Raw genomic sequence first — 72,089 nt, forward strand, 5'->3', positions numbered from 1 at the left:
TGGTCCGATATTCTGCCTAATTGGCTCTTTTCATGAAAACACTGGCGTAATGTATGCCGTTTATCAGCTATGGATAATAACAAATGTAGGTATAGGAGAGCTCCATGACATGCATTAGGGCTGCCCTGTTTTAAAAAAGGGTACAATGCCCTTTTCAAAAATTTAGCTTGAGCAAGTGTTTCCCTAGCGAGACAGGAAAATCAGTCAGTATGTCAAATTAAAGGGGCACTCCTCTGATTTTACACAAGAAGTTCAATTTACTCTTTCTGCAAAGTTCTACTCAGTTTGTGAAAACAGTTGGCCATAAGTTCTGTGGTTCTACCCCCCCCCCCCCCCCCCCCCCCCCCCCCCCCCCCCCCCCCTCTTGTAAGACCTCCATTTTAGTATCCCCCTTTAAGACCTTTAAGTGTGTGTTAGAAGTAAAGGTGGACGTCTTTTTACAACAATCTGTCACACAGTGTCACCACTACTAGTGAACACCTATATCAACACAGCTTCCTCCATATAACGTTATAACAGTGTCATTTTCAAACTCATCAGTCTTATCTGCGGGAAAAGTCTCCCTCCAGTAAATAGTTCCTGGAAATGCCATTATAATTATAATTATCCATTCACTCTATACTGAATTATATATTCACAGTTTAATAAGATAACAGCTGTTGCTACGGATTTTGCATAATGCTCAAGATGCAGCAGGCTACACCTCAAAGACAGAGATATAGAATACACTGTGTCTCCTATGTTTACCTTATATCCTGAAATGCATGCAGATGAAAAAACCCAGTCAGTAAAGTCAGTTTCACAAGTCTACAGAAATCTGTCTTTTCAGTCATTAAGTCTTTCAAGACCCATAGTCCCTTAAGTGTCTGTAGAAATTAAAATTCTATCTATTATTGGAAACTGACACAGTGTAAAAAGGTCCACGGACCTCTCTATTATGAAGAAGGCTTATGTACATCTGCTGTCTTAGTCCTGCCCCATGAGGGTCTCTGTGTCTCCTGTGTCTTCTACAGCTTGTATCTGTAAAGGTCAGATAAGAGACTGGTCACACCAGGGCCAGAACAGTCCATTGTGCAGTCCCCCAATTCATCATAGTTTAATCTGTAATATTATTAATGAGCTAATGTGCCTGGCAGACTTCATTAATATCCACTGGCGTGAAATTACGAAAAGTTTCTCTGGAAGTTGAATTGAGTGTTCTAAGAAATTACCCGAAGCAATTTGTAAATTCTGCAGAAGTGACAGGTGTTTTGTCCTACAACATGAACATGGTGCTGAAGACCAAGTTACGTGTTCCAAGTTGCTTTGAAAAGACTGGTGGGTGAATTGACTCATGTTCAACTTGTTTTTTATTTGAAATCCATATTACGTTGTATTTGAGTCAAACATTACTTACTTCCTAAGCAGCAAGAAATAGAGGTTTTTTTAGTTTATGGTTTTACAGCAAAACACACACCTGTGAAATGTCATCGTCCCCAAGACATACTTATTACATTTTGTCATCAAACTGATTTAATCAGTGAGCCTGACTTTAAGATGGAAGATGTAGAATAGTTTGCAGTGTTCGGCTGTTCCACCAACAGCGTGCATACTCATATGCGATGAGTCTGTAACACTAATACACAATGATGTCCAGCTTCTCCAAAGTTCTCCACAGCAGCTGGTGGGAGCAGGGAACATCTGCTTTATGTCTCCATGTTCTGGCCAAGTTATGGGTGTGTTTTAGATCCTCGGGCGTTGTGCTCAAACAGCCTAATCTAACATGTGTGTGTTGATCTTGTAGTCCGCTGAGGTCTTGGACAGAGTGGAGTGTGGTTCAGGATAAAATGTGCCTAGATGGAAATACATTTTCTTTACTCCCACAACGTGTATTTTCAAAGCTGCCATTGGGCTGTTCAACGGGAGGTGATAGGCAACGTAACACCTATGTTTGATGTAATGTCTGGAAATAATGGCTCATAGTTTTTATGTTGCATTTTCTTGATAGATGAATATATTTACAATATATGTCAAAACATGAAAGCAGACAATGACAGATTTCACACATTTACATTTCATGGTAACATTTTCAACTGTACTACACTATACACTGCCTGATATATGCACACCATATCCTGCACCTAATGTACCCAAACACTGTACTCATGCTAATAGGACAACTATGTAGTTTATCTTGTTCAGAGGATAGAATACTTTAGTTTCATAATGCAGTGTGTAGGTGGAACTTATGATGAACACTTTCCAATAAAAGTTTAAACAGAATATTAATGTTCTGAGCTCACTTTGAAACACTGTGAAGTAAGAGTGAGTAAAAAATAATCAAGAAGTCCACACAGCTGTTTGTCAAGAGGTTCTTCCTTTGTAGTAAGGCTTCCATAAATTTTGTATTTTGGAGTATTTTATGCCTTTATTTGTTAGCCCCAAGCTTCTGTAGATTTGACAGTTTATCTGTTTATTTATTGACACTTAATTGTCGAAGGGTAAATTCGATATATTTGAACAAGACAAGAACAAGAGTCTACAGCCATTCTAGCAGCTCAGTTAAGCTATAATATGGGGGCGGCTGTGGCTCAGGCGGTAGAGCGGGTTGGCCGTTAATTGGAAGGTTCAATCCCGGCTCCCCCTGGTTGCATGTGGAAGTGTCCTTGGGCAAGATACTGAACCCCGAATTGCCAGTGTATGAATGTGTGTGAATGTTAGTTTCTGTTTGAGCACTTAGGCTCAGTGTAGAAGAAGGTGAATGCAGATGTAGTGTAAAAGCGCTTTGAGTGGTCGAAAAAAACTAGAAAGGCGCTATACAAATACGGAGCATTTACATAATAATGGACAGCAGTTTGATGCTAATGTCAGTATGCTGTGATGTTTAGTAGGTACATGGGTTACCATGTTTACCATCTTAATTTAGCATGTTAGAATGCTAACATTTGCTAATAAGCAAATTATTCCTTTTCTTTTTCTCAGAGCTGCTTGTAAGTCTGTGTTATTGCATAGGGGTCATGAGGGTCATGAGTGAGACACTTTCAGTTGTCGGAAGAAGAACATTCTTCAGTGCCACGGGCTCCCAGTTACTTACATGACCTTCTGTTTTGGTCAGTGAGGTCCCCTGAGCAACTTCTGTCACATAATGACCTTTCCTACCTGGTCCACAACTCTGCAGTCCACTGTGTAATTTTATCTGCCGCCCCCAGGGAATCCCGCTCCCCTGAATATCAGTTCTTTCCTGTGGGTGCTCGTCTGCAGTTTCAGTCTTTTAGTCTTTCCATGAAATAATGTTTTGGAGAATTTTGCAGTACACAGAAAGGTCAGTGCTTTTATTTAAAACAGCAAAAATGTTGTATTTATATTTGTACTCGGATAAAAAGAGGTGTGTTTGTCTTTTGTTTTTTTTTCACTGACATTGTTTGGATATTAGTGCACTAAAGTCATTGCCATGTATTATATTAATGGATTATAACAATAATATTACACTTGTATGCTGAACAGCTACATTTTAATGCAAGGAGCTGTTAGACTCATATTATCCTTTTCATGATATTCATGTTTACTTATCTGGTCTATTTTGGGTTTAATTTCATTCAGGAGCTATGATGTACAGTCCACTTTGTAATGAGAACTGAGTTTGCATTTTCACATTTCCAAGACACATTAATGTAACGTTGACAAAAATAACTGTAGTGGATTGTCTAGCTAAAGTAAGTTTAAATCTCTATAAGTGGAACAGAGAACACTGAAATATCCCAAATATCTTAAAATGCGTGACTAACCCAATTGCGTATCATAAGAACTTTGCTGAACCTTGTACAAATGCATGGGCTGGGCTGGGCCTCTTTGCTGGTATCTCAACTGGCAGCCAGGCAGCACACCAGGTACATTACTGTAAGCTGTGAGCCAGTGGGCTCTGGACAGCTTGTGTCTGTCATGAGTAGTTATGTGTATGGTCCTGATTGTTTGGGAAGAGCGCCAAACCTGCTGCTGTGCTTTAGATGAGAGGTGGTATGGATGAGATGTTGTGTGTAGGAGATGTGTTGAGAAAACAACATCTATCAGGCCAACCCACTGTGGCATAATACTGTATATCCACAGTCTCAGACCAAGAATTCATTCTTTGCCAAGTAAAATAAGTGTAGAGGTATTTGTCATGGCGGTAGGTTGACAGCTTCCAATCCACAGTACAACAACGGACTGGTCCACCCTGGCATACATTTTCTCTAGTCAACCACTTGGTCGGTTCGTAATTTTTTATTCGTTGCAGAAGTTAATAAGTTTCATCAAACATAACTGGTACGGCCTTAAAAGATTCAATAACTACAATGGGAGAATGTTCCTTCTACTAAATAGCATTAGAAAAATCCTGCGTATTTATCTATAACCTTAAATATTCTTGATTAAATTTGCAGTAATCACAGTTTTTAAAATTTGGAGGAAAAGCTTAATCAGGACTGTGTGGGTCTGATTTGATCAGATTTGACTGACAGTAGCCTGTCAACATAAGGCTGCAACCCCACAAAGGGTCATCACATTGTCATTCAAAGGTTGCTAAATTCTGATTGGTGCTCAGAAATACGTCACCCTGACCCCACTGAGCCCAGCCCACTTCAAACCAGCGAGAAGCGTACAGACAAAATAAGTGCCAAATTGTTGCATCAAGTGATCACTTGCCTCAGGACGGCCACTTCCTATATCACAGATGTTCTCACCTCTTTATGAGCCCAGATAAAGCTTAAGTTCCTCGGGCAAGCCCCTGCTGGCTCGCCCCAAGTCTGAGATTATAAGGACCAGGCTTTTGTGGTTTGGGGTCCTCACTCTTTGAGCATACAAACTGACTGTCTTTATTTAAGTCAGCTTTTGAAATTTGTTGTTAATCAGGCTTTCTCAACTTGATTTAAGTCTTACTTACATCTTCTGCTGTGTTATTATCTCATTCTGTTCATTATTTTATTTTATTTGTATGCAGCATGCATGTACTGTACCTTTATGTTACTGAAATCATAGCATTTTCTGAACAGACAAGAAAATGCCGCTGGCTACAGAGGAAGTGTTTTCTTTTTTAAACTTTAATATCCTTTTTCTTCACTCATACAATACATATTGCATTGTACATGAATCAACAGCATCAGAGCCTCTGGTGACTATCTTTTTGACTATATAGAGTATGTATTTTCAAAGAAATGTAAGGCTGTTGCCGAGGGAAATTATCCCATCAAATTGGGATGAGGGCAGCAGCTCTTGAGACTAGACTGCAATAACACTTCTTCTTGATCACAATGGGGTTTTTTTATTAATGAAAAACAAAAAAAATGCTGCTGTTGTATGCTATACATGCAGAGTTATGATAGACTACTCCTGGGAATTGTTGCCACCTCTACATTTTAAAGAAGCTTTCACCCTTAACTTACATCAATATAAAGAAGTGAAACATTTCAGAAGTTATTTTGTAATAATATGTCGTAGTTTACCTTTGTGTTGTACTAACTTTAGCTCAACCTGCTTCAACTACATCTACCTGTTTCTTAGTCTGCTCACTCATTCAACTGTGGTTTACAGGTTGTGGAGCTGACTGGCAGTGTTAAATAAATGCAGCAGAAGGTGGAGACACAGTCCAATGGGCAGCTTTCCCGTTACATAAAATAACATAGACATTCAAAATCTTCTGTTGTGTCATTTGTTCTGTTGAGAGACAGGTGACCACTACTGTCTCAAAAGTGAGAAAGACGACTTTCTAATCTTAAATGATCAATAGATTGGCCTGGCTGTTTTGTACAAGAGTTTTGCTGGATTTCCCTGATACAAAGGTTGTCAGCCGACAGGCACATTACTCACCTGTAACAGCTATATACAGAATACACCTGATTACACTGGCTGAGACTTTGGCTGCTGTGTTCAGTGGATTTGCTGTGGTAACATAACTACAGCTGGTGCCTTTTTTCTTTTATTCGTGCTTTGTTGGTGTTTAGCTCACAAACTTTGCATTTGTTCACTCGTTGGGTTTAATAGGCCAAGGCTGCTCTGCTTTATTGTTGGTTCAGGTTACAACTACAATACATGGCAGTGTGTGTGTTTTTTTAATACCTTTACTGCTGTTTAATGTGTCACTATAGCAACGAGAGCCAGCTGGATTTGTATTGTGTGATGTCTTTTAGAGCTTTACATGGCCTTCTTAATTTAATTTACATAAATTAGAAACACATCTATGATCCCAGTGTTTGGAAACAGAAAACCAGACTCAACTATTGTGATTTTATTTATTTTGTAGCATCAGAATTGTTGTAATTTTTTATATTTTTGAGTACATTGTTTACCTTGCAAGAGACTACCATTAGAAGATTTAGCATTGCACTCATTTAACAATGTCTGACTTGCAATGGACAAGATATTTTATTTCACACATTCCTCTTCCTAGGGTGGCACTGACCCTAAATTGTCCTGTGAGTTGTTGTCACCTTTCGCCCGATGCCAGCTGGGATTGGCTCTAGCCCCCCGTGACCCTGTACGCAGGATAAGCGGTTGACGATGGATGGATGGACATTCCTCTTCCTTGTCAAAACCTGGTGCCTACATTACCAACAATACAGCACAACCAACCAGACATATTTGCTTTCAGTTTTGAATTGATCTTGCCTTGTTCACTCCACACATAGTTCAATCTTGTTGACCTGTGAAACGGGTAATGATACAGTGATAGAGGTTAAAGATGGTAAGTGAATAAATTTCACCTGGCCAAACCCTGTCTGACTGCACCTTAACAGCACTGTCCCTTAAAACACTTCAAATGGTCCTATAATAGCTTGTTTCCTAGTTTGGCCACTCATGTTTAACATATGTGTTTATGGCCTTGGATGAAAGTGGAAGAAATGTCATATTTTTTAATATTTCAATTGTGTTTCTGTGGGAAATTCATATTTGGCTGGTTACTTTCTTACTTTTCACTGTTAAGGTCATGTCTTTAAACTTGTGGGGGTCCAGCATTTTGGTTCCACAAAGCTGTCAGACCCCACAAGTATAGTGGAAGTGGAGTGCCCTAGAGTCACTTACAGAGAATAGGATGTCCTCCAACAGCTCAGGTCATTCCAGATTGCATCAAAGGTCCTTTAACGTTGACATTATCTCTGTATATTTTAATAAACCGCGGTTCTGTCGTGGGACGGGGTTATGGAGTGTGTGTGCTGGGTGGTTATCTGTTATCTGCCTGCATATCTATCTGTTCACCTGTCTGTCCTTTCTTAAAGGTGTTCCTGTCTGTCAGATTGCATGTCTATCCTCTGAATGTTTTAGGTCACTCACTGCTGTCTTTCACGGCAGTTTGACTGTAGGAGGAGAAAGTGAAGAATTGAAAAGTAGGAAAAGTCTATCAGTATTTAGAAAATGGCTGCTGGGAAAAACCTTGATATTCTTTCTACACAGGCATTACTAAAATTACTTCAGTTTTCACCTGTGTTTGTGAGTGCCCATAGGTAAAATCGAATAAAAACCCTGCTACAACATGTGAAAGGTACACAGACTGTAAGAGTTTAGGTTTTTACAGTCCATTTAACAGTATCATTATGGTTTTTTCTTTATGCTAGAATTTGATATTTGTATCTGTAAGGCACCTTCTCCTTTCCCTCCTTGTTTCTTCTTTCTCATCATCTTATCATCTCTGCATCTTTGCTTTCTCTTTCACTTTGACCTATCTGCAGTCAGCCTTCTGTACTCCTATATTGCCTTACCTTTTTCTCTCTACATTTTGTCTTTACATTTCTTTTCACTCTCTTACTTTTATCTTACCTCTGCTTTTAACCTCCAGCTTTTGTCCTGAACCTTTGCCCCCCCTCTTTCTCTATTGTCTCATTTCTTCACACCTCATACTGTTTCAGCCCAGTCTCTCTGGTCATTTTTTTATCCATCTTTTCTTCTGTCATTGTTCATAGCTACTTATTTCTTCATTGCCCTCCCCTGTCCTTCTTGTATGAACCCGATATCATTACCCTTTTCTCCCACTCCTCCACTAGTTTCCTCTCTCCAATCACCCTTTTCCTGACTTCCTTTGACGTTTGAAGGAGAGTGGGGATTCACTCAGCTGACAAAGGGAGAGGCGATGACGTCACAGCAGACATGATACACCAGCATCTGCTCTGGTCTAAAAATACACACCACAGGGCACACACAGTCTGCAGCTGCACTCAGCATTTGTTTCCACCTCCATGCTCTACTGAGATGGCCCAGCTTTTACACAACTGGGGCTCGTATGCATGCTGGGTTACATGCTGCTGGGCCACAACTGATCAGCCTTGATGTGATTAGATAATAAGGTTTAAAGACTATAAGTTGGAGTGCAGTAAGGGTGCAGGGCGTGGGTTTGCTGATATGCTAAGATCAAGGTGGGCATGCTTATGAGGTCATTATACAACCTGTCATGTGTGAATACCACTAAACCTTATTGTTTTAAATTCTCCTTTCAAATTGTTCAGCGCCCTCATTCTAAATTCAATGAATCAAAACCTAATAAAGAAATATTCTCAAAAACTGAGGAACCTACATGCGTTGACATTAAAAGAAATTAAAAACTTCACTCAAACTCAATTTACTGTAATAATTTATTAAATTTGCTGGTAGATGCATAGGTTGGTGGTGGGCTGATCTGTTTTTTTTGTTTTTCAATATTTATGTGATGGGCGGCACGGTGTTGCAGTTGTTAGCACTGTTGCCTCACAGCGAGAAGGTCGCGGGTTCAAACCCCGGTTGCCCCGGCCTTTCTGTGTGGAGTTTGCATGTTCTCCCCAGGTGCTCTGGCTTCCTCCCACAATCCAAAGATTAGGTGTGAATGTGAGTGTGACTGGTTGTTTGTCTATGTGTGGCCCAGCGATGGACTGGCGACCTGTCCAGGGTGTACCCCACCTTTTGCTGGATGTAAGCTGGGATCCAGCCCCCCGCAACCCTGTACGCAGGATAAGCGATTTCATATTCCAGGTATTCCTTAAACATCTAGTTTTTGATATATAATTTGCCTCTTACTTTTGCACTTTTAACTTTAACATAATAGAGGCATTGTATTATAATTCCAACTTTGTCCAAGTGGGTCTGAAATGACCCAGAATCATTTACTATCAGTTACTTATATCAGATCTCCATCTCAACCGTGATTTGCATCACCACTCACCTACATTATTTTACACAGCAAGACAATTTCAATACAGTATTGTGTGAAAACATATCTGCTATTATAATGAAATCTCCCTTCTTTATAGCTAGCTAACATTAACTTGATGGCTGACAGTTGTGGGCAAGCTGTTGCCATAACCAAGTAGCATAACTTGGAAAGGTAGACTCTAAAGATGATGATACAGGGAGCAACTTTTAGAGCAATGGTGCTGGGCAATGTTGCCAGCTCAAAATAATAAATAAGCAATAAGCATTACAAACTTATAATAATACTGTTGTGGCATTTAAATTCAAACTTCCAGAGTGCTAGAGTAAATCTGGAGAGTCGCAGCAACAAACACTCTCCCTCCAGTATTTACTGTCTTTGAGCAAGGCACTGAACCTGCAGCTCCTCTGGTCTTCAGCAGTGGAGGATTGTGTGAGTACTCCGTAGCTCCCTGGTGCCGAGTGGGTGTTTGTGTGTAACCCTCTCTGACCCTGCGTTTACCCACCCGAGGCCATCTCTGTAAATAAGAATGTGTTCTTAGGGAAGTTGCTGAGCTGAATAATTAAGTCTTTTTTATCTGCACTGCCTGTGTGCTCATACATATACTATGCTTCCTCAACAAAACCCTTTCTGTCTTTTTCTTCTACTCTTTTATCCAGGTTATCTGCTATTTTTATGATAATTGATGCATGTCATTGATATTTGAAGTATTTCAATATTTACCTGAAATGTTAAAAAGGGATGCTTCTGAGAATGACACTAATCTTTTTTTTTTGAAAGTCAAATACGGCATCTATTCCTTTTTTTCCAGACTAGCATCAGTTCTAATTTCATGTTTTTTGTGTGATGATGATGATGATGTGATTCTGTTTACATCTGAGAAATTGGGTCGTTTTTTTGTGTGTGTCTGTGTTTTTTTTTTAAAGTAATGTATGCCTTTTTCTATTCTGTGTCCTCTTTGTACTTACATGTGTCTTTTGTCTGTCTGTTGCTGGTGTTGGCATGTAACCAGGGAAGTGGAGCAGGCAGGTCTGTCGGACTTGGAGATCATCTCCCAGCCAGTGGAGGACGAGAACCAGTGCTTGGCTCCTCCAGTCCAGCTGGTGAGTTTTGGCTACAGAGATCTGCCCCTCGCAGCTCTGGACCTCTCGCTGGCTGGCTCGCAGCTCCTCTCCAACGCAGATGAAGATGAGAACAGGGAAGGGTGAGTGAAACTATTGTTGTATCTGCACTGTTCTGTGATAGATACATTTGTTTTTAACATGGTTTGCCTCTGTGACAAGTGTGACTGACACACTGGTGGTATTTTTATGTACTGTAGGTGACTTTTCTGGATTCATTTGTAGGTGGCACAAACACAATCACAGTCAGTGTTGAGGCAACAGATTCCTCCATCTTATGAGCACTGGTTTATTTGAGGAGCTCAAAAACAACTAAACATATCACTCCTCTGAAAAGCCTCATCGGACATTGCTTTCTGTATATATCGTCCGTATGCCATGAACTTACCATGTGTAAATGTTTGTTAAAAGATTTTGGTAACTGATGATTTTTTAACAGTAAAGCACCCTTTCGCTTATCTCTACTGCCTTCAGGTGATTTCCCATTTTCTCTTTCTCTTGATATTCACCATTACTCCACTATGTTATTAATGATTTCAAATCACAGTTTATACAAACTACTAAAAATGTCCTCTTTAAGCCCCAAATTGTTCTACATCTGCAAATGAATAGCCTACCTTTGAAAATAACTTCTTGTCAGTGCACCACATAAAGTTGGTGCACATGCCAGAGACATTATAATACTGGAATATGATGAGATTTTAACAAATTGTGTGAAATGAGATGATTGGAGTTTTTCTCAGTCAATTTTTCAGTCTGCTCATATTGGAAGTGTCAATCTCACACAACCAACCATAAGTGACAGACATCGTCTGGTGTGTTTTTTTTGTTGTTTCCGTTCAGTTACTTTGATACCTAATTTTGACATGTTCAGGCTATTGTTCTCTTACGCTCTATGGTCTGGCATGCATCATCAAAAACCTAAATTAATTTAAAATATATAATTACTGTGGCATCATCTGGTTCAAAACGAGTTAGTAGATACATTTAATTTTGTGTGTGGATGTTGTGAGAAATTGGTATACACTAATGTCAAGGATTTTTGTTAAAGAGAAAGTACTAACATACATAATGTGAAAAATGGTTCAGAGTAAAAAAGCTTGCTGAAACAATTTAGTATTCAGAGCTTGTCATCTGCACCCTGAGGTGATTACATTGGCCAAAACAAGAGCCATTCATTCTTACCGGTCCCATCTAAACACACAGCTCTGCTATCGAGATGTCCACCTATGAAATTCTCCAAATAGCCATGTCTTGAAGTCATGTATTGAAGACCCGAGTGATGCGATGCAAACTTCACTGCTCACCAGAGATGCTCACAAGTCTTTGAGCTAGAGTCCAAGTCAGGTCTCAAGTCACTCGTGGTTATAATGAATGTTGTCTCACCTGCTGCGTTCAAACCAGGCTGCTTATAAAACTGCATAGCTACAAGGGATTCTGTAACTGTAACCTGTTTTTCACTTACAGAGCACAACCATGTAATGCGCAATGCAATTAATGACAGCTTATTAACTCCTGTAAGTCAACACATCCCCAGACTCTCAAACCCAGTGTACCGTTAACTAAATAAAACCGTAACGTTGCATAATCAACAATAAACCTGTAGCCTGTTTTTCACTGAAACTGCGTTCACACCGAAAGCGAATTTAATATTCACCTGGCTTTACTCGCGCGAGTTTGACCGCTGGACATTTCGAGTGTTCATCCGCGCGTTTTAAGCGAATACACAGCCCGTCGATACAGCTATGTGAACACAAAGTAAACCCTTTGCTATGATTTAATTGCAATAAACGGATCAAACTGATGACGAAATAACTACAATATGATGCCGTTTTGTTAGACATATGAATTCATGCTTTGTCAGGTTTGTCAGCAAGTCAGCAGGACGACAACTTTTAAAATACGTGTGTTCTGAATGGAGTTCGGATCAATCAGGGCTATGCTATGCTAACCTGTTCACAGTAAAGTACAACAGCAGCTGGAATAAAGTTACAGACACACATTTTCTAAACTCACCAGGTAGTTCAGGTAGTTCAACTTCCTCGCTTTCCTCGCTTTCCAACTTTGTCCGATTTTTATATAAAAATGAAGTAGTAATCCAGAAGAACTCTGGTGCCATCCGACGCTATCAACAACAGTGGAACCGGATGTGCACGGAAGCTAGCTGCCGAGACGCGCGGGTGAAGATAAATCAAGTTGTAATTCCAAAAACTAAAGTAAAAAGCTAATTTAATAAAAGCAGTTAACTCTTACCTCCTCCCGCGGGTAAACGGCGTAGTTGTCAGAGCAGAATCCAGACCCACTACGGGTGTTTACTTGTCCGAAAGCTGCAGTCCATTTCCCCGTTCTTTAGCACCTCCCCGTTGGCCAGTGGATTGTTATTACACCGCTCGCCTGGTCCTTTCCAAACAACGCTCCGAACGCTCCAATCTCACCGTTGATAGGCTTTCGCAACATCATGTGAAGCGAATTTCTCGCCCAAGTTGAAAAATTTGAACTCGCACGAACCAGCGAATTGCGCAACAAACGCCTCATTCGCGCTGCCCGGAGCGAATTCGCAGGAGTTGGCATCTTTGTATTGACTTTGTATGTAATCAAGCCGCCCAAAACGCTGGATTCGCTTTCGGTGTGACCCACCTTTACAGAGCACAACCATGTAGCCTAATGTACAATGCGTCTACGACTAGTGATTTACTACTGTAAGTCAACACACCCCGCAGACTCTCAATCCCAGTGTAACGTTAACTGAATAAAACTGTAACGTTACATGATCAACAATGAACCTGTTTGCAGCCAACGTTGATAATGAACGTGATGGCAGCCCGCGGGACATAAATGATTACATTAATTGACTACCACAAGTTTGGCATGTAAACAAACACTTAGGCTATCTATCTTTTCAACATCTAAAGTTAGCGAACAACAGTCGGTGTTAACCTCTTGTAACGTTAGGTTGTAGCAAAAGCAAGAAGCAAGCTAACGTTAGATGGCCAATGCTGAGCTAAACATATTTACTAACCTGTTTGCGTTCAGCGCTTCTTTGTTTGCGCCTTGTTGTATGAAGTTTTAAAGCTAAAGTTTATGATGAACGGCGCAGCAGCTGCCGCTGTTTGTTGTCCTGTTTCACGTGTGTAGGTTATAGTTAACGCAGCGAGGGGGATTATTGCAAGCTCATCAGACGTTTCCTAAAAATAAACAATGTTCACCAGTCCCGCACCTCGAGTCCGAGTTTAGTCTGAAGTCTTTTGAGGACCAGTCTCAAGTCTGAAGTCACTGTGTGTGCGACTGGAGTCCGAGTCTCAAACTCGAGTCCCCATCTCTGCTGCTCACTGCTCACTCTTAACCCCTGTCAGCAGTATGATACGATGTGAGTCATTTATTGCAGACATAAGAAGAAACCAAGGGATTACATGTTAAAGTGAAAACAGTTATTTCCAACATGGTTTCTCAAGATGTTGTAATACCAGAGGAGTTGCAGTGACAGGGTTCAGAAGAAGCTCAGAGACACAGCAGGTGCACAGCTTGTATTGATCTCTTGTAGATGGAAGTGGTCAAGAAGTGGACATGCATCACATATGGATGGTGAACCACACACCTTTAATGAGACAAATATCACGGGAGCTATACTAGAACTGTGATAAATGAATAAATGGAAAGATGTTTAATACCTTTTCCTCTGTTGGAATCTCACTGTGGTGTACTTTGAAAGTTGTACAGAACACATGCCTGCACTGAAAACATACTGAAGAAAGATCATGTTGACCACAGATTATAACATTTACACCACCACTGGTATGCAGCTCATCATCATGACCAAGAAGTAAGTGTGGAAGAGCCGCGACTTCCTCGAGAGACTTCACTGCTCTGATCTGTTACTGAGTGTGGCCTGTCATATCAGTCCTCTGAAGTGTCTGCACACATAGCACTTTTTTTCCTACTGAGTTGCATTATGGTGAATGTAGGTTTCCCAAATGTAAGTTTAACATATGTCAACATGTTTTTGACATGAACAATGTAGACCCTGTTCAGAAGACCATGATGGCTATTATATGGTGGCACCAGAACCTGAAGCTGTTATTTAAAGTTTTTACACACACACAAAAAAACACACACTCACTTACACTTGCAGAAATGCCATATAGTATGCATGATTATCATCCATCATGTATTAAGTCTCCTTCCCCAAGTCCTTGACTTGCTGTCCCCGTTGCTCAGCATTACGTCCATTTATCATTAAGTGACAACCTCTGGGTTGTCCAGTGCCCATAAGTTAACTGAGATCAATTCATCATTTCAGACTAAATATCCGCCTTCCTCCCCTGCTGGCTGACAATAGGACCCTTTATTGTAAGTGACATTTTGCTGTGCATGAGCCAGAAGCCGATAATATCACACTCTTAATTTCTTACAAGTCTTTTGTTCTGTCTAACTTTACATGCCGTCACATCAAATTATGTTATTGGGTCTCACATTGCTGATCAAAAGCAGGCTGTTTCAGGTTGAACTGCAACACACTTCCAGTTCTATGTCTTTAATATAATACTGTCTATTGTTTGAAGTCATTTAAACCCTACAAATTGTTGTAGATAGTTTTTGACTGATTTGTAATTCTTGCATTTTTCCTCTGACTGGGACTTCTGTTTGGGTGAATGGTTTGGATGAGGAACTTTTACGGCCTTCATTAAACCATGCACATATGGGACTCAAGGCTTAATTAATTAGGTGTCATAAACTTCAAGATTATTATTTTAGAAGTTGAAGATTATTATAAAGTGCCATGATGTAAAGCAAGAAAGATGCAGACAACATAAATAAAAAAGAGAAAATACTGTAACAATCACTTTAGAGATGAGCATCTGCACAGGCATTTCAGTTGGGCACGTTAAACTTGTGACCTGCTGCTGATCATGGTCCTTGTTTTTTCCGTTGTAACATGATTGTGTCAAATGCTGGTATGGCATATGGATATGAGGTCACATCACAGCTGTCCTTTTGATTAGTCACAACATTAACAGTTTTTTTTTTCTCTGTGCAAAGCCTGCTCCCTGTCCAGTCTTTCCATTCTGTCCAGCAACTGTGACTCAAACCTGGCTCTTTGCACAAGTTCTCACTAGGATGCACATAAACACCATAAGCTGTAGTACAGGGTCCAACACACACGCACACACACACACACGCCAATTCCATATACAATCGTCCAAGTACTCCGTTTGACACCAAATCAGGTCTCACTCCATTGGTTCCCTTCACTTAGCCAGTTATGGTCAGAAACAGATGGATTTCACAGACGCACCATCAACAGTAGGAGGTGCCGACACTCACACCACGCTCATATTGCAACCGCTACAACCCCCGTGTGTCCTATTTCAAATCAGGTTCAGTGATGGCATGTATTTCCATCCCTATGCATAATAGATAGATGTGTCTATGTTTACTGTGATTGTTCACACCTTCTTGGGCTGGTGTTTGTCGGGGAAACATTTGGTGTACAGTGATGAATTATGCATGCAGCCTTTTCTATTGTAGCTCAACCTGTGAAATACCTGTAAGGCTGCTCGAGCTAAGAAGTGACCAATAACTGGGTCACAGGCCTGCTGTTGCTGAGTCATCAAAAAAACGACACTACCAATATGTTCAAATGAGCTCGGGTTCGAGAGCAAGAGACTAAAGTTCTCCTTCTGGTCCCGAGGCTGCAAATCTGTAAGAACCCCTGCTGTTAAAAGCTCTAACAAAAGATTTACCAGTCACTGTGGTGAAGGTTATTTTACCAGTGAGCTCAATTTACTCAAACTGTGCTTAGTGTGATGGGGTCACTATTTCATATTCAAGTCATTAGTGCGGAATGTCTGCCTGTACAAATGCTGCCAGTGGGAGTTGTAAAAGTCATCATTCTTTCTTTTAACTTTAATGAAATTCCATTTAAATCCACCAGGCATGAACTCCAGTAGTGTGTGCGTTACATCTCCACTATACCTTAAACGCTATACTAATCCCTCACATTAATCACTATTACCAGGCATTGTGTCTGGCCTTATATTGGAAAGTTTCATTAGGATGTTCCTATACCTCTTGCTTTGTGATAATAGAGACAAAATATCTGTTTATAGGTCTCGCATCACATCAGGTGTTTTTGCTAACCTGTGAGATTTTTAGACAGAATACAGTGAAGTAGTGCAAATCAGCACTGAAAGAGAAAAACTGAGAATCTCCTCTGACATTAAGGCCACGTCATTAGAATCAGTGAGATGTAGCGAGATAGCGTCTCACTGAATGTGTCAGTCAGCCTGCTGCCCTCCAGGACCCAATCCTATTTTATTTCTGCGGTTTTCAGCACCGCTGGGCCTTCGGTGATTACGCCTGTGCCTCCGTCTCCTCATTACCTTATTGATCTACCTCTCAAATAGACAGCGTCTATTAGCCTCCTTTAATGACATTCACGAGCACCACGCCCGTGCACCATCATCATGTTTTACGGCCGTCTCCTGCGGCAGTGGGCGGGTTTCTTAAGTCAGCGCTTTGACATCAACTACCTGTGAGTTGACTTTGTTGGGACATAGCAGTATGCAAGCACCATCAGGCCTGTTTCTGTATTTGCCTTCAGAATGCTGATAGGAAAAGCTGGAGTGCATCACGCAGAGAGGGTGACTGCTAAACTCACCTTTAGGGAAATGGGGCAGAGGAAATGAACCTTTTTTATGGGCGCGTGGAGTGATGAAGTGAAGTTGAGAGAAGGCAAGACAGCGGCAGTGGGACAGCAATCTACACCAATCAAAATCAAAATGTATGTGGGAGAGGAATCTGTTGACTGCTCCACTGATTTTACCTGGGAAAGTTGATTGCCCCGCCACCACCACCACCCACCCCACACACTCCTCTGCTCCCAGTCTGCATTAGCTGGCTCATTGGCTTTCTAAGACAGTGAAGGAGCGTCCTGAAGAAAGCTGTGCATGGGAAATGTTCAGGCATGCTCTGTAGTGATGTTTGGCAAAACGAGAGCGTGCGCTCCTAAAAGTGAGAATGTCACAACCGCGGTAGAGGTGTTTCATCAACATGGTGACTGCTCATTGGTTGAGGGGTGGAAATTATTTTGACCAGTAGTTTGGGAGTGTCTCGCTGTCAGCAAAACTTTCTCATCTACTCATTCCAGAAAGAAAGTAGGTGTAAATGAAAAATATGCAAACTTAACGCATATATTGTCTGTTGTAATGTGTTAATGGTTTATGTCAAATGTAATGTACCAGCTTGTCGTGTTCTTTAAAGTTATGGAACTAATCAGTTTTGTTGGCAAGTCCCTGAAATTAACCCTCCCCCCGCTGCCCAAAACATACAGACAATTCACAGGCTGATTTTTTCCTTTACAGATTAGATGCTAAATGAACAGAGCTTTGTGTTATTATGGTTTGCCTATATACTCTAAGATTGCACGGTGTTTCATCGCAGGAAGCAAGCTGAGGGGATTAATCAAAAGAAAAGGCTCCTGTGACAAGCTGCCACTGTGTGATGAAGCACCTACTGTCAGCCATGTTTGCATATCATAGCCTGTAGCATTGTGAAGGTGGAGCTGACCTTACTGCTATCTCTCGTATAGTGTGCTGCCCTCACTTCACATGACGGCAAAGTAGTCACTCACACACAACCCCTCTTCTCTCTCCCGCTCTCTCTTTCTCTCTCACAGAAGCACACACACATATATTTGTGTATGCATGAACAGAAACTGAACACATATAGTATTTATACGCTTAGAGAGAGAGTGAGAGAGGTTGGGGGGGGGGGGGGGGGGGGGGGGGGGGGGGGGGGAGACAAGGCCAGGCCTGAAAAGCTTTCTCACTGCACTACATAGTGGTTGTTAATCTAATCCTCTGTAATCATGGTTCACTTCATATTCCAGTTAAACTGCGCTGTCACATCTCATTAGGAACAATAGTGTTCCTTCATTGATGCCTCTGCACATTTAGATAGGATCTTCTTTCTCTCGCTTTCACCACCTTTCTACATATTTCTGTATTCCTCCTGATTTTTCTATTTGTTCTTTGCTTCTCCTATTTCTCCAGTTTCTTACTCTTTTCTTTTCACACTCACTGTCTCATATGTTTCTGCCCTCAATTTCACACAAAGTATGCCTTCTCATAGTGAATACTAATCTACACTGTCCTGTTAACTAAGCTAAATGCCAAGATGCAGCCCATGTTTTCTTATCACTGTAAATCATGGCGTACACACTTGTCAGCGCATCTCACTGACTGAAACTACTAGAGGCACCTTCGCAAGCCTTCAGGAGCCTCCGCGTTCATAGTCCTGTGGTGATGGTGAAGAAAGGTGGACAGGTTGGAGATTTCCAACACCCGTTTACTGTATTGTTGCCTAACACAGTGTTCCTATCAGGCGAGACGTGGGCGACATTGTGGGAGGTGGTTGTTCTAGCTAGCATCAGGGGGCAGTTGCAGTGTTAGCAGTTTTGGCGTCATGGTAAGTGGAGTGTAGTTATTAATAGAGTTGGGCCCATCCATCTTCCTGTCTAGGAAAAATGCTGGGAGGACCAAGGTGGTGTGGGCTTGTGTTCAGCACTTTCATAGCCGCCTACTCTCCCCCTAGTCATCAAGCTGCTTTTGTTTGTTTGCTCACTTTTTTTTTTTAGGTTGAAGGGTTTTTGGTGCATTTCAGCTTGTATTTGTGTAGGCTGCTGCTGCTGGTAAAAAAAAAAATCCTGGGTGTAACAAAGAATGTCAGGGAGATTTGAAGGGCCTGGCCTTATCTGTGGCTTTCATTGAAGGTTTAAACTGGCAATTAAATAGTCACTAGTGGCATGTGGGCCAATCACAAAAATGATTCAAAATCTTTAAATAGAGTTCCATACTAATAAAAATATCTAACAGAAGGCATGTCTTGCTGAGTTTTGAAAGTTTATTTTGTAAGTTAGGAATTGTAACATGGAAATGGACTAAACCCTAAACAACCAAATTGAATAATTTGACAGGTAACACTTTTCTTAACGTTAACTCTGTTTACAGGACAAGAGTATGATGCTGACAATGTGTCATGTCGTTTGGGCATTTACCTTGTCTTATTATTGTGCAAGGACAAGGGATAACACCTGGATATAAGCGTGCAGGTGTAAAAAAATCTTAAGACCCCCCACCCTCCACTGCCATTAGAAGCGCACACCTGAGCAGTGGAATAATGTCACCTCCCCTCCCAGTGATTGGTGTATGGTTGCCAGACTCGGAGACAGAAGCATATGTTGCTGATATGGCTGTTCCAAATGTGCAAGGTGTCCAGGGTTAGTTACCAACACCAGATGGTTCATATAAATCTGTAGTGAGCAATGGGGGAAAAGAGGAAAAAACAAGTGCTCCTACCCTTTGCCACCCACCAGCTTTATGCCAAGGGTCCAAATGTTCCATTTTGCTATTGGTCCATTTGCAAGTTTTAGAAAGTGGTTAAATAAGGAAAATAAACATGGCCACATGATCACAGTCATGTCTGGATAGGTGTAGCGGGTATGGTTCTGAGACTTTTGTAACTAAATGTTGGCATTTTTGCATAGCAGGGACATTTAAAGCATGCCACAAATTACATTTTGTCTTTATTTGGCCCAAAGTGTATCAACTTGCCAGATAATTTGAAGATGTGAGGTCAATGTATTAATTGCATTAGTAATATTAATGTTTGCATCTACCTGCCCAAGGACCACAGACAACAGATTTGTGCAACCATTTGCTGTGGGTATATTACTGCATTTTTACTTTACAGGCTGCTACTTTGTTGGGGGGGGGGAATATAAGTTAAATGTTGAAGTACTACTTTTTGAAATAATGCATTCTCTGAAGGACCTCACCTGGTCGAGCCAATTTGGCCTGATTTAATTACAGTGCACAGGAAGTTGTCTAAGACAGCGACCAGAGAGTGACGGGCCTCCCTGTTATCTCCCAGGCTTCTTAATTCCTCTGCCACAGGGAGGGCTGCTGGCCTATGTAGTTTAGAAACTAAATGTTCATTTTCAAATAGATGTTTTCTTGTCTGTCTTAGGGCAAATTGACATGGATAAAGCTTTTGCATCAGAGATTCCCCTAATTGTGAAAAATGAATATAGTGCTTTTATTTTACGATTTCGATAACAATATGTATTCAGATTATGTAATTTATTCCCCCCACCACACACACTACTCTTCTTTCTATAAATACACCAATAGTTAAGCAGCCCATTAGACCTAAAACTAAAACACTACTTTAGAATTATTTGATTGACTCATTAACCAGCCTACTCAGGACATTTGTCATTAGGCATTATGTACCATATTCAGACATATATTGGTAGTTTTGATTCCCTAAATCCACAAACATAGCATTAAAAAGGAGGTGCAGAGTGGTTCATTTTCATGTCAGACATGACACCTATTAGTGGAGACCAGCTTGATCAGTGCAGATGTAAGTAGATCTTTACCTCTGTATTAAAAGATTTTTTTTTCTTGTTAGAAACTACATTGATTCCAAATCCCCATCTTAGTCCCAAACACAAATAGCAACACTGTGTGGATGTTGCAGTTTTAAAAAGACAATTTACCAAAAACACATAAAATGTAGCGGAAAGCTTTTGCGTGTGATCTAGCAGTGCTTGACGATGGGGTTTAACTGTATTTTATTTGTGGAGCTCAAAGTAGCTAAAACAGTCAGAACTCACAAACATTTTCAGCTTCTGTGAAATATAGATACCATTTATAATGAAATTCTAAATAGATTTGTAGTGCAAGGTAATTCATCACAGTACCGCCGACCATGCATCCGCTGAGAAAACTAAAACCCGTGTTAATTTAGCTTTGTTCACTTAGGAATATTTGAACATCTTGTTTTGAAACCAAAACACATACTCATTAGTCTTTCTTGTCCATGAAGTCAAAATACAGTTGTTTTTTTTGCTGCAACTGAAATGAGCTCCACCGTGGCTTCTCTCTCAGATCAATTCACTTCTGTCGCTTCACCTTAGATCTGTATAACTTACTGTACACTTATCCAGGCTGATTCTCATGGGCTGCACACATATGAATGCACACATAAGGTATACACACACAGGATACAGAATACACCCGTGCAGACACTCACACACACTCACACACACACACTGACCTTCCTGTCCCCTTGTAACATACAAATGAAGACCAGTTCATTGTGTTGTGTGGACAAGGAACTGCTCACAGTGAACTTAAGCCTTTAGCTGCACGTTAAATATAATCTATATCGTGTCTTTTTGGTAGTGTGTATGTAACATCACGTGATGACTTTCAGCTTCATTCATCAGGATTCATCAGGATTGAAGCAATTTTGGCCATAACCTTACCACTTACTTCTTTCGACTTCACTGTGCTGTGAGAAGTAGCTACAAGTACTACATGTTATCAGGTATGTGTGTATATGCATATATACACACATACCTGACACCGGTCACAAGGAGTGGCCAATTAGATTCCTGTGCCACCTCTGGCCCTCTGAATGAGACGTGTTCAAAATGTGCCTCTGTGCTTTCTAGTTTCATTTTTGGAGTATCAATTAGCCATGTAAACTGTAGTTTACACAGGCATTCTCACTAGGATTTTGATCAGATTAAAAAAAACTCTGGGTCCAGAAGATTGATAACAGCTACAATTAAACTGTAGATTGCCTTCTATATTCTAAGCTGTGTTATCATCTTTTTTTAACCAGCTACAGTACTGCAGTATGTAGTACAAGACCAGCTATTGTTGCTAGCATGACTTGGAGTGAAACTAAGAAGCTGTTATGTAATGTTCACACAAACTATTTGAAAAAAAAATTGTTTGCCTAAAATCATTGTTGATGTAAGAAGGTAAATACTGTATAGTAATAATTCACTTGTCATATTTCTTTTTAGCTATTGCCCGAGTGAATGTTTCAAAAAAAAACAAAAGCTGCTCTATCTATGAGCAGAATTCTGTACCTTGGAGATTTATATCTTGACTCCAGGGTCAGTAATTTAGTTCTTTGGTTCTTTTTCTACTGAAAGTGCTGCAGGAGTTTTTCAGGGCTTGCCTCTTCCCTGCTGATGTGTTGTGATCAATCGTGCACAGGCACTAGTAATGGGGGACCTTTCAAATGTAAAATTAATTACCTGCAATCCGGCAGCATCAGGGAAACTCAGCATGTATTTTATGCATAGTGGTACTCCCTCTTTTCCCACACTTGCTTTAGCATGACACATTTTGTATGTGTGTGTTTGTGAGTGTGTGCTTTGCTTGTTTTAAATGTGGAGCTTGCTGGAGACTCATTTGTTTTCAAGGGGAGGACAGGATGTTGCGTGTCTGGTGTCTGCTTTGTCAGGTGAGGCTGAATTGTCATCAGCAGACTGTGATTTTGCTCGAAAGGACTTGTAATCCTTCCCTCAGGAAGAAGAGAGTCTTCTTGCCTTCTATCCCTTCTCTTCTTTGCTGTTAAAACTGCTTCTTCACAGCATGTTATTTGGCTGTATTTATAATGATCTTACAAAGACAAGTTGTGGGCCTTGTGCTTTAAAGCCATTTCTGGGAGCGCTGGCTGTAGGAGGTTCTGAACACAAATGACCAAACAAAAATAGTCTTTACTGCAAGTCAATAACACAAACAACTAAAACTGAAGGGTAATAACCTGTACCCATGTTCATGATGTCTTTTAGTATCTTGTAATGGTGTAAATTAGTTTCATCCACTGGGGTCACATTTCTCGTGCAGCAACACAACATAAAAGGTGTTGAGATGATCTCACTGAACATTCACAATCGCACCTCTCATCCTAGGAACGGTTGTCATCACCGGTTTCAAAGCACCCCAGGTGATTAGCCAATAATAGAACTCAAGTAAAAAAAAAAACTTATGAGTTGTGAGTAAAAATGAAAAAAATAAAACAATAATAAAAAGATAAAATTTTGCCCCAATTCTGGACACACAAGTCATTGCACTCGATTGAATGTCAGTTCTAAGAAATATGTTATTTTGTATTTTGACAAAACAGAGTGATCAATTCATCTGTTTATTATAAATCATCAAAGTACTCTGCAGCAAGTTGTGCTTTTTTATATTACATTACATTACATTATATTACATTTATTCATTTACCTGATGCTTTTTTCCAAAGCAACTTACAATTGCTATATATGTCTGAGGTCACACAACTCTGGAGCAACTAGGAGTAAAGTGTCTTGCTCAGGGACACATTAGTGGATGTGCTGCTATGGGAATCAAATCTGGGTGCTTATCTACTGCACCATCGCCACGCCTATTTTTCCAATTGTTTGGACATATACAATACTACATATTAATAACCAGAAATTAAGCCCATGAATAAATGTTTTTAAATGTTTTCATAGCCACCATTTATTTTGAACCAAATTAAAAGTGCAGGTTTATTTGAGTATTTAAGATAAAATCACAATTGTTTCCATAATATACACAATGTGCAGCCTTGATATACCATTTAAAATACTGTAATGTTGCTTACTTGTTTTTTTCACTGTGCACTACAGCTTGAAGAATTAATAAAGGTGTGTGTGTTTGAATCCACTGGTTGGCTTTTTTGTGTGAAGCTTAGGGGTTTCAGTGGACTATAATCATCTAAAAGAGGGGTAACAAGCAATAAAGAAAATAAAGAAAATACTACCTTGTGAGTGAGTTAGAAAATTTGACAACTCTTTCACAAAGAGTAGACATTAAAAGTATCATTTTAGGTTTTTTATCATCAAATTACCAATACTTGCAGCTTCCAGAGCTAAAAATATGGTCTAATCTTAATATTATGTGCATTTCTAAAATGTCCTTGAAGTTGTTGGTAATGAACAAATAGGGCAAGAGTAAAGGTAAAATAGAATAATTATGAGAAGTAGAAATAGTAATAGCATAATATTTTCCAGTGAGGAAATGGACCCTATGCACACTATTTGAGCGAAACAACTTATTCTCTATTGTTGTCTATTGGACTAAGTATGAATGAATGTTTAAGCAATATAACCCCATTCACTGCAGTGGAGTGCTTTATCTGATGAGACCATCAGGTGCTGTGAGTCTGACAGTCTCAGTGTTTGGTGGCCAACTCGACATGCTGGTATCGATTACTTTGCCTGATTTAATCTCCCTCCTCTGTTTCCCTGTCCAGCTCCACTCAGTCTCACCGGCAGTGGGAAATAGTGACAGCTATATCAACCTGTTCACCACACACTGGCAGCAAAAAGGATGTAAAGAAAGAAAGAGAAAGAGAGAATGCAGGAGAGATATATACAGAAATGTAGAGAGAAAGAAGAAATGAAGTAAGACTATTTGCACTCCATGTTTGTGTCCAACATTTGACACAATGACAGCAAAATAAATGTAATTTTCTAAAAAATCAATATTAGGTTGTGAAAAATGCCAATGTGAAAATCCATAAAGCCAAAGTGAGTTTGAAAACAAGCAGTTTGAGAGGTGACCTTGTCCAATATATGTGCTTGTCTACTAGTGACTTGGTCCAGGTGGTTCTGTCAGGCCGTCAGGGCTGAGCAGGTCAGAGAAACAACATTTGCTACTGTTCTGTTGCTTTAATAAGACTCATTAATATACTGCATGTGTCACCAGCAGTGTCTGACTGTGTCCCCTCTGGGCTGGGCTAGTTTTGGCATGACATGAAGTAAGGACACACACACTGAATTTAGCCTATTTGTCTAATGTATCAAAGCTGAGTCTTCACACTGCCTGTGAACTCACCATCCCTCATTCATCTGTGTGTGTGTGTGTGTGTGTGTGTGTGAGCGTGTGTGATGCATAGGTTACTGGGAACTTACAGGATTATTTGCTTATTGACTAATTTTAATTTGCCCAGGATGCTGCATTTTGGTAAACAAGGGAGATGCTGGTTACTAGGAGTTGTGCTTAAAATTAATGTTTTGGGGAATTTGTACTTTTTTCTCATAAGTTATAAATGATATAAAACATAAATAAATAAAACATATAATGACTCATACAAACTCATGAATGCCTTTCCAAGTCTGTCTGGACTTTAAAGACATGCTGTAAATTGAGATTAGTCTTTTTAGCAAAGTTTCTAGGATGTTGAGTTGATCCAGCTCCACTCAAACACCTTCTATGCCAATAGAATAGTTTTTGGGGAAATACGCTAGTTCATTTTCTTATTGAGACTTAGATGGGAAGACGGATACCACTCTTGTGTCTGTTTTCTAAATATGAAGCTATAGCCAGTGGCCCGTTAGTTTAGCTCAGCATAAACATTGGAAAGAAGGTAAAATAGCTAGCCATGCTCTCATAAAAAGTAAAACAAAATCTGTCCACCAGCAACTCTAAAACTCACTTCTACAAAAAATAGTCCAGCACGTAACACATACCCAACATGCCCAAACGTCACCCTGCGTTGTTGTCACACATACAGAGCTGTTTCCAGTCTATGTGCTAACCCACATTAGCCATCTGCTGGGAGTAGCTTCATGTAGTATAGATATGAGAATGGTATCCATAATCTCATCTCACGGCAAGGAAGCAAATAAGATATTTCCCAAAATGTCGCAATAGTGCTTTAACGCTTTCTCTGTCGTTTATTTATTTTTCAAAAAATTAGACAATATTTCTCCAGGGAGTGCAGTTATAGACAGTGGCAGCTCCGGGATAAATCTGACAGGTCCGACCGTTTGTTGGACAACAGTAACTAAGGGGGCGTGGCTTAGAAAAGGGTCAAAAACCTCAAAGTGGACTTTCCCTTTAAGTATTGTAATCAGTGGTGTTCATTGTGGCTGCACTATGACATGATTCCTAGAACCATTAAATCCTGAAGAGACTGTACCCTTATAAAGTTTGTGAGAAGAGTATTTGACTTTTACTTCCTTTTACTACTCTCACTCATGGAGTTTTGTTGTTTTGGTAATTTTTTCTTATTTTTTTCTTCCCTGCAGCAGTTGAATGAAGCGTGAAATCATTTGATATAAGATGCACTTTGATGGACTATCTAATCATATGGTGGAAGTTTGCTAAACCATAACCTCTTGAAATTGAGGTTCTTTGAACCAGTGAAATGTTTGGATTACTCATATGCATGGATTTTGTTTTTTCTTCTTTCTTTCTTTTTTGTTCAGCAAAAAATTAAAATAAAACATATTCCAAAACTGCCTACAGTCTTACTTGCACTAAGATGACTCAACAAGGAAATACCATTGTTTTGTGAGAGCCATTTTTAGAATATATTCTTACAGTGTTGAATATTAAATATTTTATGTTCATGCAATCAGATCTGATAAAAAGGGTTTGGTTCAATTAGACTCTACTGTATGATCTGTGCTGCTGTGAGTAGCCACAAATCCACAAAGGTTAGAGAGGGTTTTTACTGGTGGTTGACTTGTACAAATCCCAAGAGCCTCATGGATGCAGGTGGAAAGGGTGAATGAGAAACTCCTCACCTTCAACCACTGTCAAGGTGACCAAATTCCAACTGCTCTGGTGGAGCGGCTCAGTAGCAGTCAGTGAATATTTCAGTGAAAAGCAATGGATAGCTGAAGGAAGTCATTCACTCAGCTCCATACCAAGTGCTCTTACATTGTTGCTGAAGAATGTATAAATGAATTGGGGAGACAATTAGGTATGGTTGTAACACTTTTTGCTTCAGCAACTATAACTCACTGAATTTTGTAGCCAGGGTTCTCAACCCTTTATACAAAGTACCTAAATTTGTTCACTACAAATGGCACCAATTCAGTCCTCTTTAAGAATATCACAGACCTTGTGAGTTGATGTCCAATGCATTGTGTTCCCTTGTGACAACCTACCCGCTACCAGGGAACTGTACAGGCAGCACTTCTCACAAGCTGCCCGTACGGTTCTTTGCCCTCTCCACCGGCAGAGACGGAGTATGGAAAAGATCGACATGTTAACGGGAAGTACTGGTCACAGAGCTGACAAATGAATGCTGGTAACCCTTCAGTGCAAGCTTGGTGGGCCCAGACTGCAAATAGCATTCATAGAATAGCAAATCAAGAAATTCCCTAGTTGTATGTATAGAGGATGGTTGTAACACTTTTTAAAGACATACAACCTACCCCACTCCTGTCAGCCATTGTTTAGCTAGCTGTATTAGCATAGTGGTTTGAAATGAGAAAGGAAAAATGCATCACAAGAAACTACATCTAATATAAGTTAAACAATTTTATCTCTAATAGTATAGATACTAAACAAAATATGGTCTTGGTCAAAAAATTTACTGTCTGACCTCAAAATAATTTTTTCTCTACATATTCTGATAGTAACTGTTTCCAGACTTGATAATCACCATACCTGATCGAGGAGGAAGGAGGTAAATACTAAAATGATCACATAACTCCTATCTTATCTCTAATTGGTGGAATTGGTGTTGTTACAACTCTACCCATGTTACAACCATACCCGGTCTCCCCTACAACATTTCTTCAGATAATTCTGTTCACCATATCAGATGTATGCAAAATATTACAAAATATGCTTTTGGTATCTTTTACTATTAAATATCTCAAAACTTTTAATCAGTCACTTTTCTATTTTGTACCAGACCTACCGGGTAAATAGTATTAATTAGTATTTGTGTGTGTGTGTGTGTGTATACGTACAGTGATTTTATATAAAGTGTGTAGGTTGGTATGTAGGCTGGTTCCCAGTATGGCAGGATACCTGGCATCCACAGAGTCTCGCCAAGATGCTGGTGGAGCAGATACTACACCATCTGGAGCTCGCACATTTGTGCCACCCCACCCAAAGCCAAGAAGATGATTGCTATCAGCATGATTACGCCTTTATTAGATTAGCTGTGCATTGTTTACAGGCTTGTGGCTCTGCCCGTGCCAGCCTTGAACAAATACTTTTCTCTGAAAAACAAATGGGAGGGTGGAGGAATCATCTCAACAACTGCTGAAAACATTTCCCTTATTGCTACATAAATGTCCTAGATAATTTTAGAAATTCAGAATTTTATACCAACGATCCTCCACAATCTATGCATAACATGACAAACCTGTATTTGGTTGTTGTACTTGTAACCTTAAACACAGAAAGTGGTAGGATTTTGTCTAGTTACAACGCTGGTATTTAAGTTACAACCCCGGAATTTAAGGCACTGTCAATAGAACTATGCTAAAAATGTCATAACGATGAGTTTTCATTAGGTTGTATTTTTTGGGTGTTTCCATATTCAATTAAGGTAGATTAAACATTGATCTGTTGTGGAGGTTGTGTGAATATTCAAGTGTTCTCCTCGATCAAATGGTCAAAGAACCAATATATAAGTAAAAAAGATGCATGTGTGGCTTCTTCCACTGACTGAGCAGAAGTTAATATGTCAGAGATGAGGAGGTGAGACAGAAAAAAAGGCTACCCAGCAACAGAATTGAATCAACTACAGTAAATCCTCTGGATCTGTTGTGTAGTAATGTGGTTATACTGGGAGCCAGTCAAGAAATCCTCTACCCCACATCATCCTATGTACAATACAGAGTTCTTACATGCTCTGCTGTAGAATGAAATTGCTATATTTCATCCAAATACCATACAATCTGTCATTTCATCACTTAGTTTTTTTTTTTAAAGGAATCTGTTTTGGGATGTAGTAGTTACACAGCAAACATGAAGAAGGTAAAAATAGGACTTTTTTTATAGCTTAATTTATATCATCCCATTCAAATACAGCTCTTAGAAAACTCATTTCAAGGATAGAATGTGTCTTCATCCAACACTTTTAAAGTGAGAACCTGAAGTGGTTTAATAGGCTATAACTGGTATTAAAACAGATAAAATATCCAAATTCTTCCATAATGAATGCAGCATAATCAGTTTTGAAGCCACAGTAAAAACTGAGCCTTTTTGTCACCATTGCAGCTCATATTAGCACCACGCCAAGGAATGAAGACATGATCAGAGGAGAGAAATGCTCTGCCAACGTCTGTCTCGTCCATGCCAGTGCATGGGGAGAAGGGAAAGGTACTGGGCAGAGCCAACTTTCCACTCCAGCTGGAGAGCTGGTGAGAGGCATTGTTTCTCTCATGTCCTACTGTCAGCCCTTGTAGTAGCTAGTCTGTAAGACTAGCCACTATTTCAAAATAGCATTGAGTCATATTGCCAGACATTTTAATGGCCTAAATGCTGGATTCTTACAGTATCTAGCAAAAGCATATTATCTGAGTTAAAGGCCTGATTTTCCATCAGACAGGAGACTGTGAGTTTCTTGCTAATGTGGTTAATGTTTCATTGAAAATACTTATTCCAATGATAAACAATATGATATGCAGATGTGAATTTCATTCAAACTTTTTGTATCTCATGCTTTAACTTGTGTCTCAAGCCCCTGATTTTGCTGAACTTGAAATCCTTCCATATAAGCAACATCCTCTACAGTGACTCCCTTCATCGCTATGTAAAACGGAGTCCATCAATATTCCAGTCACACCTCCGGCTGATGGTCAAGTCACTAGTTCACAGAGCTTCACTGTCCCTTTCTCTACTCTGTCAATGCCGTCTCTGACCACACTTCCTATCCCTTTGCTCTGGCCATCAGCACCAAACTTTGCTTGGATGAAACAGACATCACCTTTCATGAGTGCAAAATACCACCCCCTGTTGGCCATGTCAGGGAGTTCAGATACCAAACCATTGAGATATTGTTCAGCATTGCACTCAGACTGGAAATTGAAGCAAGCAAATATTCATCCATTAGTCAACAATGTCAGTTTAAATATGCTGTGCAGGAATATAATTAAGTATTCAAGTATCACATCTCAGTATGTGACTGTCAATGTATTTGCCTTTGTTATACTTTGTTTAAAGGCAACATTTGACCTCAAATACCTGCTTCATATATGATACCTTAATATTGTTTTGCCTCACTCTCTTTTGTGTATTATGTACTATAGAAATTCAATAAAATAACGTATACGGATAAAAATCTATTTAATATTTACAAAAACAACCACATTTATTGTGTTTACTCTCTCCAGGTCCAACTGGCTAAAGCCCTGCTGCGGCCGCCGTGTGGCCCTGTGGCAGGTCTGTCTGCTCAGCGCTGGCTTCAACTGTATCCTGGTGGCCTGTGTCATCCTGGTGGTGCTTTTCCTGTCTTTGGAGCTGCTCATAGACACCAAACTCCTACAATGTAAATAATGTGCATGGCTACTTATTTATTTCCCCTAACATTGTTTTTTTTTTTTTATCAAGGGACGGTTTGCTGAACATGCATATTCTTCTCCAGCAATACACTGTGTGACATTCATTAAACACCTGGGAGGCATCCAGTGCAACACACAGGAGTAGCTCCACTGGAGCAGTGGAGAGTTAAATGCTGTATTGTCCTTGAACAGCCATCACTGGTGGAGGAAGTATTCAGATCCTACTAATTAATAGCATGCTGTAAAAACAGACCATTACAAGTCCTGCACTGAAAATATTACTTAAGTAAAAACATTCAATGCAGATGTACGCCCTACCAGATACTACACCCATTTACTCAACTATTATACTTAAATACAGATTTGAGGAACTTGCACTTGAGTATTTTCATTTTATATTACTTCTACTCATTTTGATATTCTGCAGTTTGTTTTGAGTGATGCCCTGTGTCTTAAGAAATGGTCCTTAAACAGGTTATGGCATCCATTTTATACCAACAATCCTCCACAATCTATGCATAACATAACACTATAGTTATCTGTTATTTTTCAGATGAAGAATTTACATGAAAACTATAAATATGATAACTTAAAATATTTTGTGATGTTTCAGACATCTAGGAGTTAGCATGTCTACCTGATGCCCAAAGAGGTGAACGTGTCCAATATTTAACAAAAAAGCAAACTTAAGTTAAAAGTCAGAAAAAAATTGTTGTGGACTCAAGGTGCACTCCATACACACAACATGCCTCATACTCACCAATCTCCACCAAACACAACCCTCTCAATTTGGCGGCCTATTTAAGCTGCATAATCTTCCATCTCTCCCTCTACTCAGTCATGCCATTGCTGCCTTGTATCAGTATTGCTGCCTGTTCTTTCAGCCCCCAGGGTTTAATATATTACCTCATCCATACCCCAGTATCTCCATGTAAACATATCTGCAGGAAATGAAGAGATCAGTCTAGAACTGTAACTATGTTCTTCTGCTGTAATAAATATTTCATGTGAATTGTTTGACTGTAATTATATAATGTCACCTTTGATTTATCTTGTGACCCATTTTGGGGGGTCCCTGACCCCTGGGTTAGGAATCACTGGATTAAACTGTACCTAAAGAATATAGTCTTGCTATGATCGTAAAATGCTACTCACACATTTTTGTACCAGTTTCAGTATTACAAATCTAATAATGTCATATTATATAATAGCTTATTAGTCACAGGGGAGAACAAGTGATTCAGTTGTTACGAAGTATTTTTACATTGTTGTACTGAGTACTTCTTCCACTACTGACCTTGTGTGTATAAATGTAGGTGGATAGGGGACCCTAAATTGTCTGTGAATTTGACAGTATGTGAATGAATGTACTGAATACTGTGACAACAACATGCCTAGACATTTACACACTAAAATAATCCGCATAAATTTTGTCCCTCATTATATTTCACTGCAGAAGGTAAACATTCATGTCTGAAGGTCCATTACTTCTAAGTCTTGGAAACCATCATAACACTCATGTGATTTAATGGTCATGTATAGGCTTTTGTCCACTCTTTCCATCACCGCTGTTTGTGTAGTCTTGCCAGTCAAAAAGGAGCTGAGCTGGTGGTGCTGGATGGTAAATGGTTGTGATGGAGGGTGATGGAGAAAGGTGATAATGAACCAAGTCTCTTGTCAATGGCAGTAGGCACACATCCCCATTGATTACTGGCCAGCATCCAGCTCTGACGATACCTGCGTCTCGCTGCAGGGACTGCAGACCTCTAGTCACTTCAGATCTATTGTAAGCTAATACTTTGTTTGCTGCCAGTCCCGCAAGACAAAGGAGGAGTGGGCAATAAGATGTGTGTGAGTGAAAGAGTGTACAGAGAGATTAGTGGCGTAGGACATGTGTAGATAGCACTGTGGATTAATTGATGGACTCTTAGATATAGAAAAAACTCAACATGCTGATGGATAGATTCATTGTCAAGGAGAGGAGCAGTGGGAGGAGTGATATGGGTAAAAATATAAATTGAGGCAGGACTGGAGAAATAAGGTTTTCTTTGTATTAGACTTTGTTGAAATCTGAATGTAAAGAATTGTATTTCAACAGAATAGCAGGACACATGCTTTTACAAGACACAATTTGGGATACACAAAGGAAATGCTTTTTATTTCTATTTCTTGAATTAATTTTCTTGTGTGCTTCTCTTGGTTAACATTTGACCCATTCCATTTCTCAACAGTTTCCAATGCTTTCCAATTTGCCAGCATTATCCATTGGATCAGCCTTATCATCCTGTCACTCTTCTTTTCAGAGGTAAGACATGTATATTGTTGTCCATTAAAAATTATTTGCGGTACCACCATTGATAAAAATCTTTCCTCACATAGTTCTTCACTGTTTTTTTCTATCTCCATTATCGTCAATTTTCATCTAGTCAAGGTTTGGCTTTAGCCTCAGAAAAGCTACCTTAAGGCTCGGTGGACGGTAAAATGTCATTTGAACTATCATTGTAATTAGTTTTAATAACATTTGAGCCATTGCTTGACAAAATAATGTCTTATCATCACTCTGGCATTGTGAAAAACAAAATGGAGAGGGAAGAATTTGGCCCACAGGCCTCCACCCCAGTGCAAACCAATTACCCTGACAGCCTCAGCCCCAGTGTCCTCAAGCAAACATTAATTACAAGAGAGCTAGCAGGAGCAATAATTACAGCTGAACTTAATGAGCAGTGGGGATGGGGTTACAGTGATACGATCCATCCAAACACCTTGCCCACTGACATCACAGAAGAAGAGTCTTCTGGGAATGGTGTTAGACTAGCATATCAACAGCCGGCCGCTCTGCACCAATCAGAAACAGGATTCTAACATGTGGGCGGAGTCCTTGCACTTTTCACTTGACACCAGCAGTGTTGTCCAACATGCGCTCCAGATGATGCATTAGCAGGACCGCTCGTACATGACACCCCATGCTAATTGAAATGTAAATCAATGGCCCTGCTCAACAAAGGGTCCCACAACCAGCAGCATTTATAACTACACAATGTAGAATTTGACAGGTGCTTGGATTACAAGTGTTGTGTTGTCCTTTTGTAGTTCAAAGATCAAGATTAGGGAATAGATTTGCCACAAATATAATAACTTTGTTAAAGAGCTGTAAGTGCTTTTAAAGGACTGTTCTTTGTGATGTGTCAAAGGTAAATCAGTGATATTGTTCTGTAAGCATGTATTTAGTATTTAGTATCTGCAACATATTTTACACTAATGAAATACAGTTATTTGTTTTATGTTGGGCTACTTTTAAGGTCTCTAGCGACACATATAACATTCTAGCTTTATTATTATTCTCTTTGAAAAAAAAAAGGTATTTGATGAAGAAAACTGTACTGCACAGGCCTCCTCTCAGTTTTTAGTCTATGCTCACACATCTTGACAAAGGTTGTTGGATGTGATGACAACTCAAAAGACTAAGAATATCACAAGAGCTTTTTATATGTATGAGCATACTCATCAGTCTATTTTAATGCTTTCATTTATCTCTCTGTCTGTCTTAGACTGTCTTCAGGATTGTAGTGCTTGGGATCTGGGACTACATAGAGAACAAAGTTGAGGTTAGTGCTGCTGTGTTTATTGGCAGATCTTGGTTACCAGTTTTAAATTTTTGTCAGTGTCAGATATTATTGTCAATTTGGTCACCTGTTCCAATATTATATATCTATATTTTCTTTTTACCCCAGAGTTTACACAACAACAGTAGAATACAATATAATACTCTTATTCGTTTGATGATTAGATCGATACCACTCTCATGTCTGTATGCTAATTTCGAAGCTACAGTGGCGCAGCCGGTTAATTTAGCTTAGCACATAGACTGGAAACACGGGGAACAGTTAGCCTGGCTGTGTCCAAAGTTCCACCTACAAGCACCTTTAAAGCTCACTAATTAACACGTTATATCATGTTTGTTTAATCTGCTAATAAAAGGAGAAAATCAGCTGCTGGGGGGAGCTCAGAATAGCACAGGCTTATGAGTGGTTCCAACCTTCTCAGACTCTCTGCAATAAACCGAATGAGTGAATAAGACATTTCCTACTATTCCTTTTAAGCAGCCTATTGTGCATGCATATATGAATAAAATTTGCACGGAGGCCTAGCCTATAAGGTCAGGGCTGTAGGGTTTGGCAGGGTACTGCCAGGGACATATGGTACACAATTTGCACATATAAGATTTTGTATGTATGTATGTATGCGTGATCCCTTAGGTGTTTGATGGTGCTGTCATCGTGCTGTCGCTGGCCCCCATGGTGGCCTCCACAGTGGCCAACGGGCCCAGCAGCCCCTGGGATGCCATCAGCCTCATCATCACTCTGCGCATCTGGAGGGTCAAGAGGATCATTGATGGTGAGGCAGGCAAAAACCTTGTGTCCATCAAAGCTGTCTCCTTAAGTGGCCTGCACTATATGTAAGACCGATTAATTTTGTAGAGCAACTCAAGGAAATACCCAATCTTTCTTAAGGATTACACAGATGCATAAAAGTCAGCTTGCCTTGAAAGAGCTAAATGACCCCATTCTCTCCATGATTATACAAATTATTTACTATTCAGAGCAATATAGGTATTGATCATCTCTCATGGTAAATTGCTGCCACTCTGCTACTCTAACTTGTATTGATTGTAAGGGCCCGGTTAAGTAGATTCAGAGAAGCCATAATGAATATAGTGGTTGTTCTCCCGTATGCTAATGGAGACTGGTTCGATATCTGTTCGGAGGTCACCCTCACCACGGGCCTCTGACTGCATACAGGATCAGCTGCAGTGAGACAGTGGACGACTAAAGGGTTGTTTTCTCTAATATATCCCCTTAAAGGAATCCAGTCTTTCTTATTAATTTAGATTTATAGAAATAGAAATGTTTAAATTCTTTTTATATACTGTTTTTGTAAATACAGGAAGGTTTCTAAGTACAACTTTCTATCTTGATTTATTTCAGGATGGGTTTGGACCACTCTTAATCATACATGAGTACATTAATTTAAATAATCAAACATATTGAACTAAAAGGGACACGTCATAATGACATGATTTATAATTTCAGGAATCAATACAATACAGCTTTCAACACTGATTTTCTATGGTGAAACATGTTCAGCAGGAGAGTGCTTCTTAACATGCAGCTGCAGTGTTGGTTTCCAGGGAATGAACTCTTGATTTTCCTGCTGCACACCTCGACCTGCTGGGTTTGATATTTGTGAGTGATTGAGTTTCCTTGTTAGCCAGGCGGCAACACACCTCTGAGGAGGAAAAAATCACCCTCAAACCAATAAACGTACAGCTGAAGGACCGGCTCGGTTATCGTAGGAGAGGAATTGAGTCTCTTGCAGATTTATCTTGATGTATAATAGTGGCAATGTTAGTGTCAGTCTGATGGGAATGGAATTACAGAGGAGGAAACTGCAGCAGAATTTGCAGGATTTACAGTACTAGCAGAACGGTATGTCAGATGGGAAATATCAACCTCTCAAACATGTAGAAAATAGGTGATCCAAAAATAAAAGAAATACTGAATCTGAATATTTTACTGAATGTATATTAAAACCATTTGCTGCAAAATGAAATAGGCAGATGTGTTTGCTTTGTTTACGTTAACCAAAACACAGAGAGGTACCCTAACTTGCAAAATAAGCCTAGGATGAAGTATTTTCTTTTCTTTTAAATGCCTTGAATGTCTTTCTTTCCATCTTCTGCAGTCAGTGATCTTAATGGTGTATAAATAAATATGACAATGAAACCGATACTTTTGCAGGCTGTAATAATGGCAACACTTCAAGTATTGCAATTTCACCACAGTCACTGTATTTGCCAACTTTAAATAGTGAATGAATAAATGATGATAAGGTGATTTACAAAAAAGCACAATAACCATGGAACTAAAATAGATCCTTGCAAAGTTCAAAATGCTGAGAAACAGCATTTTGTGGGTTGTGAGCAGTGAAACACTTGACTCCAGGTGAGAGGAGAGAGTGGAGCAGGGCACTGTGTTAGCCTTTATGATGTTCATTTGCGGTGTGAATTACACTGTTATGCATGTGCAGCCAGCAGCTGTCAGTAAAGCTGTAACACACACACACACACACACACACACACACACACACACACACACACACACACACACACACACACACACACTGGTCATGCAATTAACACTGTATACATACTGAAACAGATACAATACACAGGAGAAGAAATGTAGTATTTTTACACATTGTGTGGCTCAGTAATGAACCTATGATTGAGCTTTTAATGCCTGTTTGAATTCTGACTTGACTGACCCCTCCTGCCCTCCCCACTTTTGCGATGTGTGTGTGTACCAACATGACTATAAATAGGTACAAGGAGCATGTGGCGATGACTGCGTGCTTTGTTCTGTCCCCCTCAGTACCAGAAAGGCTGTTTCATTCTCCTCCTAGCTTTGACGAAGCCTGAGTCTCATAATAGTGCAGATCCACAATCACAAGAAAAACAATGATAGGACGAGTATAATTACTGATTTTATTTCACCTCTTTATGTTGCCCATAGCAAAATTCCCCATCAGGATACATAGTATTTCCATATATGAAATGGTGTGGCTAGCTTACTAATGCGATCAAAGAGAGGTGTGAGGGACTGATTGTCTGCCACCTGTGTCGACAACAGGTATCTAAATTTACGCTCGCTATCCTTTTTTTTAGGTACTCCTTCCCATCCTGTGCCAGAAAGTGTGTCATGTATAAATAAAATGTGCAGTCAGATTGTAGAAGAGGTGGGGTTACTGATTGATCAAGACGTGATTCAAGTGTTTCATGCATCAGTTCCAGCACGGCTTGGGCATATTATATACTCCTATACGTTACCACCAGGAATCATTTAATAAATAAACACAAAATAAAGTAATAAATTAATAAACAACCAATCTGCAGCAGTTGTGTTTGAAGAAAAAGACTGGTGAATGATGATATAGAGAGTTGATGAAATCGATGAGAGAGGTCACAGGAAAAAAAAGCTAGAGTGATTCAAATCTGGCCAAAGTATGCTGGCAACACTTCAGTAAAATGCTGTAGTAGGAAGAAGGTCATGTCAGACAAACTACTCGTATATCACTGAATGTTGAAGACAGTGCCATCCAGTAACAAAATGATGAAGTTCAGGTGGCCCCATGACCACCAAGACTAGACAACTAGAACAATTTCCATATTAGTACACAAGTAGCGGTTGAGCAGCATTTGAATGCAGCATAGTGTGCCAAAATGTTTTTGACCAGGTAGATCTCTTTATGTCCTATAAGCCTATACGGCTCTTTTTTTTTGGTTTCCAAAAGAAACTTTTAATGTCTGATCTTGAGAGATGTCTCTGTATTATAGCTTTTGTAGAAATAGATTTTCCACCAGTTTTTTTGTTTCCAAGATATCAAATCACTACACAGATACATTCTCAAATTTAACATTGAGCCCTGTCCATCTTGTATCCAATGACACCACCATCGCTCTATTAACTAAAGACACTTATAAGACTGTGACTTTAGTTCATCCAGATGTTGTATACATATGTCAACAGAGTGTTGCGGTGAAATGGGATGTTTGCACTATATATCTGGGCTGAAAATATATTTGTGAAACCTTCAAGTTAGCATGAAACAAGATCCCTGTGGAACATTTTCATCACCCTGCTAAATTCGTTTTAGTACAGGTATAGTGTTCCTAGTAACCAGTAATTAATGAGGTTTGCGTATGATGACAGACATATATGGAGCAAAGGACAAATGGTCCACTGACACTGACCTTTGACCTCGATGTATTTCACCATAATTACCATAACCAGCTGTCTTTCCTAAGAAAGTTTTTTTCTCTTATTAAGTCTTGATGTATCTTAACACACCTGGCCATAATTTTCAAACCATTTAATTACATAGTTTGGTGATCTAAACACTGCCTCTCTTGTTTTTGCTTCCATGTTAGCTTACGTGCTACAAGTCAAAGTAGAGATGGAATTGGAGATCCAGCAGTGTGAGAAGACCAAGGCTGTGAGAGAGGAGCAGCTGGAGCGTCTCACTCAGATCTGCCAGGAACAGGCTGTGAGTGCCCAAACACCTTAGATTGAGGAGGAGAAACACAAATCAACACACAACAAACTGTCTACAGCCTCAGTTCTTCATGATGGTCGAAACTACTACCAAACTTTTACAGCCAGATTTTACCTCAAGGAATGGGTGTATAGTACTTAAAAGACAGAAACTGATCAGAATACAACTTTAAATTCAGCTTAGACATTTTCACACACAATTACTGTGGTCATATATTGTATGTCAGTTGTAAAAGTGTTCCAATTCAATTATAGACATTTCTCACTCACTGCTTTACAGTCAATTTATAGTCATATAACCATCTTGAACAGTCTGTAGATTTGTCATGGCAAATTGGTTTACTTCACTAATTGTATGTTAAAGGCCACACAAGTCCACATTACACTTGGCCATGTAGGAGACTGTCAGTTCATCTGCCACCAGAAGAGGGCAGCAATACCTCACAAACTTCTCCAGTCTTTCCACACATTTCATGATTCCTCAGATCACACACACTGACGATCCCATACAGGAAAATGCAGACTACAGAAAATATTGATATAGACTTAACCTTCAGTTGACCATTGAAGTTCATGTCTGAGACCAGACATATGTACTGAATAGACATATACAGACTCACATAATGAAAAGATGATCAGATCCTTCCATATTCTTGTTCAATTTGCTCTTAATAAATTTAGGGAGTAGTTTTCCCATAGCATGCTGCATAATATATTTTACACCACAAATTGTGTAAATCATAAACACTGATTGCTATCAGTTTATGTGACATTGTGTTGAAATATATGCAGATCACTTTTCTCTCCCTCCCTTGCTCTCTAACCTTTTCACCTCATCCTGTATCTTTGTCCCTCTGTCCTTCTTTGTTCTCTTTCTTCCTTCCTTCCACGTTTCCCTCTCCTCTTGCTTTCCTCTTTTCTTTCCTGCCCTCTCTATTCTTTTTCCATCTCTGTCTTCTTCACTCATCCTTTTAAAAATCCCATTTTACTTCCTCTTTTCCTTCACACTCCCAACATTCTGCTTTTCTCTCTTTTCCTTTGCATACACACCAACCATGTCCAGTTTGAGATCAGGCAACTGAGGGCCCATCTGGCCCAGCAGGACCTGGACCTTGCAGCAGAACGTGAAGCAGCCATGCAGATCCACCACGTATGGGGCAAACAGGGCAGGAGTTTTCAGGTTGTAGAAGGCTTGACTCCTGGTGAGTCTGATGATGAGGGCGGCCAGAGAAACCCCAGGGAGCCTCATGCCTCTTCAGGTACAGTATGGTTTCTAAACAGTTTTTAGGAATTTAGTTGCAAGATACTGGAAATGGGCCTTAAAACTGTTCTGGTGAAAACGCCGTTATCATTTGAGTTGGTTGCTGGACAAGTTCAGCATGTATTTATATATGTATGAGTCTAGTGACACCTAAATGTAAAGTGATTAGGTTTGTAAACTGTGAAATTAAGCATTATAGCGGAACTGTAAAGAACATAAGAAAGGAAACTAAAATGTTTAATCTATAATCCCCTTTGATGCGTTGAGTTTAATGCAGTAAGTTATAATTACATGTAAAGTACTGTTTCATAAAACTGGAAATGGATGAAAAGCTGGCGGCATTAAACTTAGCTAATTTGAATACACACCATGCCAGGTGCAGTGTTTGCTTGAGAAAGCAGGATGACAAACCAGGAGAGAGGAGCAGCATAGAGTATGTACATAATTATGTGGAACAAAAAGTCTCTAACGGTGTAACATAAGGTGAACTGGATGCCAGAGCAGTGTACAGTTAATCTGGAGCAGTAGCCCTGGAGCTTCTTCGAGGCCAGGCTCTTAGTCGCTCCACGCTCGCACATAACACCCATCTGACCGCAGGCGCTCTGGGATCAATATGAGGGCAAAAAAGCTTTGAGGATCTGGTGAATCCTGAAGAAAATGACCCTGTTCTCTGACACTACGTCAGCTTCCATGGGCTTCTGTTATGCCCCAACTATCTCTCTTACCGCTCCCCTCGTGGCAAGGCCATCCTGGCCAACCCGGACCACTTGGGCTATTTCAGGTACAGAGTGCTCTGTGCATTGGGCCTTGTTTGGAGAGAGTGGGCTCCTGTCAACATCTGTTCCCCTTCACCTGCAAACCACAATAGGGCATCGTGAGGCTCTGCGGCAGCCACAATATTAGCCCCAGGGCATAGTGGGAAATCTGGCTCTCAGAAACAAGTGGGGCTTTTTACAGAAACATGGTCACTGGACACTTAGGCCACAGGGCTCAAGTCAGATCAGGTCAACTCAAATCAAGTTTATTTGTTCTGCTCAATACTGCACACACATTCTCAATGGGCTTCTCTCACGCTCACCTGCAGAGTGCCATAAAACTACCAAGAACTTTATCAAGGTAGTGGCCTTCATGAGATGGAATGACCCAGGAGATAAAGGGCTTTGTCAGCTTAAAGTACCAAGCCAGGTAGAATTTCAGAACATCCAGTGACAATCAGCATTAATCAATGAGCCAGTGGAGTTTTCTCTCAGATGCCGAGGGAGGATTGTAGTAGCAGAGCACATAGTACTAGTACTGTAACAATAGAGTGCAGAAAAAGAAAGATAAGCATTTATTTGGAAGGAACATTTAAAATGACCCTACTGTATCTATCAAATTGTCTAAACAAAACAAGATGCACTTCATTGGCTTTGTAAGGCTTTAATACAGCCTTGCTTTGCGCTAAATGCTAACTTCAGTGTGCCAACATGCTCACAATGTCAATGCTACCATGCTGACGTTAAGCAGGTATAATATTTTATTTTTACATCTTATTTTAGTGTGTTAGCATGCCAACATTTGCTAATTTACACCAAAGTACAGCTGAAGTTGATGGCAATGTTATTCATTTTGCAAGTATTGAGTCCTAAAATGCCACTAAAATGGCTAAAAAGCTTATTATGCTACATATATAAATCTTCCAAACTGTGAAACTATCAAAGTACATTTCTTTTAAACTAAAAAAGAAATTGCCTGTTCACTTTTTTATCTTCTTTATTTGTATTAACAGTAGCTGCAGTCGCTGCTAATCCTCCTGGGGTCAACACTCATACCACTTCACCTGTGGTATAGAACTGATACTTCACCCATCAAAACAAGCAGCGAATAGTTTAGATTTGAACTAAAAGGACCTCAGCATGTCACCTCTCTTTTTCCACAGACAGATGACAGCCTAGCAACTTGACTGTCACAGAAAGAAGAGGAGAGACTTTTATGTATGCTGGACAGCCCATTCTTTTTTTCTTTAGACTCATGTGTTATTAATTGTGGAGTGATTGTCTCAGTCTTGTTTTAGTGAGTGCAATGCTTCCTCTCCAGGGGTGGCTCATGGATTAATATTTTAGTCTGAAAAATAAATGAAATTACCCATCAGAGTCTGCAGCATGTCCCAGGGGATATGGGCTAGCACTCAGGGTACTCTGGGTTCGCACTCAGCCAGCGGACAGTGAGCTCAAGACCAATCAAGCGAAGCGAAGCGAGCATAGCAGATCACGGCCATTCACCACGCACACTGAGGCCTGCTACACTGGAGGGATCTGTGCATGAACAAAGAGATCCACTATATCTCTCTCATTTCCCCCAATGTCTCGCATCCCTGAAACCAACCCCACCCTGTCCCTGTCCCAGTTTATTTCTGGTGCACTAGGGTGCAGTTAATGCACAGCATAGCAGGACGTGATCCTGACCACTTGCCAATAAAGCACCTGTGGCCTAAGGCACAAGTCATCTCTGTCACTATTATGTTGGAAATATAAGAAATATTTTCCATTTGGACTAGTTTTGCACTGTTAACACTGAAATGGACCAAAGTAACTACAGAAAGGTATAAAATCTAATTACATTCACTGCCACACCGAGTATTAGTAACATGAGCTGGTCACATATTAAACCCTAATTTCACTGGTCGCTTCTTGCTATCTAATTACCTAAGTCTAAACAGTATTTAATATATTTTGTCTGTGTGTAACCCAAAATTGCAACAACAGACTTTGAAAATTGTGAGAGCTATGTAGTAATAGTAGTGACAACATGCATTTTACATATAGTATATAATAGAAACTGGATATCAGAGGTTATGAAACATTACAGGACAGACCAGAGCAAGCACAGCAACACATTACTTTACCACAGGTTTACTGACCATTGGAAACAGTAATGGGGATATTGAGCATCCTTGTTTAGATTCATGGTATGGCAAATTAGACTTAGAACTTACTGCAGACTACAGTTATTGTATTTAGACATTAGAACATGAAACAGAATAATATACATGCTTGCTCCAGAGATGAGTTATTTTTTAAATACATAAATTACGTTAACATCACACACAATAGCAACACATTTAGGTGGGTTTTTGCTGAAATAAATATGATCAAGTCCTTTATTTATTTATCTTATTTTTAACTCAGATCGAGTGGTACGTGATGACATGAACAACTACATCAGTCAATACTACAGTGAAGCAAGCAGTGGTAAGTGACTGTGAACACTGACTTTATTATACACCACTCTGTGTACACAGCTCTTTACAAGTCATTTTGAGGGGTTATAAGGTTGCTAAGTTATATGTCATGGACCAAAACCTCATTGATTTGGTCATAGATTTGGCTGAACATATAAAACATTTGGTGAAGCAGTTGTAGTTTGCTGCTGGACAGGCATTGCATATAGTCTGAGGAGAGCTTGAAATCTTCAAATATTTAAAAAATAAGTATATATTTAAATGCTAACTAAAAACTTTAGTAATTTAATTCCTTAATACTGAACTTGTGATGTACAATGATATTAAACACTCTAAATGTACTGTACTCCAAGTCTGCTATAGACAAAATTAGGAAATCTTGTGAGTAAATATCTCAGACTTTACCACAGACAGCAGCATAATTCATCCACAGGTTTTAAAGTTTTGTCCATGTGGCTGACAGAAAGTATACTGTTGTGCACTTGCTGTGTGTAAATTAATTTGTTTAAGTTGTTTCATCTGTGTTGTCCGACCTTCTCTAAATGCATACAATGTCTTTCAAGATGCTGGAGCTTCTGGCTTAGGTGCCCGGGTCATCACCACGGCAGCCATTGACGTTCACCTCCCTACCAATCAAATTCCCATTCAGTCAAACACAATGCTTTCTATAGAGCAGGTGGGCATCACCGTAAGTGACGCCTCAACCAGCATATCACGGTCCAGTGGCAGCCTGACTGCTCGCCCCCACAGCCTGAGTAGCCACACCCCGGGTTCGTCTATGACAGACTGCAGCAGCAGCACAGCTCAGGACCTCAGTCTGTGCTACAGCTCCCATCGCTGCTGCCCTCCTTCCTTCGCAGGCCAGGATGCCTGCAGGGACCCCAGCATGGTGGTGCAGGAGCTACTCTGCTCCCTCTCTGAGGACTCCTGCCTTGCCGAAAAGGGCCTGGCAGTGGACCCTGTCAACCTTAAGCTTCCCAGTCCTACTGGCTCAGAAAAGTCCAGCCCCGAGCTGGAGAACAGAATAAACATATTCAACCGCAGGAACCAAGAGGAAAGTCGAGGCCGGGGAAGGGGTTGTGTTCTGCTGCAGACCAAGCCACTGATCCACCTGCAGGGCAGCACCACCGAGCGGTCCCTGGAGGAGAAGTACCGGCTTTTAGGACCAGCTGACACACCTCTGGGGCGCATGCCTGACACATAAGCTACATTTACACAGAAACAGAAGTCTTTTCTTCTTTTTACTCCCACCCTGTTTGGCATATATATGAACTCTTGTGGCAGGTCAAACCTCATTAGCGGGACCACATAAGATTTAAAAATGGGATTTTTCTGTCGCTGTGTGAATCCAATCTTAGCCAATCCAGAGCAAGCTTGAGCTTTAGCTTCCAGCTAACACTGATGCTCCTTAACTTGACATGTTCAGAAGTCAATAGTAGAAATGACAATAAGAACTCTTAGGCCCTTTGCCATACTGTCCCACCTCCCCTGTTCCTCCTTGATGGATCTCTGAAATCAGAAATAACCTGATATAGCACAACAAAGACTATAACATCCCATTAAAGGGGAGTCTAATGTGTTCTTGGACACATTCTTCATCAGGAATTCTCACTTTGAATAGGTCCTAAATGCACTGAACTTCACATGAATTAAAACCAGCAAGGGGCCATTCAAGCCTATACTGAACAAAAACATTTTAATTCTGAACAGTGTTGCAAACCAACACACTGTTCTCTGTTCTTGGAATTTCAAGCAGTTAAAATGAGTGTTTTCTAATGCATTTGTTATTTTGTTTCTTTTAATTTTTATGATTAACTTTAAACATCAGTCATGCTGTTCTTTGTTCAAACAGCTGCAGGGTACATACGACTGGCTTAACTATACAAGCAGCAAATATTTTTATTTCCTTTGCCACCTATTTGTTTGATTTGAAACCATGGGCCGTCATCAACTTTATTGAATTGCATCTTTGTTTTACTTGTTCAAAAACATTAGTAGAGTGTATTTGTGTGGATGAAATGAAAAGGTAAGTGACTGGATTCTTCACATGAAATTAGATTGGAGTGTTTGTAGCATGAACCTTTAAAAGAAATGTGCCCTAAATGGCAAGCAAATTCTTTGCACTTTAATGTTTACAGACACTTTTGTAAACTTGATATGGAGGAAGTTATTGCCTAATGCAGGTGTTGTCATTTGAATGAAAATAGCAAAAATAAAAGTTAGTATTTCCTTAACTGTTTTCAGTTTACTGACTCTTATATAAAGCTATGCCAAAGATAAGACATTAAATGGCAAACAGTGGCAGATAGAGTTGGCTCTTCAGATATGTTCTTCTGACAGGCCCCTTGTTACACACTGCACTGTACAACATCATTTCATTAGCATAATCTCCTTATGCGCATGTGATTTAGAAAAATCTAAATTATTTAAAGTTATTAACATCCGAAGACCTGTCAAAACAACCGCTAATTGTTCACGTCATTGTAAGTGTGTCATAAGAGACATCAACCCCCCTAATTACCGTCTGATATCATTAATTCAGAAGATAAACTGCTGTACCATTTTGTTGCTTGTCAAATGTTTACACGTATCCAGAGAATGTTTTAATTGTTAATAACTAGTTCAGCTGCAATTAAGCTATGAACACAAGTGTTTTAAGTTTAGAGAACTGAGTGGTTCATTTGCAGAACTGGGTAAGAGGATTGTATTTAATTTAGCTGTATTTAATTTTATTTTAAATGACACAGTACATATGGGGGGCTATTACAAATACTGTTACGAAAAAGAATATTATTAACTGATTTGAAGCACTGACACTTAATTCAAATGTCACTGGTGGTAAGACTTAGAGCCCTGACTTGCTCTGTTAGGGATTGTAAGTGACACTTTATCAGAAGTGCTGAAGTTGACTGAGTCGGAGATTCCTGCCTGATCACAGCTGTTGTCGGTTAGTTTCGTTTTCCCCCGGCATGAGCACCTCCTTGTCTCATTCAGTTTTTTCTGTTAGAGGGCGAGGGGATACTTCCAGCGAATCAGTAACATAATGCAGTATAGGGCATGTAGTAAATTATTATGAATTCTCTTTAAATAGGCTAATGAGGTTAGTCTCACATTAGACTTTTTTTCTTTACATGTCAGAGAACTCAGATATGTGGGAAAGATTCTGAATGTGCAGAAAGTTTTGAACATGAGCAGAAGTGTTTCCAATACGTTCATTTATTTGTGGCGGCCCGCCACAATATCAAGGCTGACCGCCACATATTGATTTTCGATGTTTTTTACCAGGCCAATCTAAAATCGTATTTGACTGCAGAGCTGCAGGCAGCGCGTATTCTTGCTGCACATCCTCTCGCTCGTCTTACATCCATCCCTCGATCTCTCGCTCTCTCTCCCTCGTGAACACAGCTGCACAAATCTGTGCAACACAACGCTGTCAATGTCGGAGACCCAGCTATTAAAAGTTATTAGCAAGCATGTAAGGAGCCTAGCTAATAAGGAGCGCTAAGTTAATGTTAGAATACAGCTAGGTTTTTGAGGCTAGCATGCTGTATCTGCACCACAGTTACACTGTCATTCTGTGGGAAACACTGAGTTATGATAAGTTATTAACAGATGAGCTAATAAATTCCAGTCAATAACTGAAATAAAACGGATTAATTTATTACTGAGATGAAAAGGGGCCACGATCACATTTAAATAGGTTACTTCCCCTCAAAAGAGGAGGTAAGAATTAATAATGTGTGTTGACTCAACAGGGATGATATTAAATAAGTTGAGCTACAGGATAAAAATATTTAAAAGCAACAAGAATGCCCAAGAGCCTCACTACATTATATTCTATTATAATTGTATATTTTGAATTGAATATTCTGAATTTTTTGACAATTCCACCATAAATGCATAAGTGCAGAAAAGGCAGAAATTGGAGGAGAAATTTTCACCAGAATGCAGGAAATTAAGTGTTTAATGCTCAAAATCTTCTGGGGGGAGACCCCTGTACCCCCCACTTATTAAGTGCCCCATCCAAGAAAACAGTATCTGGCTTCACACACAGTTTCTGGGAGGAACATTCACTTATTAGTTAAATATAATTACTTTTCACATGGCTTTTGTTTTTGCTTTTGTTACATTTTCCATGTTGTTAACAACAATAGTAACAATTAAAAAAAATCAACAATATTCAGGGCAAATAGCAAACATCTTTTTTGATTGTGGGCAGTAATTGACCTGGATAATGGATAGGGGGGCGCTGGCCCAAAAAAGGTTGAGAACCACTGATGTAAATCCTTAGTCGGGCACAGCCCTAAAACAGCTGTGTGATTTCTCCCTATAAAAACACACATTGCAACCACTGATCACAAGTAGCCTAAATTCTGATGGCCAATATCCTGTGCTATTTAGTGGACACTGGGGAATGGGTGTATCACGCTATAACATGTCCAGTTTCTCCAATCAGGAACAAGTTACGAATCACCTGATTCATTCTGCACATGCTCAGTTTAATCCTTATTGCAGATAGGTCATCCTGTGCACCCTGTGGTAGGCACAGCCAAATGTAGAAGGAAAAAATAATAATTTTGTGGAAAGAAGAAAGTTTTTTTTAAACGTAATTTATTGTTGTTTGCCCGCTTTGTAGTTAAACTCACCAAACTGAAATCCTGTTTATTGTGTGTCTAGGTATCTTTCATGCAAATTGTTAGTGCTACTGTTTTAGCTGTAAGCTGTAAGGTAAGCATGGCTACAAGAGTTTGGATTAGTTGTATCAACAATGAAAATGTTATAACCTACTCCAAGAAAATGTTTAGTTGTATTCATATATTTTTATATATATTGTATATATATGTATTTATATATATTTTTTATTTCAGTATGTGTCTGACACACACATACAGTAATGTTTGTTTTATTATTACATTCGAATATTAGTGTAAGACCTGTAGGCTTCTCTGTGAGCCCATGAGGCCTGCACTCCAAGAGTGCCATATGTCTATCACCACTGTGACGATGCAAGAGAAACAAGCACAGACACACACACTAATATTCAGTTAGTGCACATCTCGCTATGTGTCTGTGTGTTTCTATTTCAACTATATTGAGAACCGTTCATCCCTTCGAACTCACACATGGCAGGTGTGTTGCTGCGGATCCAAGGCAGTGCACTGTTGCATTTGGTGCAATTTGGACACATGACATGTTCAGAATTAATAAACTTTGAATAAACTACAGCAAGGGCGGGTTATGCTTGTGGGGGTGGGGCTTATATGCTCCGATGTGGCAATGAATGGTTGAAACAGAGTTATCGTCATCATGCAGGTTCAATATATGTTAGAATCGAATGTGTTGAAACAGGGTTGTAAGAGTGTTTTGATGTTTTGAAGTTCTAAGGAATCGCTGAATATCTAGCAGTATCTCTGCCATTGTCATGTTGTTTCAGTGTTATTTAACAGTAAACATTGCCAAAATATGGACATTCACCTGGTATATTTTGAAAATATTGGATGATAACTGTTAGTTTATTTTCCTTAAATTTAAAGTTACAATGCATTCGAGGTGTATTAGAAGATATTCAGTTGGATCATGTTATTCTAATCTTATGATGGTGTAGATGGTTCATTGCATTAAAATATAGCTTCTTCTTTTTTTTTTTTTACCTATTTCTTTATTGCATCTCCATGTAGTCTGTAATGGTAAAATAAACACTACATCTTATTCACCATTCATACACTGGTGGAACAGCCTCCAGAGGCAATTCAGGGTAGAGTATCTTGCCCAAGGACACTTCGGCATGCAGCCTGGAGGAGCCGGGGATTGAACTGTCGATCTTTCAATTAACAGACAACCTGCTCTAACTCCTGAGCCACAACCACACCTGGAAATAAATATGTTAATGTACAATGGATTTATATTCCTTAGCTTCTGACCTTTCAAACCCTGCGCATGTGTAGGATGGCTGTCCCCAACAGGTAGGTGCAACAAATGTGAGATACACATTTTCAACACAAAGCGCAGGGAGGCGTCACATTGGGTGCACTAGCTTTGTTCACTACTATGTCACTACTATGACTGACAGCATTTAAGATACTGAGATCACCGCTGCACACACACACAAACACACACAGAGTGTTGAATAACAAGCTTTCAATCAGTAACTAGGTGCGATCCACAAGTTATGAGACGACCACGGCATAAAGGGCTTTCGTGAGCCTTCTGTACTATCAAATGCAAACATAATAGCTTTATTACCTAAAATGTTTAATTATGATTTAAAAATCATAGATGCATGACATTTAGACAATATGGTCACCTATTTTAAATTCAAATGAATGTGAAGCAGCATCATTATTTAGGAGGTTTACTTGTCACAAATAGGAAGTTATTGAATTATTTTAAAATAAGTCAAATTCAAGTTAAACTAATGATCATTTCTTCAAAGCTTGGGGAATCTCTGGAACAGCCTAAAGAATAATATATTAAAATAAATAAACTGCTTGCTGTGTCAGGCTTTCCATTTTATTTTAATTCTAAAACATAGAAGTGTTGGGAAACCACAGCAAATGAATACCAGGTCAGTGGTTTTAAAATCCTCCTGTTCCTTTAATTAAATTTATTAAAAGATTTTTAAAAAAAGCCCCCCCAACAAAGCCCACTTTTTATTGCCTTCAGCAGCCAACTGTGTTGCTGGTTTTGTGAAATGTGCCAACGTGTAAGTTGATAACCTGGATCTGTAACCTTCTAGCTATTACTAGACCCATCACGTTAATCTAGTTTACAAAAACAACAATGCCTATCGCATGCCATGGACCGAGTAAATAAATAATGATCTGCTTGGCTCTCGACGCACACAAAGGAATCCTGTTGAATATGGGTGCCAGACCCTGGCTCAGCCTCTATCTGTCACGGCTGCCTTGGTATTAATGTCTCAAGTGGAGGTGCTGTACCTCTAATCTGAACCCCTTCCAGCTCAACCAGCCATGTAAAAGAAGAGATAACTCATTGGGTATAACTTCCAGCTCCACCCTGAGCAGTACAACTCAATGATGAAGCTGAATTATTTGCAGTGGATAAAGGTATCTGTAGGGAAGTAAAGTTTGCTAACAACTGTAGGCAAAATGTGATGCCAAATGCTTTTCCTTTACAACTATAGGCCAAATAAAAAGTGCGCCTAAATGATTCATATGAACCCAATTTGTCAATATGTATCATACCAAGTCAGCCTGAGCTAAGTGTTCAATTTTGACAGGCAGAGACACTGAGCAGACCTTTAGGAGACATGCTATGAAGTAAATTGCATTTGGGACCTCCCCAACGAACCAAGACGTACAGTCCCTGTCACGCTCACATTAACAGTGACTATTAGACACTTAATAATTAAAATGTTTTAATAATGGCACAGAGGGAGTCACTTTAACTGCATTAACATTACATGATCATTGTTTTCGTTCTCATTAACAAAGGGAACATGGACCAGTGATACATTAATGCTCTTTCGAGGCTTAAAACCATACGGGATCGACACTAACCAGGTGAGATCCCCAAGCTATGAGACGACCGTGGCATAGGTGACTTTTTTGGGCAACTCGGAGGCCTCATAGATAAAATGTAAATCTAATCTCTTAGGCCTCCGAGATAAGATTTACATCTACCGACTCCTGGGTAGAAAAAGATAATGACTTCGTTCCTTTCATAACATAATACTGTAATGGTAGAGTCACTGCAGGTATGCAAAGCTGATCTAAAATCTTTCATTCGCATTAAGAGAAGAAATTATTATAACTCACTGAGCACATGTACATTTATCAAAGCTCAGAGTTAAACCTTAATGTTTCATGTTTAACAAAAAACTTTGTTTAAATAATGTTTCAGTTCATATATTTCAAAAGCAAACAAACTTGTTTTGTGGACAATTCATTCATAAAAAAAGCACAGAGCTCCCAGCTTGGTTGGTCATGTTAGGGCTGTGTGCTCTATAATAGAGTACTCTTTTCTGTCAGGGCTGCACAGACCAAAAAGACATCAACAGTGAGGTTTTAAATGCCATTATTAAATAGGCTTTTCATTTTATAAGCCATTCATACATTGGGTAAGTATGTATACATTATAAATTAATTTTGTAATTGTAAAGCTGTTTTCAGTAGAGCACACATGTCCATAATATCTGTAGTGAATTTAAAGTGTCTATAATCAATATTCCTATATTGATCAATTGACTAATTGTATGTAAAATGTAAAATTCAAGTGATCTGTTGAGCAGTGTCGTGTGAACAACAGTACATCAAAGTACTGTTTTGTAAGTATTTGGAGGGGTTTGTTTTGTTTTGGGTTTTTTACCAGCGGACTGTTTGACCAATGATCAAATGCCATTTTCACCACACAGCTTTTGTTTACAATTTTTGTAACATTTGAGTTTTGCTTTGAAAAAGGCTAACCGTACCACTGGAAAACTGAAACAACATGTCATCCTCGCATTAGATTGATTCAGGAACCGGACCTTTAGGTGAACCCACAATTAATTTGGTGAACACAAGCATAACTCCAAATGAATGCTACTGTTGCCCTGTATCTTCTGGATTTCACTAAGTTTCTGTGGAACCTTTCTTAGATGTCAAGCTCCAACAGTACATTTTAGATAATTGGTATTTGCTACTCAACAGGTCTAACCAGGCATTGCCAAACATGTTAGCTGACTGTTACTGAAAACTGGATATATTGCGACAAAGTTCATTATCAATTTATAATTCTGGCTCCTTCTCAACATACAAACTTATACCACCTCCTCACATTGAAACAGGGGCAGACTGGGGCAAAAAAAAGTGGGCCGGGAATTTGTCTGTGGTCAGCCCACTCTCCGGACAAAGCATTTGTTGGCAGCTCTGGGCAGAGACATTTATTCCTGCATTCTTGAGAATTTTATGCAAGTACAGTACATGACAATATGAGCCATAAAAATACATTTTCAAAACTAGAAACACCTCTCTAGCTCTCCTCAAGTAAAGTAATCACCTCAGCTGAGCCCTTGAGTACAATCAATAAATAAAATGGAAGAAGTGGTCTAAGGCCTCCGCGTTTTGGCCCTGTGAAAAAAATCCACATTTAAAGGGGTACTGACTTCCTGGCTCTGGCTATCTCAAGCCATGTTTCCATCGACATTTTATTATGCTCATTTTGAAGTATCGCATTAGAAAAGGCTGAAAGAAACAGCAAAATTAGAAAAAAATCCTTAATTTGGCAAAAATGTTTTTAAGCTCGCTTGAGGTGATTTTTACCTTTGTCAAACAAATGTTAATGCGCTAAATGGGAGATGTAAACACTTTTGCCGAATAAGTTCTGACGTAGCAAACTTGTAACTCACGTCTGATCATCATTTCCGCTGTCGGCGTCTTGTCGGACTGTCACACTGCCTGTCTGACCGGGCCTGTTTAGTTTAGGTCTCTGTGAGTTTTGTTTATTGGTCTGTTCCGTATCTGTTATTTAGTATGTGTTTTGGTTCCATCTCTTGTGTTCTACTGTTTCGCCTTGTTTATTCTTGTGAGGATTGTTGTGCTGGTTCTCAGTCTATTTTCACTGTTATGTTGTAGTCCATATGTATTAGTTTGTAGTCTACGCTGTGCCTTTAGTGATGTTTAGTCTGTTTCTTGTCTAGTTTAGTTTTGATCCATGCCTGCTTTAGTTCCTGTCTCTTTCTGTTATTATCTGGTGTTTGGGTGTTTGTTTCATGCTTGGTGCCTGTCTGCTAAGTGTAATTGGGATCTCTGCCTGATTAGTCGTTCATTTGTTTATGATCATTCTGTGTCTTCTTGTTCTGTTCTGTTCAGTTATCTTAGTCCGTTCTGTCTTGTGGAGTTGCCTGTGTTTCCCTGTTACTTGATCTGTCTTGTCTGTTTTGTGTTTTGAGTTCCAGCTAGATCTAGCCTTGTGTTTTGCAACTTGTTAGTAACTGTCTGTTTTCCCCTGCTGTCTCTCTGCCTGCCTGTCTGCTATCATTATTAGTATCACCTGTTTTTGCTCCCGCCCTCCTCGTTAGCCTGTGCTGAAATGTGTGTCACTTCTGTTCAGCTGTTGCTGATTTGTTGTTGTATGTATGTATGTTTTCTCGCCGTGTGTCTGCCTGTTACCTGTCTGTTCCTCATCCCTGTTGCTTGTTGGGAGTATTACCTGGTGGATTGTTTTGGACTTTGCTTTCTGTTCCATGGACTTAGTATTTTTGTTGCTCGTTTGGATTACCTCTGTTTGTAGACTACCGTTGTTGAATTCTGGACTCTGCCATAAGTTTTGTTGGCTTAAATAACTACTCAGAAACTGTACCTGTCCTGCGTTTGGGTCCTAAAACCTGTTCCTGCCTGAAAACACGGCAAAGCGTGACACTGAACATTACCATTAGGCAAGGTAGGCAGCAGTTGTAGTGACTAGTTGTAGTGGGCAATTTCAACTAGATAGTAGCAACAGCAGAATGAGAATTACAGGGCCAACATTTATTGTTTTATTCTTTTTTGTTTCATTAACCCAGAAAAAGAACTGACTTGTGGTTAGTCCCTAAGCTAATCAAACAAAACATTAAACTGTAAGCCATCATATTAATGTCTCATTGAAACCTTTGTAACTGCTACCTCTTTTGCGACTGAGTTAATGGTGGAGGTAGCAGCGCCAAAAGAAAAGTGTGCAATTTTGAGGCACTTTACTGCACCTTTCTCAACCGACTTCTTTTTGTCTAGGCCAGTAACCACACACTAAGTCAATCAAGGAACATACCAATCGATTTTGAACTGCAGTTTTTTGTCACTATTAGTACTTTGTGGTTTATTGGCCCAATTGTCCAGTGGCCAAATGGGAAAAATTCCCAATATGTCACATGACCAGTCCATCAAACCGTAGTCACCCGCTTGGAATATGGGTGTCCTGGGTTCCAAATACTACTTGAGAGAGATGAAAGATCTTGAGGGCGTTTCTCTGTGTTAGCTGTTACCTAGTACAATGATAAGGAGTTTGTTAATATTATCAAACTAACAAACAGGTATTGTGATAGAAACTGAACTACTGGAATATGAGCTGGTATTAAAATACAGCATTTAATGTTTTCAATTGTCTGTCTGTCCAAGAGGCATTTTCTGATTCACATCTGAGTGGTTTTGATTATGAATGTTGTTTCTTTTCAAGTACGAGGAGGAGATTTTAAATGCTGCCCTATGGCACCAAAATCTGGGTATATGTTAAAAAGGGTCAATTTCATTGAGAACAAATAGATGTGGGAAGTATGACTGCATTACTGCTGTGGTCTGACAGATTCAGAACACGTCTCACACAGGACACTCTTTCAAGAGGCTCTGAGGCAGGAGAAAAATGCAAATAAATTATACATCATTCTTTAAAAAGCTTCTCAGGTTCTCTTTTTGAAACACATTTCTTAAGTGCACAGGATCCAGAGGTTCGCTTGGTGGAATAAATCCACTCAGGAGACTGTTGTCATGGCTACAGAAGAATTTTTTTTTTTGCATTTACATAAAAATACAGTTTTCTTCTGGTACCCTGACCTCAGATACTTGTCATGCTACTTGGGATAAAAATGGGTCAACAACAGAAATGAGAAAAAGAAGAGAAGTGGAAACAAGACCCACTGAGTGTCCAAGCTCAATCACTTCACTCCTCTTGAGAAATAATATTAATTATTAAATCAGTTTTTAGTACAAGATTGTAATTTACTAATATAAGGTAAAATAATGTCAGAAACAAATGCTTCTGATTTGCCAAATGTGAAATTCATTGGCTTTTTCTACATTTTGTCCGGAGACAAAGAAAAGTACTGATAATTTCTCTTGTTGCTCCTGCATATGTTATAAGCAATCAGAAGAAGACTTACGCTAGTTAGTCATGTGATAAACATGAGGACACAACTGAGATAGTCCTCTGGGAGATGGGGCACTACATCACTATGTGCTCCAAAGAACTGAGTAAAATAATCTACAGAACATCACAATTAATTCAGCAATCCAACGTGTAAGTATCATGTTATGCATGACTTGCTACATGAAGGGTAAATTAGCAAACATTTCTGAATAAAAAGCCCAACTCTTCAGGGAAATTGCTGCCACGGAATCAAGATTTTTCCAAATCCCATTGAAGTCACGTACATATTCATATTCAAATCTTGCTTCTGCAACAAACGCATAAAAATCCCGACCATGCATTTACAGTAACTTACATACATAGCTTTAAATCCAACACCCTGACAAATACCTTAATGATATAGAGCCAACAACGACGCAACAAATAATGTAACTAACGTTAGTTAAGTTGTAGCAAACTGGAACACATTTGCTGCTGTGAAGCTAACATGCAGAGAGGACGAGATGGTCCCAGAGCCAGCACACCAGCTCCAGACAACTCTTGTGCTAATATAGCTAACATCATAAAAACAGCATATTTTGGCAAACTAGAAAGTAAGCTGAATGTCTGTGGGCAAGTCATTTAATGTTACCTGACTTACAAATTATGGCTGGAATGGCTGGAATAGTGTTGTGTGGCTCGGTCCAACCACGAGGTTGTTTCCTATTTACAGAGCCAGGACTGTGAAAATGATCTTTTCAGCGCACACACAGAACGGACAGTTTACGGATTGTGAGGAGATATTCGCTGAATTAAAAAAAAACAAATACGTGTTTTGGATTAAAGTCGCATAACCCACCTTTAAGACATGTAAGTGCATACTGAGTAACTGAAAATTAATGATTTACACACCTACAAACTGTTATTTAATCCATGTGTGGTTTTCTTAATCTCCAACTGACATGGGCTGTTAATCATTCTAAACACAAACTTTTTGAATTAAATAAGAAATTTGAGTTGGGTATTGTGAAAAGCTAATACTATATTTATAGTGTAATATAATGAATATGTATGAAGGAATATAGACTAGAGGTAGACTATAAAAACACAATTTCCTGTCAGTTTTTTGTGTGTCCGACTTATTACTGTGTTTCATTCCAGCTCAGAATTGCTCCTGAGATGCCAAATGCAAAGCAGAACAGACAGACATGTAGAAATATTAATGGACAATAATGAATTCAATACTAACATTTTAATTTTGTCATTAATAAACACAAACTATCAGCATGTGTAATGCATCAATCTAAACCTAGTGGCTGTTGTGAAATATTCAAATTCAAATACATTGGTGTTTTTTGTACCAGTCTTCAACTGAGTCTGACTCGGTAGCCTTGGCTAAATCACAATCACTGTCCCGGCCAGAGCTCAGGGTGTCTGCCAGTGCGTTCTGGGGCCCCGCAACATTTCCATCTGGCGTCTGGGGAGTCGCACATCAATTGCTCTCAGCTAAATGCACTCACATATGAATATTTCAGTACAATTTAATGTTTCAGCTACAGCCCCAAAGGAGCAGAGCATCAATTTGTGAACACAGTTCTCCTAGAGTTAAAAGCCAGGCCGGATAATACAGTATGAAAGGCACTGTCAATCTAGAGGGCCTTTTTTTCACTTGAGAGATGGAAAAAAAACAAAAAACCCAGAAAAGCAATCCCCTTTGCCTTCAGTATCCAGCTGCATACAAGCAGCTTTTCAAAGTTTCCTCTGGAAAGCAGGCGACTGAGGCAGCAGCAGGCAGCTTTCGCTTCACCACACACACACACACACACACACACACAGTTGTGTTTCCACCATTTCTCTGGACATTACATTGACTAACATTCATTCCCTGGAGACTAACCCTAACCATAACCACGACTTACCTAACTCTAACACAAGATTTACCTTATGGGGACTTTCATTTTGTGGAAGGAAGGTGAGTCCCCACAATGTGACTGTATAAATAGATTTATGTCTCCACAACATCAGTGATACCCGCCCACACATACACACACACACACACACACACAGCTGGCGGAGGGAACAGGTCAGGGAGTCTTGCACCTGCTGTCCTGTTAATAAAATACCCCAAAGTGATGCTGAAACCTCTTCCTTCACACAGCAAAGCTTCCCTCAGGTGTGAGAACATGAGTGCTTTACAAAACACGCAGATTGTGACACAAGTGAATTAATCGGCTGGTCAGTAAACAGAATACCATGGAGCACATGGCAGACAACTACAGCCTGGACTGTTGTACATATTACATTAAATTACCCAGTAGCACTAAGTGCTGTGTTGTACAGCCAAGAATGCATTCAGTGCTTTGTCTTCAGGGTACAGCTGCAAGTAACCATTATTTCCCCATCACACTTTTATGCAGCCAAAAAGTAACATATTGAAACTGATTCTTTTTTTTTTTTTTAACGACTAGTCGATATTTAGTTAAAGACAAGGAAAAGCAACAAATCTTCACGAGAAACTGGAACCAGGGAATGGTTGCCACCCCCCCCAAATGACTCTAATGATAAATTCATTAACAAAATAGTTGCGGATACATTCAGTCAGTCGACAGATCAATTAATCACCATATTGTTTCAGCTCTACCTCAGGAAAATAAAAACCATAAGAATAACGTTTTTAATTAATTAAAAATGCGTAACTCATGAAAAGAGTTATGCACATGTTAAAATGGCAAGGATGCATTTACAAGTAATTAGATAAAAATCCTAACAACTGCTGCACTTGCATTAGATTGCATTATATTGTAAGGTAATTGCCATGTTGTTATTTAAAACAGCTACATCAAAAACTTCAGTGAACTGTAAATGCAACAAAATGACTAATAAATATGAATCCGTTAATAGTAAAACATAGTGATAAAACTGGACTATGGATATTTTATATGAATACTTTCTCTGTTTGGTTTCAGTGGACAAAAAACTCTTTACAGACCAACTTTTCCAGTGTTTTCAGAGGAGGTAGACAGCATTGTTTTGACTGGTCTAACTTACTATGATCATCAGACGTTAAAGACATGTTCCTTTTTAAAATCATGACTGTGTTATACTGCAATGTGCAGTATAATATCGTTTAATGACTTTCATTTAAACACATTTAAATGCACTGGACAATTTGGACACTTGACCACTTGAAATGTAATTAATGGTGGTTTAAAGCTCTAAATGATTTACCAGAACCAATAGTAAGTTGGCTTTGAGTGCTCTGAGTCAAGTCTCGAGTCAGCCCAAAGTGAAATTAATATGAACACTCAGGTTATAAGATATTAAAAATGTGTAAACAGATATCTCTCTTATGACCTTAAAGACAGAAAGGTCATTACTTTAAAGACATAATTACAGTAGATTTCACAATAAATTGTTCACAGCACTGATGGTATGTCTGCATGTTTTTTTATTTTTACTGGTCCTCAGAAATGCCTCAGCGAGAGAAAAAAACCATCACATGCAAGCGAGGCCATTCTGAGAGGGGAACCATGTTGCAGATTTATAATTCATAATTCTTCGGAGTTAATGCAGTATTCACATGATAATTAGTATTAATTTTTGATTGGTGCCTCGGGGCAGTTCTGCATTGTTGGGCTAAAGAACCTGTGCCATTATTACCTTATTAGTGTAACTGTCAGCCGCCTGTTTTATTTTACAAATGCACATCTTGTATTTTCTCATCAGCAGTTCTCATCAGGGTGAAGCAGCAGTCTTTTTACTTATCAGCAGCTTTAACAAGAGGCTGTGTCACTTAAATGAGGAAAGATGCATCTCTGTTTAGACAACTATAGACAATGCATTATGTACCAAGAATAAACTTATAAAATGTGTAAAATGTTATCATTTTAAATTAAATCTACAAACGAAATGGTTTACAAAATGTTAATATAAAAGTTGATATAAATCATTAAATATCGAAGTGTTTTTAAGTTTTTCTGTCTTTCAATCTATCAAAGTACAGTAATTATGGATCCCTTGGTACAAGTCAAATAAACAGTGTGTATGGAATTAATGACTTACAGGAACAGAAGCCTTTCAGGTCTGGCTGACCTACAAGTCACTGCATTTCAGTCAAGATGATGATATGATAAAACTTTCTCTCTCTCTCTCTTACAGACTCTTAAACACACCTACCTTTTGCAGGCAAGAGAGTGCCACACACACACACACACACACACACACACACACACACACACACACACTTAACAAAAATAAATATTCATGCAGAAAGCACACACACCTTCAAGAAGAAGAAATGGACTTAACACACATAATAGCAAAATACCTGCAGCTTTCAGTTCACCAGCCAGTTCAAACGGCAGCTTGTCCTGAATAAACACAAAAACATAAAAGTCAGCAGACACGTGGTTTGAGTTTAGAGTCCCACTGAGACCTTATATACTATGACTGCAAGTACTGTACTTGTGCTGTTGATGCTCCAAACAGCACACGCTGCAGTGTGCTTTTTTCTTCTTGTTTTAACATCAATAGGCCATGACAGGTCATAAATGAATAAATCAACGTATGCAGTGAACACATTTCCCAGCCTGCTGTTCCAAACTATGATATGATACAAACAAACAACAAAGGGTATAGCTGGTTGAAAAGCGTCTTTTTTAATTATTTATCTGATGTGGCCATTATGTGATGATCAGACTGCTGCCCAGTCTCTCTTTAAGTCATTAATTTTTTCGTCTCCAAGCCATTTTCCATATTTTGTACTAGTTTTTATAAATTAATCTTAAATAGGGACATAAATTAGCTCGAAATTAAACAGTTACCAAAATATTTGTATAATAGACAAAAAAACTTCCATTGCACATATTGCAAAGCAAAGGTTTATTACCCTGTGAACCTTCTCCTTACACTTCACTGTGCACAAGGCATTCACTGCAAGATCTCACACATCTCCGTTTTTAATGTGAAAAAAATAAAGATGCTCCAACGGACACAAACAAATTGGCACAAATTCAGCTGAATCAAGCCTGGGGAGTTCGAAGGAATTGGCATGGTAAATTACTTATAGGTCTGACAATGAAGGCAACATGCCACAGAACCTTAAAACATTCAAGAGACAACGAGTCACCATGAAAAGTTTGGTAATGCAGCCCAGGAAAGCCCCCCTGAATTCCAAACAAGAACATTTTGCTCTTGCCAAACTTTAAGTGGATGATTTCAGTCACACATATATATTTCATGAGGTTAATGGGCCCCATCAAACTGTGATTAGAGATTCTTCTGGGACGCTTTCATGCTAGAGTGACAGCTAGGATGGCTGGGCTTGATCTTCTAGTCATTAACAGGTCACAAACAATAATGCTGCATGTGATGTTTCCTGTCACTCTGTACTGAATGTATATATATGTACCTATATGAAACACTCATAACCTTAACGCTTGACCTGCAGCATTAGCGAAACAGTGAGTGCATATAATCATTTAGTCTATGTTCAATATTTTAATCTTCTGCACAGGCTTTACATTGAGGGTAATGCTATACAGCATGCATAAATAAGCCACGGTGTCATGACCAAAACTTTGCTGAAAGGTTTAATGAATGATTAAGTGCAACACAATTAATGTAATTAATCCAGGCAGCCAGAATAGTGTGTTAAAGTAGCCTCAGGTCCTCCGTGTGGTTTGTATTACTTTCCCTAGTCCCCTTTACATTTTTATTGTTGTTTATGCCACTTGATGCATTTTTCAAAACAATGCTCCCCTACATGGTCCTGACAAAGGTGCCTTGGGATCTGACCTCTGTGATGTCTGAAATAGTAGCCACATCCAGCTTAGCAGACACTCTGGGGAGGAGATTCTGCAAAGGGAACCACAACATGTTTAGGCTTACAAAGCTCTCACAGATCTTTAGCGATAGTGACTGAGACTATAAAAGTTAAAGTAATGGTTATAGTGAGCTCTCTAAGGGCAGGGTGAAAAGGTTACATAAAAGCTTAAAAGAGGTAATGCTCAGTCTGGTTTTAAAAATATCTGCAGCAAATTATACTATTATATCACTTTTACAATAAGAAATAAAGCTTGAATATGATACTACTCTCTCAACATACACCATCCATATAGTCAGGTTTTAAGTGACTGATGCAAGTGAGTGAGTCACATTGAATTAACCACATACTGCACCTTGTTCTAATACTAAATAGAGTAAAGCCTAGCCTAGAAATAAAGATCAATATGAGCTGTAATAAAATACCTATGATTTAGTTTAATGCATCCTAATTCAATTGAAATACCATTAGATCTATGAGCTGACAGTTCTATTGAACAAGCACAGATTACAGAATGAGATCACTTATTAAAGAGAAAAAAAACTTTTACATACATTAGAACATTGAGACATAATTGTTGAAGTTCCAAAATCCAATATGAATAATACAATATTTTTTTAATATACATATAAAAACATATACATAACAGAGAATGATTCTACGGAGAGTTAGACCTAATTTACTAAATGTGAGTGTGAGCAGATCAGGTTCAGTAGCCAGCAACTTTAACACCTTTTTCTTCTTCTCTTTTTTTCAATATTTGATTTTATACCAATAATAATGAGACAGAATTAAACTGATTTCTATGTCCCAAATTTTATTCAGGGCTGAGGTTAACAGCTCTCAAAAGCTAACCTTCACAACATCCTCACTTCCAGAAATTAAAGGTCTTCATCACTGTGACATTAATTTCAATATTGCATTTTCTAGACCTGAAAAACAGTGATTTTATGACATATACATCATGAGACAGAGAGAATTTTCTCACTTAAGACATCACCTTTTTTTGGCTACTGAAACATTACATGTGACAGATTGATGTTTACTTAAACTGATTTTAAAGTGACAAAATCACTTTAAAAGCTCTAATCACTAATGTGTGTTAATTCAGTGTGAAGGGCAGGGAGACATCCAATATTTCAACAAATTAAACTAACAAATTTGTATGTCAGCATGCATAATAAACTATAACAACATCAATTATAATACTCAAAATCCAGCATAGGAATAAACATTAAATTAAGCTGAAGTTGTGCCAACTAGCATCTTCTTGACCCCTTTGACACTACTTGCCCCAAAGGGAGGAAAAAGCACTTATTGCCATTTTACAAATAATCTTAGTGAAGTTATGCCAGTTCATGTCCTAACAGAACTGACTACCTTCATGCCAGCTGTGGTCTAATTATAGCTCAGGTATCACTTTTTGTTTTTGCACTCTTGAATGGTCTGTTAGGTTGCTTCCTTTTCCCAATGACGGTGTACAGTTAGCACATTTCTGTAAATCACCAGTACCCATAGGCATGGACAAGTTTGAGCATACAGCTGTAAGTATTCTTTGTATTCCTGCTGTTCGTTTAGGTCCTGTAAAAATACTGTAGGCCTACCTTTACACAATTGGGTCCGTTTGTTGTTGTACTTTGCAAAGGGCAGGTGCTCAGGAAGAGACTGGCCCATAAAGAAAGTTTTAGACAATTTTACTTCATTCATTGAAGTGGGGCATGCGATTCTGGAAAAATCCAAAACCATGACAAATACCATCAGAGCAAACAATGACACAGCAAGTAATGTAACTAATGTTAGCTAACTTGGGGGTTAGCAAGCCGTGGCTACAGTTGCTGCTGCAAAACCAACATGCAGAGAGGACACGACTGTCCACAGCTGGTACACCATCTCCAACCAGTGAAAGCCTACTCAGAACTCTCCTGCTACTGTAGCCAACATCACAACAGCATTATGTCTTGGCAAACTAGAAAGCAAGCCGAATGTCCACGGGCAAGTAATTTGTTTCCTGACACACAAATCATGGCTGGAACAGCTGGAATAGTGTTGTGTGGCAGAGTGCGGGCCACTTTCTTTGTTTTCTATTTACAGAGACAGGGCTGTGTACAAATTTTTCAGTGCACACACAGAAGGGACCGCTAGAGGACCTTGAGGAGACATTAGAATCGCATACCTCACCTTGACTAATGTGTAGACTAGTGAGCTATGGTAATGTCCTGTTTGAAGAATTAATCAAAACCTAACATAAATATGTGTTTTTTAATAGACCAAGCATACTCCACATCCATAATTGGCTTTTTACAAGTAGGCCAATATTGATGCTATGTGAACAGCTACATTTTTTATATCCAACCGAAAAAATCCCATTCCCTCCCCCCTCCCCTCATGGCTCCAGTCCCCTAAAAGAACATTTTCGTGCGCAGTGTGTGGGCAGAGTGCGAGCAGGTCGGCAGGTAGGCCAGCCAATGAAGTGATTGGCCATGCTTATTATATTAGACAGTCCTGACAGCCACGGAAACATTTTAATTTTTGTGTCAGAGCATTTGATTGATTTATTGCTTTCAGGGTGTACAGAGAACTCCTCTCTTTATATGTCAAAACATTCTTCAGAAATAAATTGCTAGCTTTAACAGTAGTTTGCGTCTCAGATCACCTGTAAGACAGGGTCGAGGGATAAAACCCGACTGGTGCATCCTGATTTGACCCTGCAATAACACATCCACGCTGGTAATTAACATCCCATTTTGTGGAAGCAAAATAACCACATAATATGTACATGTTTGCCAGGTCTCGTGAGCAAAGTAGCCAAGAGTCTGGATCAGTCCAATCAAACCACTATTTTAAGCTGATGGAGCTGCGTTTAAAATTAATCATTGATTTGTCATTAATCAAGAAAGAAATTGTTTTTTTTCAGTTGCGTTGTTTTGGCATAATCAGAGTCTGCCTATATTGGTTTAAAAAATCTCAGGTGGCAAGTGAGGGCATGAGTAGGAGGGTTTATGATGGATTACTGAGAGGAAGTTCAAATGGAGAAGAGGCTGTTTGTTTGCTTTAACTGTTCTACAGGATGACAGAAGAAGAGACACAGGAGCAAGACAGTGCAGCAAACATTGGCATTGTGCTGTATTGTTTGTTCTTTTCACTCTCAACATGTGAACAGACCGAGACTCTCAATGGAAATGCAAGTTTTTAAACGATATCACGTTTGTGAATTTAATTACTGAACCCAAATTGAATCTTACATACAGGCAACATATATCCTATATTTATTTTCACAGCACTGTTTTTTTTAAAAAGTGATGTGAAATACGGATTTCTACTAAGACTAGAAAATTTGATTTAGGCCTAGGCTAATTATCTGCAGGAAGGATTTCTGCTGTTGTTGGCAGATAGATCATCTTACGTTTAGGTCTATCTAATGTGGACCTGTGAAAGATCATAGATATCTGACACTTTTGTTAGGGTCTTCAGTTACAGAGCGGACGATAGATTCATACATTGAGTTGAAGTCAAATCTACCATGCTCAGCTTGAAGAACAACTCTCCCCCCTTTTCATACCAGTGTAGTTCTGGTTTTCCTCCAATAGATGGCCTTGTTCTCGAGTAGATGAGGACGGAGGTGAGGAGACTTGACCACTGTCACTATGATCCTGCAAGGATTTATTGTTTCGTGTTTATTTTCTAATAAAAATATTAAGGCAGTAATCTGCATTGCTTTTGACTCCAAGTCAAAGACCAACAATGCGAATCTTGGATTCTCAAGAAATATCGTTTGGTTTTTTGACCAAGATATATTGAAGAGCTGAAATCAAAAATAGATGTAAATTTATCGGAAGCGATCTAAAAAAAACGCGTCAGGGGAGCAAGACTCAAAGCCTTCTTTTTTTTAAACATGTAATTATTTTTCATCAACAATAGCCTTACATATTTCTTGTAAATAATGACTTATTTCTTCATCGTGTGACCAAGAAAGGTTACCTTCAAGGTAGAACTTAACAAAGTTGTTTATTTGTTTTTTGTTTTTTTGTGGTTAGTAGTTTCAGATGAAGCTTTTAATCCACCGAGGATGATAATGTGATCATGTGCATCTTAAAAACTGCATCGATTGGTGTTGCATTTGAAACATTTTCCCTCGCCTTGAATCTTTGTTTGAAGAAACTAAATATGAATATCTGCACTCTTCTTACGCTTTTGTCATAAATTTACACTGGTTTTATTTTTTACAGGTTGAGGGAGACGCGGTAGGGTGATTGGAGAAGTCCGACGTTGACGTCATGACGTCAGAGCAGCGGCGTGTGGGACCCTGCATCCTCCTCGCCCGCACCCCCATGTCCGGAGAGACACACGTTATCAGGGAGGCAGCCGAAGGGCCAGTCATCTCCTCACATCTTTTCTGCATCTGCCACAATCCCCTTTATCCTTCCTGTATGGTGGATATTATTTTCAGCTCTTCTTTCTTGGGTGATATGGGGGATCATTCCAAAAGTAAGTAAGCTAAACTGCTCGGTGGAGTTTTAAGTGGCAGATTTTGTTTTCGTCGCAATGGCATTATGCTACATGAGATGTTCAGCAGTGCACCGATTGCTTTAGTAATTTTCTTAATAGTGCAATATTGTGGGATGGTTATTATTTCTTTGCTTGTGCATTTCGGAGGCGCTTTTTAGACATGAATCAAAAGTATTTTGCTTCAGGAATACTGGCAAAAGTCTTCATCTGTTACATAACCATCAAGACTTGTCCAGTCTGCAAGAAATAGAGGAGTTCGCAGCAAAACTGAGAATACAGGCTGGGTTTTAAAATAAAAAAAAAAATGCTGCAGTTTTTTATGATAGTGTGTTTATTTGGCTGCATTTTCAGTCTGTGGTTACAATGCTGTGGGCTCTTTGCAGAGAAGCCAGGATTCGCGATGTGTGTAGGATGTGGAAGTCAGATCCATGACCAGTACATACTGAGAGTCTCTCCCGACTTGGAGTGGCATGCAGCCTGCCTGAAGTGTGCAGAGTGCAGCCAGTACCTGGATGAGACCTGCACTTGTTTCGTCCGGGACGGCAAAACTTATTGCAAAAGAGATTATGTAAGGTAGGAGTTTGGAAATATTTACCGTATGGGCCGAATCATGTTTAGGCTACTCATTTTAAATGTAAAATTAAACATATTTAAATACAATAAGAATTAAATTATAAAGACGCCAAATCTAATTACGAAAATTTAGAATTAAAACGAATTTGGACACAAAAAGAAAAGTGCACAAAAAGCAGAATAATACTTTGGTAACACACGGGTTAAAGGAGTAGTTTAATATACAATTTTACACACAAAAAATACACGACACCATTTTGCTATCCATATTAAAAAATATATAGCAGAAGAGTATTGAGATTTAGCACTCGCAACTCTGAGCAACCAGCCGAAACTTTTCTGTTGTTATTTATTACATTTCTTCCCAGACGTTTAAAATCTTTTGACCATTTCCCCCCAATTTTCCAGGCTGTTTGGAATAAAATGCTCTAAATGCAACCTGGGATTCAGCAGTAGCGATTTGGTGATGAGAGCCCGGGATAACGTGTACCACATCGAGTGTTTTCGGTGCTCGGTGTGCAGCAGGCAGTTGCTACCGGGAGACGAGTTCTCCCTGCGGGAAGACGAGCTGCTGTGCCGGGCGGACCACAGCCTGCTGCTGGAGAGGAGCTCCGCAGGAAGCCCCATCAGCCCCGGACACGTCCACTCCAACAGACCGCTGCACCTGGCAGGTCCGGTTATTGTTTCTGTTATTCTTATTTTTTTTTATTTTGCTTGAGACAATTTAATTATTTATTATAACACCAGAACACCATAACTGGCAGATTATTCTTAAATAAAAAGACTACCGTTTAAAGAAATGTAAGAAAGAAATCCTCATACTTTCTAACAAACCAAACAGTTTAAAGTTTAGATAAACGATATGAAAATTTTATATTTGAGATTTTCATGTTTTGTAGTTGTCGGGCTTGTAGGATTGTGTTTGTATGCACGCTTGTGCGTGTAGGCTAAAGTGTGTGCTGCGACACTTCTTTAGGCTTAATTTCATAATTGATCTCATTAGCGCTAACCTGCTCTGTTGCCATTATCTGAATAATCTGGTATTTGAGTGCGTGAGACTGGGTTGGTGTGTGCAGAGCTGTCATCCTGAGGGCGCCTGCCAACAGAAAGAGAACGAGTCAAATGTGTGAATAATGTTCACCAACTTCCTGCTTAACGCGCTCAGTTCAAAAGAACTTGCACAGCTCAGTGCAGTGACAACAGGCCTGCAGCGTGACACCAGCAGGATGTCATATTTCATCTGCGTTTTCCAAATTTAATGGATTGTAGATTTGGAACAAAGAATAGCCTCCTGATGTACGGTAAAGGGTTGTTAGGCTGACTTCAGACAACAATGCAAGACGTGAGTGGTTTATTAATTGCAAAAAGCAGCCTAAAAAATAAATAAAAACATTTTATCATAAGTTCAAGCTATCGAAATTCACGTGAATTACTGTCTTTCACCTCTGACTATTATGGATCAGAATTGTGTTCTTATTTGTATGCAAAATGTCAATCAAAATGGATATTTGTACTCTGAAAACACAGAAGCGAAGCGAAAGGAGCTTCTCAGAAATATTGATGGCTTTTTTTCCTCTTTTAAGACCCTATCATCATTCGCCTAAGCCTTTGATTTAAGTTACTGCAGACATTTTTCTCATAAAATGAATGTCGGACTGATAAATATTTTTGGCCTTTCCATTTAAAACATAACAGTCCAAGAGATATTAAAGGCGAAACAGCAGATTGACATTAATGAGCTGCAAAGCAACTGTATCAAAAATTGAAAATCTCTGAGGCCTCCAAGACAGTTTCTGAACGACAGTTTCTCTTCACCCCGGCCTCAACAGATCCGGTGACGGTGCGGCAGGCCCCGCATCGGAACCACGTACACAAGCAGTCGGAAAAGACGACGCGGGTCAGGACGGTTCTGAACGAGAAGCAGCTGCACACGTTGCGGACCTGCTACAACGCCAACCCGAGGCCGGACGCGCTGATGAAGGAGCAGCTGGTGGAGATGACCGGCCTGAGCCCCAGGGTGATCCGGGTCTGGTTTCAGAATAAGCGCTGCAAAGACAAGAAGAAGTCCATCTTGATGAAGCAGCTCCAGCAACAGCAACACAGTGATAAGACTGTAAGCATCTTCGTAAGTTTGGCCACTTGATTACTATCAACCATTTATTTGTTCTTTATTTCCGTTTTGATTATTATTTAAAATCATGGCCAGGATACATGTGAACTTAATTTACCCAGTTTTATTTTGTTTATTTCATTTATTAGTGTGTAGTAGATGCAAGACAGATGAACATAACTTCATAGCTTAATGATGTTTTCAATGAAAATATCATGATTTTTTGGTTTATATTGGTGGTTGTTTGCCCTATGATTATCACTTGCAGGTTACCCCCCCCCCCCCCCCCCCCAACCAGTAAAGTAGCCTATGATATCACTTGAAATGTCATTTTCTAAACTTCAGCTTTTACTCTACTTACACTAAGACACAGCACACCAGTTCCAGTTGTGCTCCAGAGCTATTCTGTATTCAGACTTTAGGTCATTGAATAATGAATCAACTGCTTTGGCTTCAGTTGCTTGACCTGAATGACAAAAAAAACATCCTCTCCAAACAACAGGCTTGTTCCACATATCTGAAGCATCTCTTGCTTTAAAACCATCGTTCAATCAATGCTCCACCCCAAGAGAAAACCTTTTTTTGGAAAAAGTGCTGTCTCAATTTAGCATTTTATCTCAGATGCCCCTTTTGCCTGAGAAAATGTATTTAGAAAACATAGGTTTCATAAGGCCAGTTTTTTTTCAGTTCTTGCAAAAGTGACAGATTGGTGACAGAGATTTTCTTAAAGAACACAGACAAGTGATCCTTATGCTGTGTTTCAGAATCTGCAGGGCCTCACAGGGACGCCGCTTGTGGCCGGGAGTCCTATAAGACATGAGAGCACCGTGCAGGGAAACCAAGTGGAGGTTCAGACCTACCAGCCTCCATGGAAAGCCCTGAGTGAGTTCGCCCTGCAGAGTGACCTGGACCAGCCAGCCTTCCAACAACTGGTGTGTGTGTTCAGGACAGACTGAGTTAGATGTGAACACTAGTGCAGTTTACATGCACTGCAAACTGGAATCTATCTATCTATCTATCTATCTATCTATCTATCTATCTATCTATCTATCTGTCTGTCTATCTATCTATCTATCTATCTATCTATCTATCTATCTATCTATCTATCTATCTATCTGTCTGTCTGTCTGTCTATCTATCTATCTATCTATCTATCTATCTATCTATCTATCTATCTATCTATCTATCTATCTATCTGTCTGTCTATCTATCTATCTATCTATCTGTCTATCTATCTATCTATCTGTCTATCTATCTATCTATCTATCTATCTGTCTATCTATCATGCATATTTTGCAGATACAGACTTATGCGCTCTCTGTTAAATTATGTTGCTTGTGTGAATGCAGACATGCCCTAAGAGAGTACATGGATGTTCACATTGTGTATCCACGTCAGCAAAGACAGAAAATATTTCAAAATAAAAGCCTGAATAATTCGCAAATTCTAACACGTTATTTCTGTCTGTTCAGGTGTCTTTCTCTGAATCGGGCTCTCTCGGGAACTCCTCTGGCAGCGACGTGACTTCTTTGTCCTCTCAGTTACCGGACACCCCCAACAGTATGGTACCCAGCCCGGTGGAGACGTGAAACGGGGCCCCTCAGACCAGTCGGTCCCCGCTCCTGCAAGGACAATTGCAGCATGATCCCCATGGTCCCCTGCATGTGACCAGCTCATCACATCGCCCAAACAGGAGAGGGTTTTTTTGCCCCCTGCCATGTAGGAGATGGAACAAAGAAAGCACCAATTGACTCAGTTTTTTTGTGGAGCTTTCATTGACAAAAAACTAAGCAGAACAATTGTTGCATGATTTGATACGGAGAAAGATGATGTACAGAAGACCTCCCGATGGATATACTACAACAAACCTTCCCTCAAAAACAAGCTGGAAACATTTCCATGTCGAAAACAGCTGCGGTTTCATTGTGATCATATTGTGTCTTGTTTCTTCAACATGAGAATTTTTTGATACATTTATTGCGTTGTCGAGTCCAGTTGACTCTTTGTCTTAAGGTCAGAGCATGATAATCTGCAAACCTATTCGTGTTGTAAAATACTTTATCTTAAGGGCAGGATACAGGTTGTTTGAGCTTCTCGGACAAAAAGTAAATTATTGTTATATTATTTATTGTTAGGAAAGCGATTCGTAAAGGGATTATTAACTGATACAAAAATAAAAACCCTGAATACATAAAGTGTCTTGGTGACCAATCTATGTACAGATGCAGTTTTTTTTACCCATCAATTTAATGTCGCTTTGGCATTTGCAAGCCAATATAATAATCATCTAATTTATTTGAAAATCCAGCTCTGAAAACAGTTAATTATAACTGTCCATGTTTCGTTGCAAAAGTATGACGAGAAACAAATTAATTGCACGGACCTAATAAATTTTTGTTTTCCGGGGAATATATGGTGGCAAAGTCAAATTCACTGACTGAATCCAAAGAGGCGACAGATCGTTACTCCTCATGGCAGCGAGTCACTTCCGATTTGGGAAACGTGTGCAACAATGCAGAGCTTCTAGGGTCGGTTTGAAGAACAGATTTAAAGCGTTAAAAGTAAAACAAATATTAATTCCAGTTGCTCTGAATAGGTTGTTTGTCCTGTTCAGCAGTTGGCCCACCTGAATTAAAGTCTGGAGGCTCTGTTGTCTTATCATCGCCCTGCATCTGCGGTGTTTCCCCCTTCGGTTATGTAGCAGTGGTCATTTACTATCTTGGGGGCAAAAATCTGCTGTAAATTGTGCTCGGTCCAGTTACTCCGGTTGAGTCACAAGCTGGTCTAGACAGCACGGAGGGATCGGCGACCTCTTATCTAGTCCTGGCATCACCTACAAGCGATACACTGACTGAAGCCACAACAAACTAACTAAACACCCCCAACCCCCATAGACACACACACACATATACTAATCTCCCAAAGCCCCTTGTATGTGGAGCAGAGAGCAGCTCGTAAAGGGTCACTTCTCCTCCTCCGTTTATTTTCCTTGAGTGAATTGCGTTATTGCGCGCGGGCCAGCCGAGTTGACAGCTCAGGCTAAATGAACTAAATGAACTGACCTCCTTTATACGGTGTGCTGGACAAAACAAAGCTGCACCGAAGACCCTGCTTTTCAGATAAACATAATTTATTTTTCAAGTGTGCATGGGAATACACGCCATTAACAATTTCTCGTTATTTACTTAAAATCTTATTTAGATAAAATCTGCTCTGAAATGTTGTTTTATTATTCCAGGAGTGACAAAACCCACCAATCGGGTAATTTAACTTTTTTTGACAAAAATGTCATGTCTTTAATGGCAAGAACATTTGTATTGTTATTAAATTCCTTAAAACAGCTAGAAACAAATGGGATTATCCAGATGCTCTGATTTTCCCCACTTGCTGTATTTTAACAAAATTGGACTCAATAATACACCAAATGATTGATGAACATATTTTCATATTTTAGCATTTTCACTGTAAAAACAAACAAACAAACAAACAAAAAAACCACAACATATTTTTTTTTCGTTTGGTTTTCACACTGGTAGTGTCTTTATGGGAAGTTTGAATGACAAAGGACAGATAATACATTTGTAACTGAGCTATTTCAAATAAGATAAGTAAACAATGCTAGCAGATTAAGATAACAGAGATAAGTGAAGAATAACAATGGCGTTTACAGACAAGAATGCGGGCCTATTAACTCTCCTTTAGCAGAAACTCACTGTGGGGCCATATATGTTTCCAAAGCAGCTAATTTCCAGCATGGATACTGTATATAGCTCACCCCCTAAAAGACTCACATCAGAGAGATCACATTAAAAAGGAAGATCACATTAAAATTAACTGAAGCAATTCTTACTTTAGGTACACAAAAAAAATCTGTGTCATGCAAAGATATATATATAGCCTATTGCAGCGACTTACACCACCAAGATAAAATATGGGCAAAAAAGAAGAAAGAAATGTCAGGAAAGGCTCTTAAAAATGTTTTCTAAAATTCAGAATTATGTCAAAAGAAAAAGAAAAAACAGGGCAAATATAAAGGCAGATAACAATTAAATGGACCATTACTTTCACTGGTTTCCACTTAATGTTTCCGCTTCAGCCATTCCTTTTGCTCTGTGTTACTCACACAGATCAGAGATCACCTCCTCTGACAGCCATAAAATGACGCTTGAGTAGCCTACCTGTAGGCCATGATCCTCTATCAGGCCTATCAATAAGCGTTTCCCCTCTGTGCCCTAAACAAGAACCAAAATAAACACCAATGACCCCAGGAGCACACGCGCGCGCGCGC

The 72,089-nt window shown here is 39.4% G+C and overlaps 2 protein-coding genes and 2 long non-coding RNA genes across 4 annotated transcripts; 2 read left to right on the top strand and 2 right to left on the bottom strand.

Annotated features, from left to right (window-relative positions):
• Positions 1-6,228: 6,228 nt before the first annotated feature.
• Positions 6,229-11,621, bottom strand: LOC123958439. Its single transcript, XR_006822062.1, has 2 exons — positions 10,093-11,621; positions 6,229-6,552 (listed from the first exon to the last, which is right to left on the bottom strand). It is a non-coding gene; the product is annotated as an uncharacterized LOC123958439 (long non-coding RNA).
• Positions 10,058-44,175, top strand: LOC123958438 (transmembrane protein 266-like). Its single transcript, XM_046031762.1, has 9 exons — positions 10,058-10,328; positions 30,212-30,366; positions 32,611-32,684; positions 33,928-33,984; positions 34,636-34,774; positions 38,367-38,482; positions 39,554-39,749; positions 42,919-42,981; positions 43,535-44,175. Exons 1-9 carry the CDS (start codon positions 10,093-10,095, stop codon positions 44,173-44,175), a joined length of 1,677 nt encoding a protein of 558 aa, XP_045887718.1. The 5' UTR covers positions 10,058-10,092.
• Positions 44,176-60,418: 16,243 nt separating this feature from the next.
• On the bottom strand, positions 60,419-62,880 carry LOC123958523. Its single transcript, XR_006822092.1, has 3 exons — positions 62,791-62,880; positions 62,217-62,277; positions 60,419-60,644 (listed from the first exon to the last, which is right to left on the bottom strand). It is a non-coding gene; the product is annotated as an uncharacterized LOC123958523 (long non-coding RNA).
• Positions 62,881-64,922: 2,042 nt separating this feature from the next.
• On the top strand, positions 64,923-69,938 carry isl2b (ISL LIM homeobox 2b). The gene is made up of 6 exons (XM_046033038.1): positions 64,923-65,097; positions 65,502-65,691; positions 66,100-66,362; positions 67,521-67,816; positions 68,566-68,733; positions 69,274-69,938. The coding sequence occupies exons 1-6, from the start codon at positions 64,941-64,943 to the stop codon at positions 69,388-69,390; spliced, it is 1,191 nt and encodes a 396-aa protein (XP_045888994.1). The 5' UTR covers positions 64,923-64,940; the 3' UTR covers positions 69,391-69,938.
• The last annotated feature ends 2,151 nt before the right edge of the window (positions 69,939-72,089 follow it).

Source organism: Micropterus dolomieu, linkage group LG20 (genome assembly GCF_021292245.1).
Source record: "Micropterus dolomieu isolate WLL.071019.BEF.003 ecotype Adirondacks linkage group LG20, ASM2129224v1, whole genome shotgun sequence".
Classification (NCBI taxonomy): domain Eukaryota; kingdom Metazoa; phylum Chordata; class Actinopteri; order Centrarchiformes; family Centrarchidae; genus Micropterus; species Micropterus dolomieu.

Bases quoted from the DNA above. Each gene is read 5' to 3' on its own strand.
- LOC123958438 (XM_046031762.1), top strand. From the start codon at position 10,093: ATGTGTCTTTTGTCTGTCTGTTGCTGGTGTTGGCATGTAACCAGGGAA. The intron at 33,985-34,635 runs GTTAGTGCTGCT...GTGATCCCTTAG, and splicing joins ACATAGAGAACAAAGTTGAG to GTGTTTGATGGTGCTGTCAT. The intron at 39,750-42,918 runs GTACAGTATGGT...TTTTTAACTCAG, and splicing joins GGAGCCTCATGCCTCTTCAG to ATCGAGTGGTACGTGATGAC.
- isl2b (XM_046033038.1), top strand. From the start codon at position 64,941: ATGTCCGGAGAGACACACGTTATCAGGGAGGCAGCCGAAGGGCCAGTC. The intron at 65,692-66,099 runs GTAGGAGTTTGG...CCAATTTTCCAG, and splicing joins TGCAAAAGAGATTATGTAAG to GCTGTTTGGAATAAAATGCT. The intron at 67,817-68,565 runs GTAAGTTTGGCC...GCTGTGTTTCAG, and splicing joins ATAAGACTGTAAGCATCTTC to AATCTGCAGGGCCTCACAGG.